Source organism: Triticum aestivum, chromosome 7B (assembly GCF_018294505.1).
Source record: "Triticum aestivum cultivar Chinese Spring chromosome 7B, IWGSC CS RefSeq v2.1, whole genome shotgun sequence".
NCBI classification, from domain to species: Eukaryota; Viridiplantae; Streptophyta; class Magnoliopsida; order Poales; family Poaceae; genus Triticum; species Triticum aestivum.
The window spans coordinates 37,013,028-37,085,116 of NC_057813.1; positions in this window are offsets into that span (position 1 = coordinate 37,013,028).

Below are 72,089 nucleotides of genomic sequence, written 5' to 3' on the forward strand. Positions count from 1 at the left end.
CTGTTCTTATGAACTTAATACTCTAGATGCATGCTGGATAGCGGTCGATGTGTGAAGTAATAGTAGTAGATGCAGGCAGGAGTCGGTCTACTTGTTATGGACGTGATGCCTATATACATGATCATGCCTAGATAATCTCATAACTATGCACTTTTCTATCAATTGCTCGACAGTAATTTGTTCACCCACCGTAATACTTATGCTATCTTGAGAGAAGCTTCTAGTGAAACCTATGGCCCCCGGGTCTATCTCTTATCATATTTGCTTTCAATATACCTTTATTTGCATTTACTTTTTGCATATATCTTATAAAATACCAAAAATATATTTATCTTATCATACTATCTTTATTAGATCTCACTTTCGCAAGTGGCCGTGAAGGGATTGACAACCCCTTTATTGCATTGGTTGCGAGTTCTCAGTTTGTTTGTGTAGATGCGTGGGACTTTTGAGGAGCCTCCCACTGGATTGATACCTTGGTTCTCAAATCTGAGGGAAATACTTACGCTACACTTTGCTGCAGGACCCTCTCCTCTTTGAGGAAAACCAACACAAGCTCAAGACGTAGCATTCACCAAGTTGGTTTCCACTCAAATCATCTTTCCACCATATCCAAATCTGTGTGACAGAGTGGAGTGTTGGGGAGACTATCATTTGAAGCACAAGAGCAAGGAGTTCATCATCAACATACCATCTATTACCTTTTGGAGACTGGTGTCTCCTAGATTGGTTAGGTGTCACTTGGGAGCCTCCGTAAATATTGTGGAGTTGAACCAAGGAGTTTGTAATGGCAAGGAGATTGCCTACTTGGTGAAGATCTACCCAAGTGAGGCAAGTCCTTCATCGGCGATGGCCCTGGTGGGATAGACAAGGTTGCTTCTTCGCGGACCCTTCATGGGTGGAGCCCTCTGTGGACTCGCGCAACCATTACCCTTCGTGGGTTGAAGTCTCCATCAATGTGGATGTACGATAGCACCACCTATCAGAACTACACCAAAAATCTTTGTGTCTACATTGTGTTTGCACCCTCCAAACCCCTCCCCTTTACCTTCATATGCAATAATTTACATTCCGCTGCTATACTCTTAGAATTGCATGTGTAGGATAATTGCTTGACTTGTGCTAAGTTGCTAAAATCTGCCAAGACATAAAATTGGGAAAATGCTAGATTTTTATTAGGTCAAGTATTCTAATCACCCCCCCTCTAGACATACTTTCGATCCTACACCAGTGATCTCTTATCTTCTCATATCGACCGGTGAATTCTGGAGTCTTCCCTTTGTCGACAAACTTTGTGTTCTACTCTTTCTTTCAGTTCCTAAATAGATCTGCCATCTTCTTAAGAGCAAGCGCCTTGACCTTTGGCTCTATAACTGGGTTATTCGGATCCTCCTCTGGCGGGAGGCTGAAATTTTTCATCAGCGAGGTCCAAAGATCACCTTTCAGTCTATCCTGGACATAAGAAACTTTAGGGTCATCCTTACTCTTATTCCATTGCTGTACGCTGATCGGGACGCTGTCCCTAACCACAGCTCCACATTGATGTACAAATGCATCCTTGGTCCGATTGGGAGCAATCGGTGGGCCATCATATGCGACTTCTATGATCGTGAACCTTTCATCCTGGCGCAACCTTTTCTTCAGGCCTCGTCTCCTTACGGAAGTTTGGCTTGATCCGGAAGGCTATAAAAGAATAAAGAAGCGTTAATATATGTACATACCAAAACAATTAATGCATCAAGTCAGCACAGGCTTAATTAATATATATACCTCGCCGGACTTTGCAACAGCTCCCTCCTCCGTTCGGTCACCGGCGCCGTCATCATGATCTCCTTCCTCCACCATTGTTGGATTATCGGAGCTGTCATAATCTCATTCCTCCTCCATTGTTGAATTACCGGAGCCTTCATCCTCTCCTTCCTGACCATTGGTGTCGTTGAGAGACGATAAGGGATCAGCACCAGCGAGGATTATATCCCCCAACAACTATTCTTGTTCTAAGTCTCTTTCCATAGTTTCTGCAAATATTACAACATGGCAATATAGAAACATGAGAGATGGATATATTAGTGGCAAACATAGACCTAGCTAATTAATCACAACAAGGAATCATATGCATATATGAGCGATGGATTAGTTGTGGACCGCTTCTCTCATGCATGTCCGACGTCCCCCCTCATGTCGAAGTTATCAGGGTTATACTTTCAGGAGATGACACTTTGCAAAAAATAATCGCTATGCCTCGACAATGCTCTTTTAACTTGGTAAATTTGGGTGGCCTCGACAACTCTTCTAGGGTTTGAGGTGGCCTCGACAATGCTCTTTTAACTTGGTAAATTTGGGTGGCCTCGACAATGCTTCTAGGGTTTGGGGTGGCCTCGACAACGCTCTTTTAACTTGGTAAATTCGGGTGGCCTCGACAACTCTTCTAGGGTTTGGGGAGGCCTCGACAATGCTCTTTTAACTTGGTAAATTTGGGGCCTCGACAACGGTCTTTTAACTTGGTAAATTTGGGTCTCTTCTAGGGTTTGGGGTGGCCTCGACAACGCTCTTTTAACTTGGTAAATTTGGGTGGCCTCAACAACTCTTGTAGGGTTTGGGGTGGCCTCGACAATGCTCTTTTAACTTGGTAAATTTGGGTGGTCTCGACAACTCTTCTAGGGTTTGGGGTGGCCTCGACAATGCTATTTTAACTTGGTAAATTTGGGTGGCCTCGACAACTCTTCTAGGGTTTGGGGTGGCCTCGACACCGCTCTTTTAACTTGGTAAATTTGGGTGGCCTCAACAACTCTTCTAGGGTTTGGGGTGGCCTCGACAATGCTCTTTTAACTCATTTAACTTGGTAAGTTTGGGTGGCCTTGACAACTCTTCTAGGGTTTGGGGTGGCCTCGACAACGCTCTTTTAACTCATTTAACTTGGTAAATTTGGGTGGCCTCGACAACTCTTCTAGTGTCTGGGATGGCCTCGACAATGCTTTTTCAGTCCCAGTATTGGTGGACTCGGGAGTTGGTCGGGCGAGAGGGGGTTGATCGATGTCCCCCTCATGTCGAAGTTATCGGGGATATGTTTCGAGAGAAAATACAACACTTGATATGTTTCAAGGACTCCTCCCCCAACACGAGAACATTTTAACTTAGTAAATTTCTATGAACAAAAAAAATCATAATCGAACAAACTTAATATGAGTTTTAACATAGAAAATTCATTGAACAAACTTAATATGAGTTTTAACATAGAACATGCATCGAACAAACTTAATATGAGTTTTTAGCAAGATCATCATGAACAAAAATATCACACTAAGTTCTATGAAAAAAATTCAAACAAACATCTCATCTCGTCTCCACAAAACATCTCATACATCACACACATCTCATTTCATCTCATATCAAAAAATAGAGCACATCTAAAAAACATCTATCTATAATTAAAAAACATCTATCTATCATTAAAAAATAGAGCAATGGCCGACGGTGACGAGCAGTGGCAGCAAAGGGGCTCGGGGGCACGCGGCAACAGGGAGTAGGGGACCATGGGAGAAGGGGGAAGCTCACTGGGAGGGGCGATGGAGCTAGCTGGAGTTGGCTGCTACGTCTTGAGCTTGCGTTGGTTTTCCTTGAAGAGGAAAGGGTGATGCAACAATAGTAGCGTAATTATTTCCCTCAGTTTTTGAGAACCAAGGTATCAATCCAGTAGGAGGCTCCTCAAAAGTCCCATGCACCTACACAAACAAACAAGAACTCGCAACCAACACAATAAAGGGGTTGTCAATCCCTTCACAACCACTTGCGAAAGTGAGATCTGATAGAGATAATATGATAAGATAAATATATTTGTGGTATTTTATGATATAGATTGGAAAAGTAAAGATGCAAATAAAAGTAGATTGAAAACTTATATGATAGGAGATAGACCCAGGGGCCATAGGTTTCACTAGTGGCTTCTCTCAAGATAGCATAAGTATTATGGTGGGTGAACAAGTTACTGTCGAGCAATTGATAGAAAAGCAAATAATTATGAGATTATCTAGGCATGATCATGTATATAGGCATCACGTCCGTGAAAAGTAAACCGACTCCTGCCTGCATCTACTACTATTACTCCACACATCGACCGCTATCCAGCATGCATCTAGAGTATTAAGTTCATAGAGAACAGAGTAACACATTAAGAAAGATGACATGATGTAGAGGGATAAACTCAAGCAATATGATATAAACCCCATCTTTTTATCCTCAATGGCAACAATACAATATGTGCCTTGCTGCCCCTGCTATCACTGGGAAAGGACACCGCAAGATTGAACACAAAGCTAAGCACTTCTCCCATTGCAAGAAAGATCAATCTAGTAGGCCAAACCAAACTGATAATTCGATGAGACTTGCAAAGATAACTTAATCACACATAAAAGAATTCAGAGGATATTCAAATATTTCTCATAGATAAACTTGATCATAAACCCACAATTCATCGGATCTCGACAAACACACCGCAAAAAGAGTTACATCGAATAGATCTCCAAGAAGATCGAGGAGAACTTTGTATTGAGATTCAAAGAGAGAGAAGAAGCCATCTAGCTAATAAATATGGACCCTAAGGTCTGTGGTAAACTACTCACAACTCATCGGAAAGGCCTTGGAGATGATGTAGAGGCCCTCCATGGTCGATTCCCCCTCTGGTGGAGCGCCGACGAACTCTCCAAGATGGGATCTCGCGGATACAGAAGGTTGCGGCAGTGGAATTAGGTTTTCGTGGTATGTTCTGATGGTTTCAGGGTACGTGGGTATATATAGGAGGAATAAGTAGGTCGGTGGACGCTTGAGGGGCCCACGAGGGTGGGGGGCGCGCCGGGCACCCTCATGGCCGCCTCGCTTGTTTCTTGACTTCCACTCCAAGTCTCCAAGTTTGCATTTGTTCCAAAAAGATCGTTCCCGAAGGTTTCATCATGTTTGGACTCCGTTTGATATTCCTTTCTTCGAAACACTGAAATAGGCAAAAAGCAGCAATACGGGCTGGGCCTCCGGTTAGTAGGTTAGTCCCAAAAATGATATATAAGTGTAAAGTAAAGCCCATAAACATCCAAAACGGGTAATATAATAGCATGGAACAATAAAAAAATATAGATACGTTGGAGACGTATCAAGCATCCCCAAGCTTAATTCCTGCTCGTCCTCCAGTAGGTAAATGATAAAAACAGATTTTTTTGATGTGGAATGCTACCTAGCATAATTCTCAATGTAATTTTCTTTATTGTGGCATGAATGTTCAGATCCAAATGATTCAAAAATAGAAGTTCATATTGACATAAGAAATAATAATACTTCAAGCATACTAATCAAAGCAATCATGTCTTCTCAAAATAACATGGCTAAAGAAAGTTATCCCTACAAAATCATATAGTCTGGCTGTTGCTCTATCTTCATCACACAAAGTATTTAATCATGCACAACCCCGATGACAAGCCAAGCGATTGTTTCATACTTTAATAATCTCAAACTTTTTCAATTTTCACGCAATACATGAGCGTGAGCCATGGACATAGCACTATATGTGGAATAGAATGGTGGTTGTGGAGAAGACAAAAAAAAGGAGAAGATAGTCTCACATCAACTAGGCGTATCAACAGGCTATGGAGATGCCCATTAATAGATATCAATGTGAGTGAGTAGGGATTGCCATGCAACGGATGCACTAGAGCTATAAATGTATGAAAGCTCAACAAAAGAAACTAAGTGGGTGTGGATCCAACTTGCTTCATCATCAAGACCCAGGGCATTTTGAGAAAGCCCATCACTGGAATATACAAGCCAAGTTCTATAATGAAAAGTTCCCACTGGTATATGAAAGTGACAACATAGGAGACTCTCTATCATGAATATCATGGTGCTACTTTGAAGCACAAGTGTGGTAAAAAGGATAGTAGCATTGTTCCTTCTCTCTTTTTCTCTCATTTTTTACTTTCTCTTTTTTATTTGGCCTTTTTTTTAAAGTCCGAAGTCTCATCCCGACTTGTGGGGGTATCATAGTCTCCATCATCCTTTCCTCACTGGGACAATGCTCTAATAATGAAGATCATCACACTTTTATTTATTTACAACTCAAGATTACAACTCGATACTTAGAACAAGATATGACTCTATATGAATGCCTCCGGCGGTGTACCGGGATATGCAATGAATCAAGAGTGACATGTATGAAAATTATGAAGGTGGCCTTGCCACAAATACGATGCCAACTACATGATCATGCAAAGAGCAATATGACAATAATGATGCATGTCATATAAACAGAACGATGGAAAGTTGCATGGCAATATATCTTGGAATGGCTATGGAAATGCCATAATAGGTAGGTATGGTGGCTGTTTTGAGGAAGGTATGGTGGGTGTGTGGTACAGGCGAAAGTTGAGCGGCACAAGAGAGGCTAGCAATGGTGGAAGGGTGAGAGTGCGTATAATCCATGGACTCAACACTAGTCATAAAAAACTCATATACTTATTGCAAAAATCTACAAGTCATTGAAAACAAGGTACTACGCGCATGCTCCTAGGGGGATAGATTGGTAGGAAAAGACCATCGCTCGTCCCCGACTGCCACTCATAAGGAAGACAATCAATAAATAAAATTGTGCTCCAACTTCATCACAAAGCGGTTCACCATACGTGCATGCTACGGGAATCACAAACTTCAACACAAGTATTATTTAAATTCATAATCACTAAACTAGCATGACTCTAATATCACGACCTCTATATCTCCAAACAATTATCAGGTATCAAATCGACCATAGCATGCAACTCACTTTCTATGATAGTTTTTATTATACCCAACTTGGATGCCCATCATTCTAGGACCAATTTTATAACCATAGCAAATACCATGCTGTTCTAAGAGACTCTCAAAATAATATAAGTGAAGCATGAGAGATCAACAATTTCTTCAAAATTAATCCACCGCCGTGCTCTAAAAGATATAAGTGAAGCACTAGAGCAAAAACTATCTAGATCAAAAGATATAAGTGAAGCACATAGCGTATTCTAATAAATTCCAATCAAGTGGGTTTCTCCTAAAAGGTGTGTGCAGCAAGGATGATTGTGGTAAACTAAAAAGCAAAGACTAATATCATACAAGACGCTCCAAGCAAAACACATATCATGTGGCGAATAAAAATATAGCTCCAAGTAAAGTTACCGATAGACGAAGACGAAAGAGGGGATGCCTTCCGAGGCATCCCCAAGCTTAGGCTTTTGGTTATCCTTTAATATCTTGGGGTGCCATGGGCATCCCCAAGCTTAGGCTCTTGCCACTCCTTATTCCATAATCCATCAAAACTTTACCCAAAACTTGAAAACTTCACAACACAAAACTCAACAACAAATCTCATAAGCTCCGTTAGTGCAAGAAAGAAAAACCACCACATAAGGTACTGTAATGACCTCATTATTTATTTATATTGGTGTTAAACCTACTGTATTCCAACTTCTCTATGGTTCATACCACTTAATACTAGCCATAGATGCATCAAAATAAGCAAACAACACACGAAAAACAGAATCTGTCAAAAACAGAACGGTCTGTAGCAATCTGTAACTCTCGAATACTTATGGAACTCTAAAAATCCTACCAAAATAGGAAGTCCTGGGCAATTTGTCTATTGATCTACAGAAAAAATAATCAACGCAAAAGCACGTTTCTGTGAATTAATAAAATTATTTTCGTGTGCGCAAAGTTTCTGTTTTTCAGCAGAATCAAATTAACTATCACCATAGGTTATCCTATAGGTTCTACTTGGCACAAACACTAATTAAAACATGAAAACACATCTAAACAGAAGGTAGATGAAAAATTTATTACTAAACAGAAGGAGAAACAAAAAATAAAATAAAATTGGGTTTCCTCCCAACTAGCGCTATTGTTTAACGCCCCAAGCTAGGCATAAAAGCGAGGATAGATCTAAGTAGTGTCATCTTTGGCACTCAATTCATAAGTAGCTCGCATGATAGATTCATAAGGTAATTTGACTTTATTTCTTGGAAAGTGCTCCATGCCTTTCCTTCATGGAAATTGGAATCTAATATTCCCTTCCTTCATATCAATAATTGCACCAATCGTTCTAAGGAAAGGTCTACCAAGAATAATAGGACAAGAAAGATTGCAATCTATGTCAAGAACGATAAAATATACAGGCACATAATTTCTATTTGCAACAATAAGAACATCATTAATCCTTCCCATAGTCTTCTTAATGGTAGAATCCGCAAGGTGCAAATTTAAAGACCAATCATCAAGATCATAGAAACCTAGAATATCACATAAAGTTTTCGGAATCGTGGAAACACTAGCACCCAAATCACATAAAGCATAACACTCATGATCTTTTATTTTAATCTTTATAGTAGGGTCCCACTCATCATTTAGCTTTCTAGGTATAGAAACTTCCAAATTAAGTTTTTCATCATAAGATTGCATCAAGGCATCAACAATATGTTTGGTAAAAGCTTTATTTTGACTATAAGCATGAGGAGAATTCAACACGGATTGCAACAAGGAAATACAATTTATTAAAGAACAATTATCATAATAAAATTCCTTGAAATCCAAGATAGTGGGTTCAATGCTATTTAAAGTCTTGACCTCTCCAATCCCACTTTTACCAAATTTAGCATCAAGATCTAAAAACTCCGAATCATTGGGACGCCTTTTAACTAAAGTTGACTCATCTCCAGTCCCATCATTATTAAGATTCATATTAAAAAACAAATATTTAATAGGGGACACATCAACAAGTTTTAGATCTTCATCATTATTTCCATGGAAACTAGAAGAACACGCTTTTACAAAGCAATCTTTCTTAGCACGCAATCTAGCGGTTCTTTCTTTGCACTCATCAATGGAAATTCTCATAGCTTTGAGAGACTCATTGATATCATGCTTAGGAGGAGTAGATCTAAGTTTCAAAGAATCAACATCAAGCGAAAGTCTATCAACGTTCCTAGCCAAATCATCAACTTTAAGCAATTTTCTTCAAGCAAAGCATTAAAATTCTTTTGAGAGATCATAAATTCTTTAACACTATTCTCAAAATCAGAGGGCATCTTATTAAAATTACCATAAGAATTATTGTAGGAATTTCCATAATTATTAGAAGAATTACTAGGGAACAGTCTAGGATTAAAGTTTCCTCTATAAGCATTGTTACCAAAATTATTCCTACCAAAAAAATTCACATCCATAGATTCATTATTATTCTCAATCAAAGTAGACAAAGGAATATCATTGGGATCAATAGGAGCACTCTTAGTAGCAAACAATTTCATAAGTTCATCCATCTTTCCACTCAAAACATTAATTTCTTCTATAGCCTGCACCTTTTTACTATTAGATCTTTTGGTGTGGCATTGAGAATAATTAGCCATAATGTTATCAAGGAGTTTAGTAGCTTCTCCTCGGGTGATTTCCATAAAGGTGCCTCCCGTGGACGAATCTTAAAGATTTCTAGAAGCAAAATTCAATCACGCATAAAAGTTTTCTATGATCATCCATAAATTCAAACCATGAGGAGGGCAATTGCGAACCATTAATTTCATTCTATCCCAAGATTGGGCAACATGCTCATGATCAAGTTGTTTAAAATTCATAATATCGTTCCTAAGAGAGATGATCTTAGCGGGAGGAAAATACTTAGAGATAAAAGCATCTTTGCACTTATTCCATGAATCAATACTATTCTTAGGCAAAGACGAAAGCCAAACTTTAGCACGATCTCTAAGTGAAAACAGAAATAACTTCAATTTAACAATATCATTATCCGTATCATTCTTCTTTTGCATCTCACACAAATCAACAAAGTTGTTTAGATGGGTAGCGGCATCTTCACTAGGAAGGCCGGAGAATTGATATTTCATAACAAGATTCAGCAAAGCAGCATTGATTTCACAAGACTCAACATCATTAAGAGGAGCAATTGGAGTACTAAGGAAATCATTATTATTGGTATTGGAAAAATCACACAATTTGGTATTATCTTGCGCCATCGTGACAAGCAATCCAACACACAAGCAAACAAAAAGGCAAGCTAAAGAGAGAGGAGGTTGGGAAAGAGAGAGCAAATAAAACGGTAATGGTGAAGTGGGGGAGAGGAAAACGAGAGGCAAATGGAAAATAATGTAATGCGAGGGAGATGAGTTTGTGATGGGTACTTGGTATGTCTTGACTTGAGCGAAGACCTCCCTGGCAACGGCGCCAGAAATCCTTCTTGCTACGTCTTGAGCTTGCGTTGGTTTTCCTTGAAGAGGAAAGGGTGATGCAGCAATAGTAGCGTATGTATTTCCCTCAGTTTTTGAGAACCAAGGTATCAATCCAGTAGGAGGCTCCTCAAAAGTCCCACGCACCTACACAAACAAACAAGAACTCACAACCAACGCAATAAAGGGGTTGTCAATCCCTTCACGGCCACTTGCGAAAGTGAGATCTGATAGAGATAATATGATAAGATAAATATATTTTTGGTATTTTATGATATAGATTGGAAAAGTAAAGATGCAAATAAAGTAGATTGAAAACTTATATGATAAGAGATAGACCCAGGGGCCATAGGTTTCACTAGTGGCTTCTCTCAAGATAGCATAAGTATTACGGTGGGTGAACAAATTACTGTCGAGCAATTGATAGAAAAGCGAATAATTATGAGATTATCTAGGCATGATCATGTATATAGGCATCACGTCCATGACAAGTAGACCGACTCCTGCCTGCATCTACTACTATTACTCCACACATCGACCGCTATCCAGCATACATCTAGAGTATTAAGTTCATAAATAACAGAGTAACGCATTAAGAAAGATGACATGATGTAGAGGGATAAACTCATGCAATATGATATAACCCCCATCTTTTTATCCTCGATGGTAACAATACAATACCTGCCTTGCTGCCCCTGCTGTCACTGGGAAAGGACACCGCAAGATTGAACCCAAAGCTAAGCACTTCTCCCATTGCAAGAAAGATCAATCTAGTAGGCCAAACCAAACTGATAATTCGAAGAGACTTGCAAAGATAACTTAATCACACATAAAAGAATTCAGAGGAGATTCAAATATTTCTCATAGATAAACTTGATCATAAACCCATAATTCATCGGATCTCAACAAACACACCGCAAAAAGAGTTACATCGAATAGATCTCCAAGAAGATCGAGGAGAACTTTGTATTGAGATTCAAATAGAGAGAAGAAGCCAGCTAGCTAATAACTATGGACCCGAAGGTCTGTGGTAAACTACTCACAACTCATCGGAAAGGCCTTGGAGATGATGTAGAGGCCCTCCATGGTCGATTCCCCCTCTGGCGGAGCACCGACGAAGGCTCCAAGATGGGATCTCGCAGATACAGAAGGTTGGGGCAGTGGAATTAGGTTTTCGTGGTTTGTTCTGATGGTTTTAGGGTACGTGGGTATATATAGGAGGAAGAAGTAGGTCGGTCGATGCTCGAGGGGCCCACGAGGGTGGGGGCGCTCCCAGCCCTAGGGGGCGTGTCGGGCACCCTCGTGGCCGCCTCGCTTGTTTCTTGACTTCCATTCCAAGTCTCCAAGTTTGCATTTGTTCCAAAAAGATCGTTCCCGAAGGTTTCATCGCGTTTGGACTCCGTTTGATATTCCTTTTCTTTGAAACACTGAAATAGGCAAAAAAACAGCAATACGGGCTGGGCCTCCGGTTAGTAGGTTAGTCCCAAAAATGATATAAAAGTGTAAAGTAAAGCACATAAACATCCAAAACGGATAATATAATAGCATGGAACAATAAAAAATTATAGATACATTGGAGACGTATCAGCGGCCGGCGCAACAACGAGCAGGAGACCGGCGGGCTCGAGGGCACACGCGCGACGACGACGAGGAGGGCGCGCTAGGAGATCCGGCGCATCTGCGAGGGCGTCGGGGCGGGGGGGGCAGCGAGGGCGACGGGGCAGTGCTCGGGGAAGCGACGACACAGTCTGGCAGCCTGGCGGCGTTGAGGTGGTCGCAACACCGTCGGGGGGGGGGGGAGATCGAAGGTAGTGAATGGAAAACTGCTAAGTGTTGTTTATATACCCAGAGCATTGGTCCCGGTTTGTGGCACCAACCGGGACCAATGCCCACCTTTAGTCCCAGTTCGTGCCACCAACTGGGACCAAAGGTCAGTTTTCGTCAGCCCAAAGGGCGGGAAGCAGAGACCTCTAGTCCCGGTTGGTGGCACCAACCGGGAATAAGGGGGGCATTGGTCTCGGTTCGTGCCACCAACCATGACCCAAGGGTGGCATTGGTCCTGGTTCGTGCCACCAACCGGGACCAAAGGCCTATGCCTGGCATAGCCGTGGTGCGGTTGGATGTTTAGTCCCGCCTTGCAAGCTGAGAGGCTTCGACACTGGTTTATAAGCGCGGCTGCGCCTACCACTTCGAGGTCCTCTCTAATGCACGCCTAGGGGCCTATAAACACCCTCTTTGCCTGTGGGCCTACTGGGCCTGCTGCGGGCCTGCATCCTGGCCCAACTAGTGTGTAGGGTTTCTAGTCATGTGCAGGCCGTGGTGGTCCAGTAGGTGGCATTTTTTTATTTTTTCAGTATTTTTTTTGCTTTTTTATTTTATTTTGTTTCTACTTACACCTAAATACTTAGAGTTTTTGAGTAGTTCTTTTTTGCTTTAGGTCACAAAAATTATAAACTTTCTGTTAGTGCCATTAGTTTTCAAATTTGAATTCTTTGAAATTTGTGCGAATCACTAGTTTGTGAATAACTTTACTTTAAAAATAGGTTTTTAGTGATTCTTTTTCCTGCTATTTAATATAGTGTGTTTTATCATTATATTCAAATTGGCAATTTTAAGGTTATTTTAAATGGGTGTTTTATCAAAAACAGATTTTGTTATTTTAGTTTGCTGTTAAAGTTTCTAACAAAAAAATACTTTATGAAAATTCTTTTTACTATTAATGTTTTCAACAAAAAAGAGTTTGATAATTTTAGTTGCATAAATTTTATATAATTCTAGTTTCAAAAATACTAGAGGTTTACGAAAGCTTTTTAGTTGATTCTTTTTGTTGTCGAAGAATATTATAGTTTTGTTTTAGTTTATCATAACAGAATATTTTAATTGATTCTTTTAGTTCATTATTTTTTGCTATTAGAGTTTTATAAAAGTTTTCTAGTTCATATTTTTGCTATTAGTTCATTCTTTGAGCTAAATGACCATTGAAAAGCACTACAAATGAACTCTGAAAGGGTTGAAAGTTGGCATGGCATCATCATTTCACCCACATAGCATGTGCTAAAAACTTGAGAGGGTTACGGCAAAAACTGCATGCACTTCGTGTACAAAATGGACAATCTCTTTTGAAGTATCACAATTTCAGACAAAAACTCATATGTTACAAAGGGATTTCATTTATTTGAACTTATTTGAACTGCAGACTTTTTATGTGTTGAAAAATCACCATTCAAAGCCACACAATCAATTTTCAACCCTTTCCGACTTCATTTGATATTTTTCATGCATTTACTGATTTTTTGAGCTAACTGACCCTGAAATTGAAAAGCACTACAAATGAACTCTGAAAAGGTTGAAAGTTGGCATGGTATCATCATTTCACCCACATAGCATGTGCTAAAAATTTGAGAGGGTTACGGTAAAAACTGGATGCACTTCTTATACAAAATGGACAATCTCTTTCCAAGTATCAAGGTTTCGGACGAAAACTCATCTGTTACAAAGGGATTTCATTTTTTTGAACTTATTTGAACTCCAAACTTTTTGTGTGTTCAAAATGCACCATTCAAAGCCACATCATCAATTTTCAACCCTTTCTAACTTCATTTGGTATTTTTCATGCATTTACTGTTTTTTTAGCTAAATGACCCTGAAATTGAAAAGCACTACAAATGAACTCTGAAAAGGTTGAAAGTTGGCATGGTATCATCATTTAACCCACATAGCATGTGCTAAAAAGTTGAAAGGGTTACGACAAAAACTGGATGCACTTCATGTACAAATGGACAATCTCTTTCGAAGTATCAGGGTTTCGGACGAAAACTCATCTGTTACAAAGGGATTTCATTTTTTGAACTTCTTTGAACTCCAGACTTTTTGTGTGTTCAGAATGCACCATTCAAAGCCACAACATCAATTTTCAACCCTTCCTGACTTCATTTGGTATTTTTCAAGCATTTACTGATTTTTTTGAGCTAAATGACCCTGAAATTGAAAAGCACTACAAATGAACTCTGAAAAGGTTGAAAGTTGGCATGGTATCATCATTTCACCCACATAGCATGTGCTAAAAACTTGAGAGGGTTACGGCAAAAACTGGACGCACTTCGTGTACAAAATGGACAATTTCTTACAAAGTATCAGGGTTTCGAACGAAAACTCATCTGTTACAAAGGGATTTCATTTTTTCTAAACTTATTTGACCTCCAGACTTTTTGTGTGTTCAAAATGCACCATTCAAAGCCACATAATCAATTTTGAACCCTTTCTGACTTCATTTGGTATTTTTCATGCATTTACTGGTTTCTTTGAGCTAAATGACCCTGAAGTTGAAAACACTACAAATGAACTCTGAGAAGGTTGAAAGTTGGCATGGTATCACCATTTCACCCCACATAGCATGTACTAAAAAGTTGAGAGGGTTACGGCAAAATATGGATGCACTTCGTGTACAAAATGGACAATCTCTTTCGAAGTATCAGGGTTTCGGACGAAAACTCATTTGTTACAAAAGGCATTTTTTCTTGACATGTAACTGCAGTGATATTCTAGATCAAAGGCATCATCATAATAGTTGTGGAGAGAAAATCTCCACTTTTTGTTTGCGTGTGTCCTTTGCTTATTGCGCCGTAACCATGGATAATCTTCATCATTTAGCAGGGTGCTTGGGTCAGCCTTGACTTTGAAGGGAGGAATTTCATGAAACTTTTCATAATCTTCAGACATGTCTGTCTTGCCCTCCACTCCCACGATGTCTCTTTTCCCTGAAAGAACTATGTGGTGCTTTGGCTGATCGTATAATGTATTTGCTTCCTTATCTTTTCTTTTTCTCGATTTGGTAGACATGTCCTTCACATAGAAAACCCACGCCACATCATTGGATAGGACGAACGGTTCGTCTGATTGTTTAGATCCACTGTTGTCATTCCGTACTGTGGGTCTACCTGTACCCCGCCTCCTGGCAGATTGACCCATTTGCACTGAAACAAAGGGACCTTAAAATCATGTCCATAGTCAAGTTCCCATATGTCCACTATGTAACCATAATATGTGTCCTTTCCCCTCTTGGTTGCAGCATCAAATAGGACACCGCTGTTTTGGTTGGAGCTATTTTGATCTTGGGCGATTGTGTAAAATGTATTCCCATTTATCTCATACGCTTTGTAACTTAATACAGTCGAAGAAGGTCCCCTGGTCAACGAGTACAGCTCATCAGAAACAGTTGTGTCACCTATGAGATGTGTTTGCAACCAAATGCCGAAAGTCATGATGTGTTCACATGTAATCCAGTCATCACACTGCTCCGGGTGGTTGGAGCATAGAATATTCTTGTGTTCATTGACATACTGGGTCACCAAGGTAGAATTCGGTAGAATTGTGTAGTGTGCTTGAGACCAAGAATGCCCATCCTTACATATTATCACTATAAAAAAAGACACATCCGTGACATTTTGGGCCGAACGAATTTTTTCTGCCATACTTATGACACTTCTATGACGATAATTGTCACAAAACCCAGTATCATCATAGATGTGGTGGGCTCCTACTTCTATGACAAAAAATCATGACATAAAATGGGCTTTTTGTCCTGGGCGGGACGGAGACGCAGCTGCATGACATTCTTTGGGCCGTCCATGACGGAAAATACCATGCTAGAAGCAAGGGCGAGGAAAATTTCGGCGAGTTCCCAGTAACAGTGGGTGGTCGGGGGCCGAGCGATGCGCGTTTCTCTCGTACACGTACGGGCGTGTGTGCGAGGCGTTGGCTCTAACTGAACCCGAGCGAGGTGTTGGGCTCTAACTGAACCTGAGCGATTGCACTGCAGGCTATGCGTTACTGAACCCGAGCGCTCGATCGATGGCTGTTAACTGAATCCGATCAAGCGATTCCTTCGCTACTGCTGCTAACTGAAGCCGATCGATGCTGGCTCTGGATGAACAGTGAGCGTTGCAGGGGGGGGGGGGTTGGATGATCAGTGAGCGGTGGGGGTGGATGAACAGGACCCTGTGGCATTGCCTCTGGATGAACAGGGCCCCGATCGATCGAGCCGGTTGGGGCTGGATGAATAGGACCCCGTGGAGGGCTGGATGAACAGGACGACCCCGTGGAGGGCTGGATGAACAGTAGACGGTGGAGGGATGGATGAACAGTAGCCCGTGGAGGGGTGGTTGAATAGGAGCCCATGGAGAGGGGTGGTTGAACAGTAGCCGGTGGAGTAGCGCGTGGTGAAGGCTGGATGAACAGGAGCCCGTGGATGACAGTCGCAGGTGGAGGCTGAGGAGGACGACGGTGGATGAACAGTAGCCCATGGAGGCTGGAGGAGGTTGACGGTGGAGATGAACAGTATCCCGTGGAGTCCTGTTTTGCGGTACGCCACACCCCTCCTGATGAACAGGACCCCCGTTTCGACCGTAGCGCTCCAACACAAGTCTGTTTCATCCGTTTTGCGGTATGCCACACCCCTCCCGATCAACAGTACCCCGTTTTGACCATAGGAGGTCCAACACAAATCCGTTTCCTCCGTTTTGCGGTACGCCAGACCCCTCCTGATGAATAGGATCCCGTTTCGAACGTGGCCGGTCGAACACAAGGCCGTTTCCTCCGTTCTGTGTACGCCGGGCCTCGTTTCCATTGCCTGTTTCGTCCAAGCCCTCCCGATGAATACGACGATGCATTCCGTTCTTACCCAGCCGGTTGGCTCCCCATGAACATGACGACGATGCTGTTTCTCCGTTCCGATCCAGCCATGTACACGAGCCCTGGCCATATGTATGCGCGAGTAGGAATTCGAGACCCCGCCCGTATGTACGTATGTGGTTCTTTCTTGCACACTGGCCGATGTACGTATGTGTACATGCTACGTGTGCGCCTCTACTACGACACGTGCGCGCCTCTACATCCACCAGTATGTACGTACACATTCGCGACCAGACTGACAACGCTACATACGCTTCGACTAGGTGGGTCCCGACTGTCAGGCACTTCCTTGCATGTGAAGATGTAGCTGGTGGGTCCCAATAGTCAGGGGGGCGAATCTTTTTTTTGCCCGGACGCACCTTCTTGCGTGCAAAGATGTAGCTGGTGGGTCCCAGCAGTCCAGGGGGAAAGGTTTTTTCGTGAAATACGGTGGCCCGTCCGATGGGTCCCTGCTGTCAGGTGGAGGAATAATTATTTTGCGCGTAATAAGGAGGCACTTCCTTGCGGCCACCGTGGACCCAGCTGTCAGTCTCTCCACGTATAGTACTCTTCCGATGGAAGTCGTTCCTTGACCACGTTGACCACGTCGTGCCGAGAGCACCAGGGCGGTGGACGGCGGTGAGGCCTAGGAAGGGGATGACGCGGAGCCGGGGAAGACGCAGCAGTTGAAGCCCGCGTGGAGAGGAGTATGAGGGTTCACTGGTTCGGCTGTGGTGTGAGGCTTCCGTCGCTGCAGAATAACAGGGGTTGTGGGTGAGTAGAGGGATGGCCTAGCCAGCGGTGGGAGTAGTAGGGGGCGGTGAGGCCTCCGCGGCATCACAGCTGGCCACGGGAGGCAGGAGTACGTGGCACGACCGATGCTGGTTTGGGCGGCTGGAGCAAGAAGACCAGAGGTTGAAGAAGCACTACGGCCGTTGGATGGACATCGTATGATCACTGGAGCTAGAATCGTTCATATTGACTATGTTGGCAAAGCCCTCCGTCCCCGTCAACTTAGCTGGCCCACAAGTCATCCTCCCACTATGGTGGGTCCCAGCTAGCAGGGGGTATTCATTTTTTGTGCATAATAAGGAGGCACTTCCTTGCGTGCGAAGATATAGCTGGTGGGCCCGACCTGTCAGCGGGGGGGGGGGGCATTTTTTCGCGAAATACAAAGGCCCTTCCGGTGGGTCCCAGCTGTCAGGTGGAGGAATCATTATTTTGCGTGTAATAAGGAGGCATTTCCTTGTGTGCGGTCGTGGACCCAGCTGTCAGCCTCTCTACGTACAGTCCATGTCCGATGGATGTCATTCGTTGACCACGTTGACTAGGCCGCGCCGAGAGCACCATGGCGGTGGACGACGGCGAGGCCTAGGAAGGGAGTGACATGGAGCCGGGGAAGACTCGACAATGGTTACCCACGCGGTGGGGAGTACAAGGGTTTACTGGTCCGGCTGCCGTTGCCAGAAAATAACAGGAGGTGTGGGTGAGTAGAGGAATGGCCTGGCCAGCAATGAAGCAGGGTGGGGCGGTGCGGCCTGTGTGGCAGCACAACCGGCCACGGGAGGCGGGAGCAGGCAGTCCCACTGGCGCTGGTTTGGGCGGCTGGAGCAAGAAGATCAGATATTGAAGAAGCAGCACAGCCGTTGGATTAACATCCATCGGTCACTGCTGCTAGAATCGTTTGTGGACTAAGTTGACAAAGCCAAAGAACACATCAACCTAGTAGACCCACAAGTCAGCCTCCAAATCTGTCCCAAACAGCATACAGCCCGAAATTTCTAGCCAGATTCAAATTAATTTTAAATCTAAATATACCTTAATTTAAATTCAATGAAATTTTACCCGCACAAAAACAATGAAATTGAAAATATCAAAATCCGAAAGAAAACGGTATTTTGGAACTAATTGTCTGTTTGCTGTATTTTTTTCATTTTACAACCCATTTATTATTACTTATAGCCCATTTCTTATTACTTATAGCCCATTTTCTGGGCAAAATGCATCCCTCCTCGTCTTGAAAGATTTCCGGCCTAGCAGGGCGTAGAAAAGCAAGTACACATACGTTGGTTATTCTGCAAAAAACAAAGTAGCTGGCTAGCCCTTTTTAGAACGGAAAAAAACAAACTGGGCTAGTCATGTGCTAAACATATGAAATAAAAGCCTCGGTTAGACGGCCACGGGTCCTACACAATCCAGTTTATACCCTTCTCCGTCCCAAAAAAACAAAATTACTGTGTGCGCTGCTGGGTCGCTACTGTCAAACTCACCATGTACAGTCATCTCCTTATTCCTCTCGGTTGTGGACCATGTTGACAACACCGGAGGGAGGCGCCGCGGCGAGCGAATCAAGGCGGAGGATGATGGTGAGGCCTCAGACGGGAACAAACAGGAGTCGGGGAAGATGCGCAGAGTTTTAGGGTGCAATGTGGCCATGATGCGTGCGTGGCAGCACAACCAGCCATGGGAGGCGGGAGCAGGCGGTCCCGCCGGCGCTGGTTTGGCTTTGGTGGCTCGAGGAAGAAGAGACTGAAGAAACATGACAGACGTTGAATGTCAATCCAACAGTCAAGGTTGGCACAATCGTTTGTTGACTAAGCCGACACCAAGTAGCATACTTTTTTATATATAGGAAGAAAAGAAAAACTAGGCTCGTTGGCCTGATAACATTCCGGAAACTGCGACCGTTCGATCTTGTGTCACAACTAAAACTGCGAGGAAAATGCGTTCGTCTGCCGTCCTCCTCCCAGGGAACGTTCGCCACATAAGTGACTAGCACCCTTGGTTTTCAATCGAGAGGTCTTGGGTTCGAGTCCCAGGAACTCTCAATTTTATCCTCCTTCCCTCCTCGCAAAAAAAGGGAAAGAAAATCAAAGACTTGGGAAGGCGTACAGAACAAGCTAGTGTACCAGTAAAGAGACGTTGCCGAGTTTTAGAAAAAAGAGAGACATGCTCCTGTAGCTGGTTCGAATCCAAACCTAGACTATGACTATATATGGTGCTATGCTACTCTGCAAGTAATGAAACTGACATATCCAATGTTCGCTTCTCCTCTTCTCTACTTACTCTGCCTAGGATCAGAAGCTCTGGCCGCAGCAACCATGTCCGCTGGCTGCTCGTCCACCTGCTCTTCAGCAGGCAACAACCAGATATGCGCCAACTCGCCACCCGTACCATCGCCTGTGGGTCTCATCACACCCCCGCTGGCATGCGCACCGCAGCCGATTGCTCATCGCAACCCGCTGCCGTTGGTGTGGTGCCACTGCTGCAAATCACGCAGAGTCATCCATCGTGTCTCAACCACAATCCTCAACCCTGGCCGAGTCTTCTACAAATGCCCGAATCATGGGGTAATAATATGTTTAAGTGTTGTTCTACTGCTTTCAGTTGCTGATTTTCTTAATAGTTTGGTTGATGATCTTCCAATTTGATTTGTGCAGAAAAGGGAAGATTCATGTGATTTGTATTTCCGGGAAGTTGCTGATGTGGGGGAATGCAACTACGCTGATTATTTGGTTAGCCGAGGAATCCCAATACTAGCAGGTTGGGGTGTTGGACAAGTAACTGAAGGAACAGCAGAAGAGGAAGATGCAGAGCAGAAGGTTAAAGATGTAGTTCCTCTGATCATGGCCAAGCAACAGCTGCTGAACGGCCTTGACAGCAATGAGGAGATGAAAGATCTTGTGAAGATAATGGGCAAAATCGATGTGCTCTGTAGGATGATTGTCTCTTTATTTGTAGTGTATGTAGCACTCGTGATGTATTCAGTGGCTATGACATGAGCACTTTGCTGAAACTAGTAAATAATGAAACATGTGTAGCAGGTTGGGCGTGTGTTGTGAACATCTAATTATTTCTATTAACGGAAATCAGGGGGTATCCCCTTTTGCTCATAAATAAATAAATAGTAGAGGCCATGTCGGGTCAGCTTTGTTCTCATTCGAAGACGTCGAGCAAATTGCAGTCCAATAGCAAACTATGTCATCAAATTCAAGTTTCACATCCAAATATGAGTACAACTAAACAAGAACGTCATCATGTTTTAGTCGTCATACAATCACCAAACACAAATCAGCATACATAACAAGTGATGTTCTCACAGCAAAATACTAAACAACATGTTCATCAGGTTTCAGTTGTCATAGCAAACACAATTTCACATAGTAGATAAAAAAACGTCTTCTCACAGGCAAATACGACAAAAGCAATGTAATCATCATCCGCAGCAGCAGCGTCAACATCTTCGCCATGTGTATCAGTCTGAATCATAATTCCCCATGGTGTCATCTTCTTCTTCGTCCTCAACCTCCTCGAACGTTGGCTTCTTCTTGATCAACTCTTGTATGTCCACAGCACGACAGGCAATCTTTTCGCCGGCATCATTGACATGATGGTTCTCAAAGGTAGTAGGAACATCTATGTTATCTTGTACATCAGGAGCAATGTAAGCATCATCTTGTTGTGCAACTTCATTAAACGAATTCCTCTGCTCAAACCTTTGCAATACTCTCCAGTCATCGCTACGTGCAAATGTGTCTTCCAGGAAAAATATTTGTGTTGCTTGATTTGCCAAAATAAAAGGCTCGTTGGTCTGGTACGCCGCCTTGACATTGATGGATTTGAAATAATCATCAGCTCTGGGTTTTGCGATCCTGGAAAACAGGTTATACCAACGACAACACAATAGAACCACACACCGATGATCCTCGAAACTGGAGATATACTACAACTGCTGTTATGTTAGCATACATTTCAGTTATCTCTTTGTCATACGTATCCGTGCTCATGATGGCACTGTTTTGTGTCTTCCTGCCCTCTTCTCGTGCAAGGGTGTTGTAGCGCACATCTCCAAGAACGCAAGTTTCATAATGTCTTACCCGAGTATCAGGACCCATTGCTAGTTAGTAAAGGGCATCATCAACTGCCTGCCCATCCTCCCGCATCTTCTTAATCTATGGTTAGAAAATAGACAAGCTGATCATCTTATGTACTCAATATATTAAAAAAACTGACAGTGCAATTCAAAAGCTTACATGGCTCTTGAACCATTTCACAAATCCTACCATAACCTGTTTGTCAATGTTTCTTGGATTTTGCGGTAGTAACTCCTTTTTGTAGATGCTACACAACATAGTGATCGCGTCAAACATCTAAATATATAAGAATGTGTTGCAAGTTTAGTAGATTACGATGTATAAGCTGCAGTACTTAGCACTTACTTGATATAAGGTAGAATCTCAGGATAGTTATTCAACACATACCAAACCATTTTGTCCAAATCTTTAGGTTTGTCCTCTTGTCGACTCTTCCCTGTAACTCGAACAGAATAATCGAAAGCATTGAGCCCAGGATTGTCTTCACCCACCTCTTTGCTAAGCTGATCAGCTGTTTCAATGTATTTTGAGCAGAATGTCAACGCTTCTGTAGCAATGTAGGCCTCTGCAATGGAACCCTCGGGTCTAGCTCTGTTCCTAACATAGCCCTTGAAAGTGCCTAGCCGCCTTTCAATAGGGTACATCCAGCCATACTGTACTGGACCTCTAAGTAGTGCCTCATCAGGTAGATGAACAGCCAAATGCACCATCACATCAAAGAAGGCTGGAGGATATATCTTCTCAAGGTCGCATAGGATAGTTGGTATCTTGTCTCTAAGACGCTCCAAAGCATCTATCCTGATATTTCTACTGCAGAGTTCCCTGAAGAATTGTCCCAACTCTGCAACTGCTCTATATAAGTCAGGGCGGCCCAATCCTCTAAGGATAACAGGTAAAACCCTTTGAAGTAGGACGTGGCAGTCATGAGTTTTCAACCCTTGTACCTTGTTTCCATCTGCACTAACTCTCCTTTCAGGGTTGGAAGCAAATCCATGTGGGAATCTCACACGTGACAGGACCTCGCAGAATTCTTTTCTTTTTACCTTGTCCAAGACGTACACAGCTGGTGCCATATCCCGTGGTTTACCTTCATCTTGCACCTGCAAATCCTGTCTGATACCTAGGTGTGTCAAATCAATCCTAGATTTTAAGGTATCTTTCGTCTTGCCTTCAATATTAAGAAGTGTGACGATAATGTTGTCACATATATTTTTCTCGCTGTGCATCACCTCAAGATTATGCCGCAGATGCAAATCTTTCCAATACTCCAACTCACTGCGGGTAAAAAATAATCTCTCTTCTGCCCTGCCACGCTTTCTTTTCCTGCTACCATTACCAGGATGGTTTCCTGGTGTAATATGCCTGACCTTCTCTAATTCCACTTGCAAATCATCGGCGGTGAGCCTCTTTGGCACATCACGGTTTTCATGCTTTGCATTGAACACATGTCTTCGATATTTTCTAGGATGCGGCTTGTTATTGGCAAGGAAATGGCAGTGTCCAATGTAACAAATCTTGCTAAGTATTGCATATGACAGCGGATTCCTGTCACAATGAACACATGCACTGTAACCATGTGTCGTTCGCCCTGACATAGTGCCCAAAGCCGGATAATCATGGATGCACCAAATTATAACAACACACAGAAAGAAATCAGCTGGTGGGCTGCTATATAGGTCTCGAGTGAGAACACCCCTCCATAGTCGTTGAAGTTCCTCCACAAGAGGCTCCATGAACAAATCAAAATCCTTTCCAGGACTTTTTGGACCTGGGATGAGCAAGGCCATCATGTAGTTTGATTCTTTGGTGCAGACATTTGGAGGCATGTTGTAAGGGATAATAAGCACTGGCCACATGCTATATGTGGCGCTTTGGTGGCCCATGGGTTAAATCCATCTGAAGCTAACCAAGTCTAATGTTTCTCAGGCAACAACAAACTTTTTGTTTTTATGATTGAAGCTTTTCCACTCACTACCATGAGATGGATGGCTCATTACATTCTGATCTCTGTACTCCTGGTTCCTAGAATGCCACATTACATCCTCTCTTGTTTCAGCATCATGAAACAACCTCTACAATCTTGGTATAATTGGAAAATGTCTCAGAACATTATGAGGAATCCTCTTCATAGCATCGCCATCTTTCCATCTTGATGACTTGCATTTCAGGCATTCACTTAAGTTGGCATAATCCTTCCGGAACAGAACACGATTATTCTTACAAACATGGATCATATCATATCCAATTCCAACTACACGAAGGAAATTCTTCATTTTACTGTAGGTGTGTGGCAGCTCAGACGCATCTGGGAAAGATTTGAGGAAAGCAGCCAACATCGCATCGAATGATTTGTTGGTCATCCGTTCAGATGTCTTCACCTAAAGAAAGGTCACCATAGCTGAGAATATTGATAGCTTATTTCCCGGGGTTACAGCAACATTTCATTATTCTAACATGCGGGCCCACCGTTTTTCTTCTGCAGGTGAAAGTTCACGGAATGCACGAGCATTTCGTAGCATTGTTCCAATGTTGGTCAAACCCACTGGCTCCGCCACCACCACCTCCTCCTCCTCTTCCACCTGAGCATCAGGCAGATCAAGATGGTGATATGCTTCTTCCATGTAGTCAATAACATTAACGTTCACAGTTTCACCATGATGAACCCACCTAGTATATGTGACCAACATCCCATACAAGTGTAGATGATTTTGCACAGTTGACTGGGGTCTTGTAACTGAATTCATACAACTGCTACACGGGCAGAGCACATCTGATTTCGGACCACCGTACTCAGCTCTGATAAAGTTCATGAAGTTTTCAACCCCCTCGACATATGCAGCGGAGAATCTTCGAGCAGAAGTTATCCAAGTCATGTCCATCTGTTAGACATACAAATTAGTTCTTCTACTATATATTACAGGAAAAACATATATGCTTTTTTATGAAGTCCAGAAAAAAATACCTAGGTCGATGTCTAAAGCTATGGCAAGATATTTGGACGAGCAGATCTAAGTAATGAAATATATGTAAAGCTAATTCAGCAAACAGATTTGAGTGCTAAATTATGGCAGGCTGTTTTAGCAGTCAATGAGGCTAAGCACACAGCCATCGAACTATCGAAGGCCATCACAGCAACAAAGATCGAGTATAAAACGGTGTAGAGCTATTTCACCTAACAGATTGGCTACCAGACCATGGAAATCTACGTCACAATAAATATATGGCAGGATATTTTAGCAACTAATCAGCCTTGGCATTCCAGAGCTAAGCAGATTGAGTGCAGAACAGGGCAAGGAAGCTTCTTAAACAGAGCATATTGACTGTAAACTACTTCGGCAAACAGTGAGATTAACAGCGTCTATCAGCTAACATTCAGAGCTACACCAACATGAACGGGGCCTCAGTCTAGAATGTGCGTACCATGGGAGAAGCTGACCGTCATGCGTATCCACACGAACGTCGCCAGTGGTGGCGGTGCTGACCGCCGTGCGCCTCCACAAGAACGTAGCAAGCGGTGGCGGCGCAGCTAGAGGACAACAGTCTAGGAGAGCGTACTGTGGGAGCGAGAGGATCGCCGTGCGTCCCCTCGATGAACCGCGGTGCCGATGTATCGACGCGGCGGGGAAGGCGGCTTTGGCGGAGCGAATGGAGTGGAGGGGGATGGGGGGAGGGGGGTTTGGGGAATATTATTGGCTAGTTGGCCGAAGGGCGGTTGAATCGGATTTGGGGGGAATTTTTGGGTGGGGGGAGGATTTTCGCGCAGGGGGCGGGGGAGTTTGGCGCGTGGTCGGTTTCTCCAAGTGCAGTCCCACGTGTCAGTGAAGAGGCAAGCCGAAGCGCATTCCGTTTGCGTGAGCCGTGTGCAGGACCGAACGTGTGTGGGGTGCAACGCGACTGCGACAGGAGTGCTGTGAGTGTACGGCCTTTTTTCCTTTTAAACTAGGTGCTTCGCCCCCTCAAAAAAAACTTGTTGCTTCGCATGATCCATCGATACTACTACTGGTAATCTGGTAATCCCGACTAAAACGGCGGCCAGGTCTTTCCCGCGCGATATGCTGGGAGGTTGGCTTAGTTGGTTTTTTTAGGACGAGTAATGCTACACCTACATAATCCCAGTTACGTAATTAACATAATGTGAAACATTTGAGCTGTTGATTGTAGATTGGGGGGAGGGAGGGGCCCACCACCATGAAAATCAGGGGAGGAGAGAGAGAGAGGCCATTTACGTTAACCCTTTCATAGGTTCCGTAGATGTAGAAAGATGTGAAATGCGTGAATGTGTAGTGGACGTACTATTGGAGTGCCTAAGATAAATTGTGTATGTATAGACCCTATGTGTTTATTTTACTTCACATGTTAGATTTGTCTCGGTTCAATAAAAAGCAGAGTTGGTGATGATGGTGTGCCTATCATCCTGCAATATAGGTCGTCCGATCTATATCTAACGGATAGGAAGGAAACTATGACAATTTACCCGCACTCCTCTCCACATTTGCAGATAAGGCTTTCCCTCGTTCATCCTTTTCTCCCACAAGATCTTGATCTTCCGTGCAACGCACGGGCATCTTGCTAGTACTCCTACAATATACTATATTATCGTGAAAGTTCATATACACCGGTCAAGATTAATGCAAACACGGAAGATTTTAATTACATTTCGAACTTTTATAGGACAGAAAAATAAAAGAAACCCGACCCTAAACCTATTCTATGGCGGCGACCGAGGTCCTCCATCTGTGATCTCTATGTACGGGGGTGGGGTTCAAGACCCATGAAGTGAAGGTGCGGTCTCCGGCGAGGAAGAGTAGAACACGGGATACGGACCGGCCAGTTGGCACACCATGCCCTGCCGCCTCCCATGCCATACTCATCCTCGTAGGAGTCCCCAACCTCAGTGGTGCTGGATGTTGGACGAAGGCAACTAGGACGCGTGGCTGACGGTGCTCCCATCGTTGGCCGCCAGCGTGGCCACCGCTTGTGCGGTCGCGTCCACGTCCGGCTACGCCGCTATTGCGTCGCGAGAGGCGACTTGAGCGAGGGCGGCGACCTCGAGCTTCATCCCCGAAGACAAGCTCTCCCGCAGAGCATTCGCGCTTGCGGTCATGGCGGATGTGGTGCCAGGTAGGAGGACGATGCGCTATGGTGTGGAGGTTAGTTGGGCGTTGCCGCTTTAAGTAGCGCATTCCGGTGAGGCCAAGCGTCCGGGTGCATCATTAAGTCGCCGGAGTTGGTTCCTCGGGCACCGAGCCTCTTAACGACGGCATACGAACAGACGGCATGAATGCGGGCAGCTGGCGCCGGCTGGGAACGCACCATGCGACGGTGCGAGGGACGAGGGTTTTGGTGCGCCAGGGTAGTCAGCTGCGGTCGTGGCAACGTTGGAGATGACCTTTGCTCACATGAGATCCCCGCATGTCATTGAAAAAGCAAGACGACCCGGCATGGTCTCAGGTCCTGAGGATGCAGTTGGCCATGCTACACCACTCCGCGGACGCGTCGCGGCGCCCCGTGCATCCTCAACGAGCCGGGTGTTGGGGTGTATTTGGATTGTGGCCAAAGTGCACCTTACCAAAATTTTGGTCATGACCCAAAGATTGGTCTTTGTTTGGATGGTTGCCATTTTTTTGGGCATGCCAATGAACTCTAGCCAACTCTAGTTCATTTTTCTTTCCAATGTCGGCCAAATCATGGGCAACTAATACCTCAACCAAAATTTTGGCTACACAATGCTTTGATGGGGCAACCTTGGGCACAAACCAAACATATTGGCGGTCGTGCCACAACACTAACGCCACCCTCGGCACACTGAAACCGACCGTGTCTAGCGACGATGAGCGTGTCGCTCACCGCGGTCACCGTGTCCAGAGGCGGTGTTGGAGCTGCGCCACGTTGTTAGCCCCAACGACCCACATGAACGGTTGTCGGTGGTGAGGAGGTCATGGGCCAGCTCCTCCATTGGACTAGTCTGCGCTATGTCGTCCCGACGGGTGTGCCCCACATGTTGGTTTCCTTGTTTTCCCGGCCATATTCGAGCGTCAGTGCTCCACGTTGTGCATTAGGCCTTTCACTATGGAGGCCAAGCGAGACAACTTATTGTTTATTTGAGCCATTCAAGTATATTCATGTGGCGTTTGCTTATTTCTCATTCCTCTCCAACTCTCTTCTCCATCGATCATGTCGCCCTCCGATCGAGTCCATCCTCCCGCATGCCTCATTTGAACATTCCGCCGAGTATCATTCGCATGTACCCACCCTAGTCCTCTTTCAATCGATCTCCAGACCCCGAGATGAAATCGAGAGAGAACGAGTGGGGGCACGTGATACCTATGGCGGATTCAAAATTTTGAACCGGTGATCATAGCATCCGCAAATCATATATAAAGGGTATTCAATATTCGTTTCGTTTTTGCACGTACAATATAATCCTTCCTATCCTTTCTAGTTTACATATAAGTTTTATGTCTAGTCAAAGTATCTCTACTTTGATCAAAAAGGTATCAACATTCAACAACGCCCAATCAATATTGTTAGATTCGTACGCACTCCTAGATTTGTACTCGAGATGGTTTCCAATTAGTTTTCAACCACGTGAATGTGCCTGTTCTCGCGCATGCTCTTCCTACTAGGATTTCGCCACGTATAGCCAGTCCAATAGTAACTTTTTTAAGCTCCCTGTCCAATAGTACTAGTGGAGTACTGACAACATTTGTACCACAGTATGCAGTGCTCATAGTAGTACTCCCTCCTTCCATTTATATAGGGCCTATGTGGAGGAGAGAGATGTGAAAAAGTAAGGGGAGTGAGCTCTCATGCAAGAGCCTAGCTATATACACATTCCTAGTTAAATACAATAAATATGAAGAAAGAGATAGAGAGGAGATGGAAAAAGTACTAATACAATAGCCAACCTTATATTTTTTTGCGGGAAATAGCCAACCTTATAGCCCACACTACTGTATGAGTGATATAATAGATGATGGCTATAGATGACATGGCAGTCCCTCATAGCCATCGACTGGCTATATTATTAACCATGCTCTAATGTGGTTTTAAAACCGCATTTGACTATTGACAAGATTAATAGTACATGAGATGTATAATGTGAAAATTATATCATTGGAAACTCCTTTCACATACGAATTTGACTGTATGCTTTGTGTAAGTTGCATGTCATATATTATTACTCTAACATTTGGTCAAAGTTAGCCTCGAAAAATGCATTAGGCCCTGTATAGTAAATGGAAGGAGGGAGTAGTTGTGGAAGTGGATCCTCTGAGGTAGGTATCCTTGCCTTACCCTCCCTTTCGGTCACTTACTGGCGGACCCCATGCTTTCTAGGCCCCGCATGTCAGTTATTCAATGGGTTCGGCCACGTCAGGGGATCCTCATCCGTAGTATACTCCCTCTGTTTTTATTTACTTCGCATAAAACTGAGTAATTGGTTGTATAATAAATGACGCGGGCGGGGGAGGGGGAGGGACGTCGGTTTGCTCTCAACTGCGGTCCCACAAGCGAGCGAAAACGCAAGACGAAGCGCGTTTCATTCGGTGAGCGACATGGAGGGTCCAGTGTGCCAGGATGCAACGCGAACACGACAAGAGCGATGTACAATCAAAACCGATTGACCGGTCGTCACCGGAACCACTATTCACACCAGAACCTTCACTGCTCGGCCTACGCCAGCCACTGCCCTAAAACCACACATAATCTCCAGCCCATTCCCCCACCTTTCGATCCCCTAGCCCGCATCAAGCGTCCCCTAGTTCGCCGGAAAGCCATGGTGCACTGTAAGATCACTTACTACAAGATGCTGATGCCGGAGTGCCACGCAGGAATCGCGGCGGCGGTCAGCGCCACAGAACTCCATTCCCAAGCTCGCTTTGCGGCGGGCCAATCCCTAAGTTCTCTGGGGCCAAGCTACGAGGAGGAGGAAGCTGATCCAATGTTCATGGTGTAGGTCGCGGCGCAGAAGGCCCCCGATGGGTATGAGACGATGGACGTCGACTTTGTGCCGGCGTCCGAGTCCCCCATGGTGCAGGCGGACCAGCGGTTCAACATGGCGTTACTAAAGGAGGACCGAGAGGCAGAGGCTCAACTCGACGCGGAGCGTGCGCATGCCACTGCCATCGAGGCTCTCCTGCAGGCGGAACCGGATGTCGTGGATGTGAACCGGGCGGCGGAGGCTCCACTTGAGGCGGAGCGCGCGGATGCCACTGCCATCGAGGCCCTCCTGCAGGCGAAACCGGACGTCCTGGACTTGAACCGGGCGGCAGAGGCTCAACTCGATGCGGAGCGCGCTGATGCCGCTCTCATCGACGCCCTCCCGCAAGCGGAACCAGACGTCCTGGACTTGAACCGGGCGGCGGAGGCTCGACTCGACGCGGAGCGTGCGGATGCCGCTGCCATCGAGGCCCTCCTGCAGGCAGAACCGAACGTCCTTGACTTGAACCGGGCTTTGCTCTCGTCCGTGCAAAGCGCCTGCACGCTCTGCGTGAACGAGTAGCTGGAGGCCGAGGACAACCACGGTGCAGAGACACACGTCGGCAGCTACGGCTGGTTCGCGCCAGCAGCCAAAGACGACGAGGTCGTCTCGTTCCGCGAGCAATGATAGTTTTTCTTTATGTTGTTGTTTTTATGGATCTTTTGCTGTGTAAAAACATATATTGTTATGCAAGTCACCTGACATGGATCAGTCTACCATTTCAGGCGGTTGGATGAATATCCTACATCTCCTAACCCTTCTTCCTCACCTCTTCTTCTTCCCCAACAGACCACCGCACGGGCCGTACGGATACTCCCCAACATGCGGTTGGATAAACATACTCTATGAACGAAGATTATGTGCCAGCGGTAGGATGGCTGAGTTTGGTTTGTTCACATGCGACATCACGTGTCAGTGAGGGTGCGTTCCCTTGGTTGGTTTGTGGTGTGCAGGAGCGACTGTGTGAGGGTGCGGTGCGACCGCGACAACTGTGCGCAAGTGTACCTTCTTCTCATTTTGAAAACTTTAGGCAAGCTTGGCAAAAATGTGTGGCGAAGTATGGCAATGCAAGGCCTAGACCCAAACAGGATAACTACGTACGTACTAGGAGTACTAGTGTTAAAAAGAAAGGCGGGGGTTTCCTTCGCGGGATTTAATCGATACAAATCCTCGTTTCACATGTCAATTAATGCGTACTTTTTTCTCCAAAGACCAAAGAGCTAACCATCTCACTCCTCATCGCTTGATTAATGCAGCGCCATGCAAACCAACCTTCTCACTTCCGCATGCATGCAGGGGATATTAATGTCCTTGGTTGCTAGTACGAGGCAAACCCCATCAATTTTGCCTCGATTAGTGTTAGTGGCCTTTTGCAAATTGTAATTTTGATAATACTGGTCTTGTGTACAAAAAAATGGAGGTAGTAACTATATTTGACTTCCTTCCCCATTGCGGTGACGTCGACGATATCTCGAACGTTGTGGTTTGGCGAAGTGCGTTCGACGGAGAACACCATTGAGGGAGACCACGGTAAGTCGTTCGCAAGTGTCGCCTGCAAGCCGAGACAACCGCCTTATTTGCATATAGGAAATCCATTGAACCAAAGGACGCGTAAATGTACTATTACTACTAGTACAATAGCATCGTCCGTCCAGCTTAGTGCAGTGAGATGGTTTCTCGAAGAAGACGATGGAGAAGCGGAGTCAACGAAGAGTGAAATGATGGTTGCTTCGTCCGTGCTTTTGTGATTTGACGCCTCACTGCTTGTGATTTGTGATAGAAGGGACAGGGGAGTAGACTCTATGCTCTATATTGTACTACATGCGTGCAAGCATGGGAGAAAGAGGAGAGACGTTGCATTTTTCTATTCCTTCAATCAATCAAGCAAGCAATCAATCAGGGAGCATCGGTTCCATCCTTTTGGCTTTGGCAACACCGTCCACAATGGTTCCCATGATGCCAAAAGCTATTTTCACATTTGGCTACACATTGTGGATGCCCTTAACCGTACCACTTGGTTTTGCTCCTGTGTCCTATCTACACAAATCTCAATTATATTGATCTAAAAAATTATAGAATCAAGATTAGTAAAAAGGAGGTGATTTTGCCACGCGGATGGCGGGGGAGGTTTCTTATTTTTAGAGGACGTTGTCCACGCGGTTTGCTAACATGCGGTCTGCTACCTCTTGAGCACTGCGTTGGATTTCCCCGAAGAGGAGAGGATGATGCAGTAAAGTAGTGTAAGTATTTCCCTCAGTTTTTTAGAACCAAGGTATCAATCCAGTAGGAGACCACACACAAGTCCCTCGTACCTACACAAAACGATAGCAACTCGCAACCAACGCTTAGGGGTTGTCAATCCCTTCACAGTCACTTACAAGAGTGAGATCTGATAGAGATAATATTTTTGGTATTTTTGATAGATAGATGCAAAGTAAAAAGTAAAGGCAAAGTAAAAACAAAGCAAGTAAATAAAGTGATATAGATTGATATGATGAGAATAGACCCGGGGGCCATAGGTTTCACTAGTGGCTTCTCTCGAGAGCATAAGTATTCTATGGTGGGTGAACAAATTACTGTTAAGCAATTGACAGAATTGAGCATAGTTATGAGTATATCTAGGCGATGATCATGTATATAGGCATCCCGTCCAAAACAAGTAGATCGAAACGATTCTGCATCTACTACTATTACTCCACTCATCGACCGCTATCCAGCATGCATCTAGAGTATTAAGTAAAAATAGAGTAACACCTAAGCAAGATGACATGATGTAGAGGGATAAATTCATGCAATATGATAAAAAAAACCCATCTTGTTATCCTCGATGGCAACAATACAATAAATGGCTTGCAACTCTTTCTGTCACTGAGTAAGGACACCGCAAGATTGAACCCAAAGCTAAGCACTTCTCCCATTGCAAGAACTACCAACCTAGTTGGCCAAACCAAAAAGATAATTCGAAGAGACTTGCAAAGATAACTCAATCATACATAAAAGAATTCAGAGAAGAATCAAATATTTTCCATAGATAATACTGGATCATAAACCCACAATTCATCGGTCTCAACAAACACACCGCAAAAAGAAGATTACATCGAATAGATCTCCACGAGAGAGGGGGAGAACATTGTATTGAGATCCAAAAAGAGAGAAGAAGCCATCTAGATACTAGCTATGGACCTGAAGGTCTAAAGTAAACTACTCACACTTCATCGGAGGGGCTATGGTGATGATGTAGAAGCCCACCATGGTGGATGCCCCCTCCGGTAAAGCTCCGGAACAGGCCCCAAGATGGGATCTCATGGATACAGAAAGTTGCGGCGGTGGAATTAGGTTTTTGGCTCCTGTTCTGATCGTTCGGGGATACGTAGGTATATATAGGAGGAAGGAGTACATCGGTGGAGCTCCGAGGGGCCCACGAGGTAGGGGGCGCGCCCAGGGGGTGCCCTCCACCCTCGTGACCGCCTCTGGTACTGCTTGGAGTAGGGTCCAAGCCTCCTGGATCACGTTCGGTTGGAAAATCACGATCCCGAATGTTTCATTCCGTTTGGACTCCGTTTGATATTTTGTTTCTTCAAATACTAAAAAAAGGCAAAAAACAGCAATTCTGGGCTGGGCCTCCGGTTAATAGGTTAGTCCCAAAATTAATATAAAAGTGGAAAATAAAGCCCAATATAGTCCAAAACAGTAGATAAAGTAGCCTGGAGCAATCAAAAATTATAGATACGTTAGAGACATATCAAGCATCCCCAAGCTTAATTCCTGCTTGTCCTCGAGTAGGTAAATGATAAAAAATTGATGCGGAGTGATACTTTGGCATAATTTCAATGTAAATCTTCTTAATTGTGATATGAATATTCAGATCCGAAAGATTCAAGACAAAAGTTCATATTGACACAAAAATAATAATACGTCAAGCATACTAATCAAAGCAATCATGTCTTCTCAAAATAACATGGCAAAAGAAAGTTCATCCCTACAAAATCATATAGTTAGGCTATGCTTCATTTTTGTCACACAAAGATGTTCCCAACTTCTATACCCCCGATGACAAGCCAAGCAATTGTTTCATACTTAAATAATCTCAAACTTTTTCAACCTTCACGCAATACATGAGCGTGAGCCATGGATATAGCACTATGGGTGGAATAGAATATGATGACGGGGATTGTGTGGAGAAGACAAAAAGGAGAAAGTCTCACATTGATGAGGATAATCAACGGGCTATGGAGCAATTGATGTCAACATGAGGAGTAGGGATTGCCATGCAACGGATGCACTAGAGCTATGAATGCTCAACAAAAGAAAACTAGTGGGTGTGCATCCAACTTGCTTGCTCACGAAGACCTAGGGCATTTGAGGAAGCCCATCGTAGAAATATACAAGCCAAGTTCTATAATGAAAAATTCCCACTAGTATAAAAAGACAACTTATGAGACTCACTACATGAAAAATAAGGTGCTACTTTGAAGCACAATATATGAGACTACATGAAGAACAAGGTGCTACTTTGAAGCACAAGTGTCGAAAAAGAGATAGTAGCATTGCCCTTTTTATTTTCTTTTTTTTTGGGCCTTCTTTTTTTCTTTTTGGCCTTTCTCTTTTTTTGGGGCAATGCTCTAATAATGATGATCATCACACTTCTATTGATTACAACACAAGGATTACAACTCGAATACTTAGAACAAGATATGACTCTATATGAATGCCTCCGGCGGTGTACCGGGAGGGTGCAATGAATCAAGAGTGACATATATGAAAAATAATGCATGGTGGCTTTGCCAAAAATACGATGTCAACTACAAGATCATGCAATGGCAATATGACAAAAGTAATGCATGTCATGATGATGATGGTGGAAGTTGCATGGAAATATATATTGGAATGGCTATGGAAATGCCATAATAGGTAGGTATGGTGGCTGTTTTGAGGAAGATATAAGGAGGTTTATGTGTGATAGACCATATCGTATCACGGGGTTTGGATGCACCGGCGAAGTTTGTGCCAACTCTCAAGGTGAGAAAGGGCAATGCACGGTACCGAAGAGGCTAGCAATGGCGGAAAGGTGAAAGTGCATATAATCCATGGACTCAACATTAATCAAAAGAACTCATATACTTATTGCAAAAATTTAGAAGTCATCAAAAATTCAAGTACTACGCGCATGCTCCTAGGGGGATAGGTTAGTAGGAAAAGACCATTGCTCGTCCCCGACCGCCACTCATAAGGATGCACAAGCCAGGTACACTTCATGTTTCAAATTTGTTACATAACTTTAACCATACGTGCATGCTACGGGATTTGCAAACTTCAACACAAGTATTTCTCAAATTCATAATCACCCAACTAGCACGACTATGATATTATCACCTCCATATCTCAAAACAATTATTAAGCATCAAACTTATCTTAGTATTCAATTCACTCAAAAGAAAGTTTCACATATCTTGAACACCAAGTATATTAACATTAAGCAAATTACCATGCTATTAAAGACTCTCAAAATAATCTAAGTGAAGCATGAGAGATCAAATAGTTTCTTTAAAACAAATCCACCACCGTGCTCTAAAAGATCTAAGTGAAGTACTAGAGCAAAAGTTATAACGCTCAAAAGATATAAGTGAAGCACTATGAGCAAAACTAACAAGCTCAAAAGATATAAGCGAAGCACATAGAGTATTCTAACAAATTCCAAATCATGTATGGCTCTCTCAAAATATGTGTACAGCAAGGATGATTGTGGTAAACTAACAAGCAAAGACACAAATAATACAAGACGCTCCAAGCAAAACACATATCATGTTGGTGAATAAAAATATAGCTCCAAGTAAATTACCGATGGAAGTGGACGAAAGAGGGGATGCCTTCCGGGGCATCCCCAAGCTTTGACTTTTTGGTGTCCTTGGATTATCTTGGGGGTGCCATGGGCATCCCCAAGCTTAGGCTCTTGCCACTCCTTGTTCCATAATCCATCAAAATAATTCACCCAAAACTTGGAAACTTCACAACACAAAACTCAACAGAAATCTCGTGAGCTCCGTTAGAGAAAGAAAACAAAAGACTACTTCAAGGTACTGTAATGAACTCATTCTTTATTTATATTGGTGTTAAACCTACTGTATTCCAACTTATCTATGGTTTATAAACTAATTTACTAGCCATAGATTCATCAAAATAAGCAAACAACACACGAAAAACAGAATCTGTCAAAAACAGAACAGTCTGTAGCAATCTGTAACTAACGCAAACTTATGGAACTCTAAAAATTCTACCAAAATAGGAAGTCCTGGAAATTTTTTTTGTCGATCAGCATAAAAAAGAATCAACGAAAAAGCACGTTCCTGTGATTTATCATAATTATATTCGTGCGTGCATCAAAATTTAGCACGTTTCTGTTTTTCAGCAGAATCAAATCAACTATCATCGTAGGTTATCCTATAGGTCCTACTTGGCACAAACATTAATTAAAACATAAAACCACATCTAAACAGAAGGTAGATGGATTATTTATTCCTAAACAGAAGCAAAAACAAAAAACACAAAATAAAATTGGGTTGCCTCCCAACAAGCGCTATCGTTTAACGCCCCTAGCTAGGCATAAAAGCAAGGATAGATCTAGGTATTGCCATCTTTGGTAGGCAATTCTTCAATGAGGCATCTACCTCCTTTAGAATTTTCTTTCTTCCTAGTAATTGTCAAATTTTCAGGCAAAAGATCGAAAAATTCATCTATAGCAAATGGTTCCTTAATGATGGTAAAAAGATTGTGATGAACACTTATAGATTTAAGATCCGCGGTTTCCGTACTAGATGATTCACCCTTATTCTTAAGAACATACATAAGCTTAGTATTTTTAGTAGAAGAACTTGGAGTGTTTTGAATGGAAGAAAAAGCAGTTCCCAAGTTGGTGATGATACCCTCAAGTTTATCGATTCTTGTAGAGTCTAGATTTATTTTTTCATTAACTATGGGTTCTTTTTCTTTAATATTTTTCAAAGTCATTCCTACCTTAGATCCATATTGGGTAATTTGATTGTGGATCTTTTTATCAAGATTTTCAATTGATTCAACGTAGCAACTTTATTTTCAATAGCTTCAAGCCTTTGCATAGCATGCTCCAAAGTTAACGTAGTTCCATTAATCAAAAGGGGTGGTGAGCCAAATATATCTATTAAAGCATTATAAGAATCAAAAGTATGGCTGCCCAAAAAATTCCCTCCGGTAATGGTATCAAGGATATATCTAAACCAAGGATTAGCACCTACGTAAAAATTGCGAAGAAGAACTGAAGTAGATTGCTTCCTGGTAGATCTATTTTGAGCATTGCAAATTCTATACCAAGCATCTTTTAGATTTTCTCCCTCCCTTTGCTTAAAATTTAGAACTTCGTTCTCGGGAGATAACGGAGAAGATAAGAAACTAGTCATGACGACAAGCAAACAAACGAGCTAGCACACAAGCAAACAGAAAGGCAAAGGGAAAAAGGCAAACGGGAAAGAGAGGAGGAGATTGGGAAAGAGAGGGCGAATAAAACGGCAAGGGTGAAGTGGGGGAGAGGAAAACGAGAGGCAAATGGCAAATAATGTAATGCGGGAGATAGGGATTGCGATGGGTACTTGTTATGGTTGACTTGCTTGTGTGAGCCTCCCCGGCAACGACGCCAGAAATTCTTCTTGCTACCTCTTGAGCACTGTGTTGGATTTCCCCGAAGAGGAGAGGATGATGCAGTAAAGTAGCGTAAGTATTTCCCTCAGTTTTTGAGAACCAAGGTATCAATCCAGTAGGACACCATGCACAAGTCCCTCGTACCTACACAAAACGATAGCAACTTGCAACCAACGGTTAGGGGTTGTCAATCCCTTCACGGTCACTTACGAGAGTGAGATCTGATAGAGATAATATTTTTGGTATTTTTGATAGATAGATGCAAAGTAAAAAGTAAAGGCAAAGTAAAAACAAAGCAAGTAAATAAAGTGATATAGATTGATATGATGAGAATAGACCCGGGGGCCATAGGTTTCACTAGTGGCTTCTCTCGAGAGCATAAGTATTCTATGGTGGGTGAACAAATTACTGTTAAGCAATTGACAGAATTGAGCATAGTTATGAGTATATCTAGGCGATGATCATGTATCTAGGCATCACGTCCAAAACAAGTAGATCAAAACGATTCTGCATCTACTACTATTACTCCACTCATCGACCGCTATCCAGCATGCATCTAGAGTATTAAGTAAAAACAGAGTAACGCCGTAAGCAAGATGACATGATGTAGAGGGATAAATTGATGCAATATGATAAAAACCCCATCTTGTTATCCTCGATGGCAACAATGCAATACGTGCCTTGCAACTCTTTCTGTCACTGAGTAGGACACCGCAAGATTGAACCCAAAGCTAAGCACTTCTCCCATTGCAAGAACTACCAATCTAGTTAGCCAAACCAAAAAGATAATTCAAAGAGACTTGCAAAGATAACTCAATCATACATAAAAGAATTCAGAGAAGAATCAAATATTTTCCATAGATAATACTGGATCATAAACCCACAATTCATCGGTCTCAACAAACACACCGCAAAAAGAAGATTACATCGAATAGATCTCCACGAGAGAGGGGGAGAACATTGTATTGAGATCCAAAAAGAGAGAAGAAGCCATCTAGCTACTAGCTATGAACCCGAAGGTTTGAAGTAAACTACTCACACTTCAGGGGCTATGGTGATGATGTAGAAGCCCTCCATGGTGGATGCCCACTCCGGTGGAGCTCCGGAACAGGCCCCAAGATGGGATCTCGTGGATACAGAAAGTTGCGGCGGTGGAATTAGGTTTTTGGCTCCTATTCTGATCGTTCGGGGATACGTAGGTATATATAGGAGGAAGGGGTACGTCGGTGGAGCTCCGAGGAGCCCACGAGGTAGGGGGCGTGCCCAGGGGCGCGCCCTCCACCCTCGTGACCGCCTTTGGTATTGCTTGGAGTAGGGTCCAAGCCTCCTGGATCACGTTCGGTTGGAAAATCACGATCCCGAAGGTTTCATTCCGTTTGGACTCCGTTTGATATTTTGTTTCTTCGAAATACTGAAAAAGGCAAAAAACAGCAATTCTGGGCTGGGCCTCTGGTTAATAGGTTAGTCCCAAAAGTAATATAAAAGTGGAAAATAAAGCCCAATATAGTCCAAAATAGTAAATAAAGTAGCATGGAGCAATCAAAAATTATAGATACGTTGGAGACGTATCACGGTCCCACGTGTTAGTGCTTTACCAAGCCGATCCGCGTCCCACATGAGGCAGAACAACGGCAGAAGCAACACGTGGTTAAGTTGAAGAAGATGAGGGAGAAGCGGATTCAGCAATGAGTGAAATGATGGTTGCTTCATCCCTCCAACTTCTTTTTTAGCATTATTACTTCGTCCCTCTAACTTAACTGCGGGAAAGGTGCAGCTTTGTGATTTAACGCCTCATTGCTCATTACTACGCCGGCGCCATGACTGGGGTGCTTCACCCCGGCTGCTCTGCACTGTATTCCGGTATGGCACATGGACCTGGTAGCTTGATGTCCCACATGTCGGCGAAAGGGACTAGAAGATTTGTGAAAGCGAGTGCTCCACTCTTACGACGGAGGAGTACACGACAGGACGGCCCAGTGAACTGTCACTTGTACTGTATAGTACTATAGTTTTGCTGTTTCGCATGATCCATCGATACAAACCCGATTAAATAGGAAAGGGCAGGATTTTTCCCGCGCGGTAGATGATACTGGCCATACATTTCAAAGGCAATTTTAATGTGTGCAAACTGAATAATTAAGTAACAATATGATATCTAGTAAAACTAAAAACACATATGATTTATTGTGTTAGAGTGTAGTAGTAGTGCTGTATTGCATAGTTGTTAGATGTAACATGTGAGAATGTGTAGAGATGTAGTTTTGGAGGGCCTACAGAGAGAAAAGCGTAATACGGTCACCGAACTTTAGAATAAGCTGATTACGGTCACTATATACGTTTTGCGGTGATTATACGGTTGCTTGCTCACGGTTCAGCATCGGATTGCACTCTGTTGACCGGCCAAATAGTCTGCGTGGCGCCATGTTGACTAGTTAAATTGACCATGTTCCTTGTGGGTCCCACCTGTCAGTTCGCATAGGGAAAAGGTCAGATAAACACAAATTTACGCAGGCACAACAAGACTCCAACCCGTGCACGGGAATCACCTGGTTGTGTATGTGTCTGTCAGGGCCTGATGTGTGCGCATGCACGTGTAGGTTGAGCACTTGAGTGTGAGAGTGTGTGTTGGTTGTGTGGTGTACTGGTGTGCGCATGCATGCATGCGTGTGTGCGTGTGAGTGTTGCATGTGTGCGTGGCTGCGTGTGTACGTGTGAGTGTTGCGTGTGTGCGTGGGTGCATGTGTTTGTGTGAGTGTTGCGTGCATGCAGTTCGTGTGCATGTGTGCGTGTGTGTATAATCACCACACCAGCTCTTGTGTGTTAAAAGAGATGGCTCAGCAAACCAATACAAGGCCACCTTGTCCGGTGTGCGCGCGGTCATGACTTCGAACCACCGTCCAAATATTTTTTTGTCGTTTATTTTCATTCTTACTAGCAAGATGCCCATGCGTTGCACGTAACATCAAGATGCATTTGTATGACTAGTTTATCTTGTGAGAGAAAAGGATGAATGAGGGAAGGCCTTATTTGCAAATGTGGAGAGGTGTGTGGGTACCTTTTTGCAAAATTGCCATAGTTTCTTTCCTGTCCGTCAAATATAAATCGGACGGCCTATATTGCAGGATGGCAGGCACACCATCATCACCAACTCTGTTTTTTATAAGAGTGTATTTTATAAGAGTGTAGATGTAGAGTAAATACAAGCCGACAGGTGGGCACGATGGTAGTGAGATAATGTGTTGCAACACTAGAGGTGCCACATGGAATGTTTAACTGGTTAACTAGTCATGTCTTGAGCAAATACAGAGTTGTATGGTGAGCCCGTGGCTGTATAATAACCACTAAACATAAATGGTGACCGTAATGAGTGTATTCTGAAGTCCAATGTACGTATCGTGCTTTCGCTTCAAATACAATGATCATCATTGTATATATCGCGAGAAAAAGATGAAACATGCGTGAATGTGCTGGGGGCTTACTTTTAGAGGACCTGGAGATAGTTTGTGTGCATACGTGAAAGGGGTGTAGAGGGGGGGGTATGCGATGGAGAGAGAGATGCTCTTCGTTTCTCTTTATTATGACTAACTTTGTATATAGTATAAAAATGTACAAATTCATAGTGCAGAATAAATATCATTGTGGGCACCATGCAATGCAAATTAGCGTTCGTACTCCTCCATATAACTTTGTAATGTTGTATATATGTAGAAATTCTAAAATAATTTTTTGGCCACACTTTATTCAAAAGGAATGTTGTATGTGAAATAAACGTGAAGAGAGGGCTTTTTAGATCAATGGGGTATGTGATGTAACATGTGTGAATGTGTAGTTGATGCATTCGGCGGGGCCTAGAGAGGTATGTGTGTGTATTACATATTCAAGAAAGGCATGGATAGAGGGGCCGGCGGGAGGGCGTGGGAGAGATAGCACGAGAAATGAGAGTGGTCTAGAGAGAGAGAGACGAATATGATGTCACGACGAGAGATTCCCTTGAGTGTGTATATGCAAGGGGGGAGGGGATAGAGGCACCGGGAGAATTTTTTTGTGTGTGTGGTGTTTGTGTTGGTATGTGTGGGTGTAAGAAGATAATGAGACGTGGGGGCAGAGGGTGTGTCACCACGTGAGGTCCGGTTGGTCGAGGTGAGGCCCTTCTTTCAGTTACGTCCTGCGCCACATTGGTCGGCCCGTGAAGCATTTAGGAAGACCCATGGATGACTAGTCGTACAAGACAAAGATAGTAGAGTTGTGAAGGACTCTGTGTCCACTGACAAAGCCAGCTAAGATTTGTAACCCTAGGTTCTCGGACTAAGGTAACCCCTTTATATCTGATATTACTATTCATCTAACCTAACTTTAAGAGGCATCCTACAGAATGCTCTGCTAGAATCATACTTGTCGTTTAGGAAGAGAGGTGTGAGACAATGCGTGAGAGACAGGCCTAAAGATAATGTGCGTACAGGAGACACGTAGGCAGGTCCATGTATATAGAAAGGGTCGATGGGGATTGTGCGTGTGTATGCTTGCGAGAGGAAGAGTGCTTGTGATAACGGTTAGTGAAAACAGTTGTAAATGGTTACGAGAGGGAGGGAGGGTTATATCTAGAGCATGTGTGCGAGAAAGACACCTCGGGAGAGAGTGTGTGAGCATGTGTGAGAGACCACCGATGGAGAGTGAAACTACACATAAAAGACTGTTGTACACATTGATTAAAGATATAAATTGTATCCAAATATTAGGATGGGATCATGATATTTGCAATTCGCGTAAGGAACGGTCATTGATCCATCAGACATCTAGATTCTATCGAATTTGAGCATGTCTATGTTATTATTTGACACAATTGATCCACATAGTTAGTATTTTCAACTCCAGACAATGCATTGCTTTAGCAATCGAATATCAACGTGAGTACAGTTCTTGTTGTGTGTGTAAAGCACATTATACGAAAGTTACACAATGAACATTATAAATAGCTACCTATGAACTAGCATACATTTGAATTGAACTTAAGGTGGTTTAAAAGTCGAATTCAACATGAAGTCCATTCAATTATTTGAATTTAATATCATGGCATTTGTAAATCATACCTAAATTATGGGGGCACCAATCTTTGCTCTGATTTTGTACATAATAGCATATGTAGTCGTGTACAAAATAGATTCAAATTTAGCTCCTCCATTCCAAAATAATCGTAGTTATAGGATTTTCAAGTGTCAAAATTTCAAAAAGAAGCGGATAATTTAATGAGGTTTTCAAACATACAAGATCAAATATAACGTTGTCTATTTAGGTCAATCCTCATAGTTCAAGAGTACTCTAAACGTGAATGCTTGTGTTTCAAAATTTTGAACCAAGCGCCAAAAGAGCCTCTACTCACCCGAAACCGCGTGAGACCAATGTTTGGTAGTACAAGGAAATTACTTTTCTAATAACTCCGACCCGTGAAACCTATCGGCCCTACGTCCAAAGGTCTAAACCGGGGTAGGTTTGTAGCTTCATCTAGACGCCACGCAACCACCTCCAAAAAACATTCATACACAATGGCCGCCTAAGCACACATCCGCACGGCTGAAATCGCTCCCGCCCACTATTTGGGACACCTGGGATTACCATCCTACCCCCGAGCTGTAGTAGGTCCGAAATTTAAGAGGGGGCAAAGTTTGTACTTTCCCCAACTTTCAAACAAGCGCATCCCATCTTCTGTTCAAAAAATCCAAAAACAAGCGCATCCCAGACCGAAACATGGTTCCCCCTCCCTCCCGCCCACCCGTCCGATTCCCCATTCGTACTTCGTGGGCGCAAAAACTAACTCTCCACCAGCCGCAAAACCCCAGCGTCCTCCGTCTGCCACCCCATCCCACCCATCAACCGCTCTCCTCCTCCATCACGTCGGAGCCGATACCCCGATGTCGTCGTCCACCACAACCTCAACCGCAACACCCTCCACGGCTAGTAGTTGAAGCCGAGGCCGAGCCGTCCGTACCCGAGCCAGTTCAACCATGCCGTCCTATGCCTCACTGCTGCCGCTCCAACTTTGCCACTGTCCACTGCACCGGAGTTGTTCCTGCTACGCCATCCTTCACCGCCTCGGATCTGCTTCCCCTCCGCCGATATAAGGCCACGGCAACACAGTCAACAATTTGGCCATGGGTTTGTCCAAGGATCCACGGCTCTCCAAAACATCGGTTCCCCCGGGAAAAACAAGAAGATCGTCGCGACATATCAACACCACACTGGCAACCGATAAGGGTACTCCTCTTCCCTTATTCATGCAAATCTTACATGTCTGCTTGCACGGTATTCATCCCATAGAAGACACTAGTTGACCGCTTCTTCTTCATACTAGACGTTCCTAGTAACTCGCGATGCACAAGGTTTCTCCTCATATACTATTTCACCTTAGCTAGAGGTCCGTCGCCCCCCTGAATTTCAATTTTTGGTTAGTTGATTCCCAATTGACGGAAGCATTCCCCGGCGTAATAGGCGCTAGTATGCCTATTACACCGGGGAAGCAACGCCTTGCTGTTTATCTTAGTGGCGTGTGGGGCCTAGAGCTACTAGCACCCGATCTGGAGGTCGGCCGGGATTAAAGGGATGGTCTGGGGGCGCTGCCAAGCACGGCGGTGGTGTGAGGTCGAGGGGAGGGCGGGGCGGCGGAGGCAGAGGTCTGGGCCGGTGGTCGCTGGCGGTTCAAGAAAGATCGTCAACAGTAACTCGTGGGAGGTAGATGAAGGCCATCTGCCCGTTCCTTATAGATCGGACGGTTCATTAAAAAAAATCCACTGACCTATTTATTTTCAGTCGACTGTTATCTTAGATATGACCACATGTGGTGGTGTGCTGGAGGAGTACCTGCATTTCCTATGCTCATATATTACAAAATCATACGGAGTAGAATCTAATTTTGTTTGCCATGCAATGTCGTAGAGCTATCATATGTCTCCTATCATTTATTTTTCAGCCACCTGCTATCTGCTACTTTTACAGTGCACTAGTTCCGCACACACTTCACCCATACTCTCACTATTGTGTTTTTATGCAAGGGTATTTCAGAGTCTTCCTTGAGAGACGCAGCAAAGAAAAGAGACAAGTTGTGCCAGCTTTCTTCGCGGGTAGGCACGACACTTTACAGCGCTATAAAGGGTGTAGTGTCAGCAGATGGAGGCGGTAAACATAGCTCTGGAGTTGATGACCTCGATCGCAATGAACCACCATCCCAGATGCTTGCTTTAACTTCGCAGTGTCATATGTGGTTGCATGTTCCATATGGTGTATAGCTTGTATTCGAAAGGCCGAAGTTGGTCTTTATTAAGATAAGGAAAGATATTTTTTACATGAACCACCATCCCGTGAGCACCAGAAGACAAATAGCTAGTCAGGGCACTAGTCGAGCCAGTGACAAGCCCAGCAAAGACAAGCATCACCTGGAAGCCAACGAAAAAGCCGCGATGGTGGCGAAGTAGCCTGCCTCCCACCAGGATCTCAGGTCCTAGATGATCATGCTCACCACTCTAGCCGGATGTCTAGCTTGTATTGCTTCCAATTTGGTTAAATTGCATCCGATTAGCTTACACATTATACCTTTGAATATGACATGCCTTTCTGTTTTTGGTACATACTAGTGCATCTGTGTATTAACCATGTTCTTACATCAAACTAATGCTCTTGTGTATCCCTCATCAATCACTTATGATGAGGCAGGCAGGCAAGTGGACTACTCATTTATAGAATGCAGCGTCAGCCTCCCGACATGATTCTCAAGAAACATGAAGGCTAGATGAAGATAGTGAACGTAGCTCTGTAGTTGATTACAGCATTTCCCCTACACTAGCATCGCAGGTGCTTGCTCTAACTTGGCAGCATGATATGTGGTTGCATGTTGCATATGGTGTCTAGATTGTTATTCTTCCAATCTGGTTAAACTGCATGTGCCAGTCTGCTTAGCTTATACATTATACCTATTAATGTGACATGCATTCCTATATTTAGTCCATAGTACATTTGTCTATTAAGCATGTCCTTACATAAACTATTGTTTTTTTGTATCCCGCATCAATCAATATGATGAGACACCTTTAGTATATGCCGTGTGATATGAGTTGCATCTTTCATATGATTTATAGCACACGCTGCTTCTAATTTGTTGAAATTCCATTTATGATGGGACGCTTTTAACTTGGCAGAGTCATATTGGTTGCATCTTTCATGTGGTGTCTAGCTTGCATTGCTTCTTATTTGTTGGAATGGTTTCTGCTTAGTTTACACAAATAGTTGTGAACATGCCATGTCGTCCTGTTTTTCATACATATTCCATCCTGGTATCATGTGTTTGCCTTACATCAAAGTAGTGATTATCAGTATCATGCATGAATGAGTTCTGAAGAGAGAATTTCTTTGCTTTTTCTTGTCAGTTTTACTTGACAATTCAAAATCAATAAAGCGGAAGGAAGTTAGCAAGGCAGTGGATAAAGGTGCTCCTTCCAAATGGAGGGCCTCTACAGTTTCTACTCCTCCATGTAGCGACCAGACCTTAAACAGTCTGATCTCTGTGCATCAGTGTCATCCCTGGATCGGTAATGCTGACACGCACAGTACTTGAAGGATTTATAACAGAGTAGCAATCACACACTTATTACATCGAATGTCTCAAAAAAGAACTTATTACAATAAATATGGCTTAAGGCCATCTAATAATGATAACAGTGGAAGGCTTGGAAGATAAGCGAGTCCATCAACTCCAATGGCATCACTGAGTATAAGATCACGACCTAAGGCACATTACTCGTCGTCTGAAAAGTCTGCAACACGAACGTTGCAGCTCAAAACGGGTCAGCACATGGAATATGCTGGAAATGTAACACATAGAGAGTAATGAACAGAATAATGCTATACCACATGCATATATGGCTGGTGGAAAGCTCTATGGTTACAGTTTTGCGTAAAGCCAATTTTTCCCTACTGCAAAGGAATAAATTTTATTTAACTATCATGGTGGTTGTTAAACATTGAGAAGGGTACTCCAACTCAATCCCAATTAAGCATCATCATTAAACCCAACAAAATTTAATTAAAGTAACATGAGGTGACTCACATGATAATCCAAGTACTAGATACTCAAAACGTCCATAACAGGGGACACGGCTAACCATGATTAGTTTATACACTCTGCAGAGGTTTGCGCACTTTTCCCTGCAAGACTCAGTCTCCTCCGCTTGATTTCTCGCACTACATGGTGTTTGAGAAACGGATGACCAAGACACAGTCTTTCAGAAGCATTAACTCTTTACTCCGGGTAGACAGTACCAACCTACATCCCCTACATCTGCTAGTCTACCTCTTCAAGAGCTCACACAACTTAATCAACTATGCTAGAGCCCATAGTAGCTTGCGGCTACACACGGAAGTTTCTAGCATGAATAATCTCATGATCCCTTTGAACCTGGGTGGCGGTCCATAGGAGAATCACACGGTACCCCGAGATTTCCAAAAATACAGGAAACACTTGGTTCCCAGGTGCCTCAATCCACCCAGATGTGAATTTAAGTTACCACCTTAAGTAAACCATTAATTAATAATCTCACATCTGTCATGGAAACACTCACCCAATCCACGTCTACTAGCATAGCATGGCAATATAAGCAAACGTAGAAGTAACTCCCAAAGGTTTGATAATAAACAGGTAATAGGTTCTACCTCATCTACTTCCCAAAACCCACATGTTAAATAGATCCTAATCATGCAATTGTTTGAGGGTTGATCTAATGCAATAAAACTGGATAGTAAAGAGGTATGATCAAAGTGTTACTTGCCTTGCTGATGATCCATGAAACCTAGAGATTCGAAGTAGCAAGCGGCGCACTCGGGGTACTCTATCGCAAACAAACAAGCATACAATAAGCACTCATCTAATGCACATGTAAAACTCAAATAATAGATCTAACCATAAAGTTCAACTTAAGAACTCCGGTTTACAAAAAGAATCAAATCAAAAGAAGCAACGAAACTCAAACAGCGAAAGAAACAAGCTTCGTTTACTAATTTGGACCTAAGTCAAATTTTACAGTAGCAAAAACTTGTTTGAGTTGGTTAAACGGAAAGAGGGTTTCAAGACGAAACTCTAGGCGCTTGAATCGCCTGATTCGGATAAACGGGCGAAAAGTTATACTAAAACGAAAATCCGATCAGAAATCGCGATCAGAAATAATCGCGGAAAAATACAAGAAAAAGAAAAATGGACGAACAGGCTAACGAACGAACATTCACTGTCTGCGGCTAAACGACGAAAACCGTTCGTTAAAACGAACGTACGGAAGAACGTCCACTAGATAGACTAAACCGAAAAAAAATAAACCGAACCGGATCTAATAAAAAACGGATCTAGGGTTTCAAAAAAAACGAACGGTTTTACAAGAAAAACCGGCGGCTACCTCGGGATGCGGGTCGGCTGCGGCGGCGGTGGCTACTCCGGTGAGGGGCGGCGGCGGTCGGCGGCGGCGAGGTCCAGCGGCGAGGGGCGGCGTGGTCCGGCGGCGTCGGGTGGCGGCGGCAGCAGCTCGAGCCGCGGCGGCAGTGGCGGCGGGGTCGAGCTGGGGCTACGGTTTGGGTGGGCTGCGGGGTCGGCTCCCCCGGCTTACAAGGCCGGCCGGGCCTAGAGTCCCAGGTGGACACGGCCCGGTAGGTCGGTTAGCTTTTAAAAAAAATCAGTACGCGCAGAAAAACAAATAAAATAAATACTAAACGGAGTCCAAAAATCCGGAAATAAATTTCCCCGACTTCTAAAATCAAGCCGGACAAGATGAACATTTATTTGGGGCCTAAATGCAATTTTGAAAAACGCCCATTTTTCCTAAATTCAAATAAAAACTCTGAAATAAAATCTTATTTGATATTATTATTAAATCCTCAATATTTCTTTATTTTGGGAAAGTCATTTTATTCCCTCTCTCATATTTTTACAATAGAAATTATTGAAGATAAAATAAATAAAATCAATTGATCCTATTTTCAAAATTTGAGAAAACTCAAATATGAAAATAACGGAATCTCCAACTCTCTCCGTGGGTCCTTGAGTTGCGTAGAATTTCTAGGATCAAGCCAAAATGCAATAAAATATGATATGCAATGATGATCTAATGTATAACATTCCAAATTGAAAATTTGGGATGTTACACTCCACACCCCCAAGATGATTTCCAAGACAACACATGCATAAACACTCAACAAAGCTGTGTTTATGCTGAGCACGTCTCCCCTAGTGCACCATCACCGGTGCTCCCTCTAACTTGGCACTATTATATGTGGTTGCATGTTATGTGTGATGTCTAGCTTGTATTGCTTCTAATTTTGTTGAATTCCATCTGCTTACTTTATACATTATACTTGAATAAGACACGTGTTCTTGTTTCTAGAACATACAATATCTGTCTATCACACCATGTTCTTACGTAAAATTACTACTGTTGTGTAAGCTGCAACAATCACTTATCATAAGACACATTTGACTTCGGAGTGTGATATAGGTTACATCTCGCATTCTTTTCTAGCTTGTACTACTAATTTGTTGAAATGGCACTTATGACGAGACAGTTTTAACTTGGTAGAGTGATATCCGTTGCATCTTTCATATGGTGTCTAGCTTTCATTGCTTCTAATTTGTTGAAATGCCTTCTCCTTAGTTTACACATGATAAGCTGTGAATATGCAATGCTGTGAATATGCAATGGCACTAATGACGAGAGACCTCTAACATGGTAGTGTGATGTTGTTTGCATCCTGCATATGATTTATTTCTTGTACTACTTCACATTTGTTTAAATGCCATTTATGATGAGACACTGTTAACTTGGCAGAGCGATATTTGTAGCATCTTTCATATGGTGTCTACCTTCCATTGCATTGCTTCTAATTTGGTGAAATGTCTTCTGCTTAGTTTACACATCATAGTTCTGGTTATCTCTTCCATCCTGTTTTTCGTACATATTACATCCTCCTATCATGTGGTTGTCTAACATGAAAGTTCAGTTCATCTGCATCACGCATCAATTTGTTCTGAAGAACTAAATTGTTATTCATTTTTCTTGTCGGCTTGACTTAACATGGCACAGAGAAAGAGGAAGAAACACAGAATGGCAGGGAATGAGAAGCGGATGAATCCTGCAGATTCTATCGGTACTGATGGTGCAATAGAAGGTCAAAGTCCAGCAGAAAATTCTATAAACAGGGCATCCCATGATACACGAGCTGCAAAAAAAGCCAAACAGAAACAAATAGCTTCCACCAAACAAGCAGAGACAGCCCTAGTTCTTGCAACACCTACCACAGTGCTACCAGCTGCACGAGTTACTCGTGCGTCAACTGAGCTAGCAGCACGTTCCCAAGCTCCCTTGCCACCTGACACTACTTCCCAAGCACTCTTGACAGAATACGAGTTGGCAATATCAGATGAACCTTGTGAGCTTCAACAGGAAGAAGGTAGTTGCTGGAGTCAAGTTACAGTTGCATGCTTCTTTATATGTAGTCTCACAGTTTGATGTACACTAACACTTCCTATGTTCGTTGTTGGACTAGCACCTAGGCGCAAGAGGAAACAAACATCAGGGATAATGCTCGATAGGTTAACTAAATCTAGAGGAGGAAGAATGGAGATCCGTTTTGAGGCAGGTTTAAAAAGGCCACGTGATGCTACAGAGTCAGCCAAGTTAGTATCAGTGGCAGCGGTTGCCGTTAGGTGTCATGTACGTATCCTCCCAACATGGATTCAGTACAGGAATGACAAAGACGAAACCCAGTTCAACACCTTCCTCGGCCATTTATCTGTAAGTATGGTTATGTATGGAAACTAGTAATATCGTCTTGCTCTATCCCGTACTTTCTAAGTTGCTGATAATGAGACTCCCATAATTTTCAACAGATGAGGTTCAAGTTGGATAGCCAAGATGATGCAACCAGACAAGCTTGCACCCATGTTTTCAAGTCCGCTCTGCGACAGTATCGGTATAACTTGAGGAAAACTCACTTTGAAGCCAAGGCTAACAGTGAACTTTCCCAAACATCTCCAGTGGAAAATATATCGGATGAAGACTGGAGGGGCCTCATTAAACACTGGTCTGATCCGAAGTATCAGGTACATTATATATATGTGATCAGATCACATGTTGAAGTCCTATTTACGCATGTGCTACACAAATCTATCTTCTTGTAGGTGAACTGTTCAAAGAACAAGGCCAACCGTACGAAAGTGAAATTCCAACACACGACGGGATCTCGTAGCTATATTGCACACTGCGAGGATCTTGTAATTAGCTGTTGTTTCACTCCTTTCGTTGTACCATATTATCATATCCATATTGACTTGTTCCAAATGCAGAGGAAAGCCCGCAAGGACCAAAAAGTACCTGAACTAAATGTTGTGGAAATCTTCAAGGACTGTCACACCAGCAAGAAGAAGGGCATGACTACACCAGTCAAAGCCGCCGTTGTAAGTCCTTAATCCTCATGCTTTTTAACTACTACTTACTCTGACTTTTGCCTTGAACTGCATGGTTTGCAACCAATGTCTATTACTCTTTTCAATTTTATACACAATTGTCTTAGCGTATCATTGCACCTTACAAGGTTTAAAAGAGAGGAGTGATGTTCCTTTGATCTTGACCCGTAATCTAGTTCCGTGCTGGACTTGCCCACACAATGTTACAATTGCATGTTTGTCTGTTCTCAGTTGTTTTGTGATATGAATGATGTCATACTATGCTTACCGTATTATAAACTTCGTCTCTTTATCCTTAGCCCTCAATACAATGTGAAGAAATAGACAATACATTAGCGATGGTACATGGTCATATGTTTGGAACCTGGTTTTATTATGTACTTTGCAATAAAATACAACTAATATTTTACATGGGTTTACTAGAATAAGTTATGTATATAGACCAAAGCTATTTTGTTTGGTTTTGCTACCTCCTTAATATCTTCTGTTCTGGTACTACTAATGTAAAAACTCAACTTTTCAACGAGCTATGGGAAAAATTGTGGAACCGCCACCTTCTAAAGGTGGCGAGGCAACTATAACCGCAATGTCAGCTCTTGCTGCAGTGGGTCAGTATACCTATCCACTAACAGTGCCAAAAGCACGTTCCTGCGTAATAGTGGGTTAGTTGTTAAGGCAATCTCATCCAAACTGCCTCATGATCAAGATATGCAAGCTCAAAGCAATGTTGTATCTGCGCTCCAGACACAAGTCCCTTCCCTAACAGAGACCCTTTGTGAAATAAGGAGAGACATTGTTCGATGTCGTCAAGATATGCATGGTTTTGAAACCAGACTATCAGACATTTGCTATGTTGTTCAGGAGCCTAGGAGAAATGAAGGCGAGGGTTATGGTGCTCCATCGAACAATACAGCATGAAAACATAACAATCAGGTCAAATGAACTGAGCTTTGATGCCGAGTGGATGTAATCTGTGCAATCGCCTTAATAGCCTAGCATTAGTTTCGGCCTTATTTATTTCCTAGTCTTCTTTTTCCCTGGTTTGCTAGTGGCCGCAACAACCATGGGCCATATACGGGCCGTAGGATCCATGGGTCTCCTACGGGCCGTCGATAAATGGGCCTCCAACAGGGTCATAGAATCGGTGGGCCTTGGGCCGTCGGATAAATGGGTCTACATGGGCCGTAAACTGGCGTAATTGGTATCGGCCCAGCATGGTAACGGGCTGTTAACAGGTCGGAGGACAGCAAAGGCTTAATTCTGTCACAGGCATAACGGGTCGTTAATGGGCCAGAATATAGGACGGGCTGGAAATGGCGCAACGGATTAACAGGCCAAAAACGGGCCGACTCTTGCCATGGGCCGAATGTGGCCCATTAGGGGAACAGGCCAGTAACTGGCCGGAAGTAATCAAGGGCCAGAAAGGAGCCCAAGAACGTATGGGCCGTCAATAGGCCAGAAGCTAACACGGGCTGGAAACAGCCCATGTGAATCACGGGCCGTTAACAAGTACAAAGAAAATTACTGTTCATTATGGGCTAGAGTCACCGTGGGCCTCTAAAGGGCCTAAAGATACGAAGGCCTCATATGGGCCGAAAGACGTCGTGGGCCATACATGGGCCGAAAGTGAAATGGGCTGGTGTTATATTCGACGACCCACATGACATTGTTGGGCCGATTTCGTTTAGGGCCTAACGGGCCGTGAGTTACCCGGCCGTAAAATGGGCTATTTGCGAAGAGACCGTTAATAGGCTTTTCATGGGCCAGCCGTTAACTTTTGACCAAGTCAGACGGGCCGGCTTTATAAGCTAAATGGGCCAGTGGTGGGCCATGGCACATGTCGACATATCATAGGCGCCTATCTGACCCACTGACGAGCTGACATGTGTTTCGTCCGGCCAATAAGAATTTTACACGTGGAAATTTCCCATTGGTTGGGGCTGTTAACGGGTTATCGGATCCAAAACCCGACCCGATAGCTTAACGGCGTTCCGTTACGGTGGATGCCACGTGTCGTTCACCCTTGAGGAAAGCACTTTTGTGACGCGCGATTGATCGTCATGGAAGTGGACACTTCCATGATGATAATTTTGGTAATGTCATGGAACACTTCTACGACAGCACAAGTATGACTATCTTGATTATGTCATAAAATCGTCATGGATGTACATGCATGACAAAAAACGCAACCTACTGTGACAAACACGTATCATCACGGAAGTGTATTTTTTTTGTAGTGTATTGAGTCCCCTCCCTGTGTTACTTTTCCAGTCAGTCTCCCTCATACCGCGATTGAGGGAGACCAATCTTCTTAAGGTCAGGAATGAAGTCAACACAAAACCCAATGACCTCCTTTGTATGATGGCCTGTGGAGATGCTTCCTTCTGGCCTAGAACGAGTACGAACATATTTCTTTAAGACTCCCATGAACCTCTCAAAGGGGAACATATTGTGTAGAAATACAGGGCCCAGAATGGCAATCTCGTCGATTAGATGAACTAGGACGTGTGTCATGATATTGAAGAAGGATGGTGGGAACACCAGCTCGAAACTGACAAGACATTGCGCCAAATCACTCCTTTACCTTGGTAGGATTTCTGGATCGATCACCTTCTGAGAGATTGCATTGAGGAATGCACATAGCTTCACAATGGCTAATTGAACGTTTTCCGTAGAAGCCCTCTCAATGCAGCCGGAAGCAGTTGCGTTATAATCACATGGCAGTCATGAGACTTTAGGTTCTGGAACTTTTTATCTGCCATATTTATTATTCCCTTTATATTTGACGAGAAGCCAGACGAGCCCTTCATATTGAGCAGGCATTCAAAGAAGATTTCCTTCTCTTCTTCGGTAAGAGCATAGCCGGCAGGACCTTCATACTTCTTTGGAGGCATGCCATCTTTTTCGTGCACACGTTGCTGGTCCTATCGTGCCCCCGTGTCTTTTGTCTTCCCATACATGCCCAAGAAGCCTAGCAGGTTCACGCAAAGATTCTTCATCACGTGCATCACGTTGATTGTAGAGCGGACCTCTAGGTCTTTATAATAGGGTAGGTCCCAAAATATAGATTTCTTCTTCCACATGAGTGCGCGTCCCTCAGCTTCATTCGGAACAGATAGTCCGTCGGGACCCTTTCCAAAGATTACTTGTAAATCATTGACCATAGCAAGTATGTGATCACCATTACGGATGGCGGCCTTCTTCTGGTGATCTGCCTTGCCTTTGAAATGCTTGCCTTTCTTTTGAAATTGATGGTTGGTCGGAAGAAATCGACGATGTCCCAGGTACACATTCTTCCTGCATTTTATCCCAATATATACTTTCGATGTCATCTAAACAGTGCGTGCATGTGTGGTATCCCTTGTTTGTCGGTTACTGAGAGGATGTCAGAGTAATGGGCCACGGGTAGGCTAACCCGAGCCCCAGAACCTTTCAAGACATCAGGGCAGGCCGCGCCCCTCAAGCCGAGTCCCAGGGACGACTCCAAGATATGCCGAGTCCCAGGGACAACTTCAAGATAATGCCGAGTCCCAGGGACGACTCCAAGATATGCCGAGTCCTAGGGACGACTCCAAGATATGCCGAGTCCCAGCTGACGACTACCAGAGAAGCCGGCTGAGGGGAGTCGGCTCGCGACTCCAACCATCTCCTGCCTTCGCCGCGATGGACGGGGCGGGGTACGGTCAAAGTGTGGCCGTCTCTGCCCCGCTTACGAGGAGCTGGCATGGCTACAGTGTGTCATATCGCTGAAGATCTCCAGCGTGGCGCGGCACTGTTGCCATGCCTGCCCTGACCTCAGCCTCAGTGGGCGGCGCACTGTGGCCATGACGGCCTACCTGTATGACCCAGAGACGGTGGGACCCGCCCGTCAGCGAGGGCACAGAAGACGGCGGATACGCCCCGAAGACGGACCCGTGGGAGTCGGCCCCCCTGGAGTCGGCGGCCCATCCCACGGGCCCCACACGCCATTAACCAGACAAGATGGGGAATGGCGACAGTGACCGTCCGATAGACGGCGGCACTGTTGCCATGACCCCATGACCAAGCCTGTGTCATTAGAAGCATGGCTACAATACCGGACCCGTCGGCGGGCCCCAGCAGTCGGCGGAGAAGACGACGGCCTGAGAGACAGACGGCTGGGGCCCACGCCCAGCCGGATTACCATTGTACCCCCGGGGGTAGGCCTATATAAACCCCCCGGGGCACCCATGCAAAGGGTTTGAATCCATTAGCACTAGACCATAGCAGATAGGAAGGAGAGAGCTGGCCCTGCCTTCTCCTACCTCCAGAATACAGCTCGAGGAGCAACCTTGTACTCACTTTGCCTTAGTGATCATGCGGAGACCCCGCAGAGCAGCAGTAGGGGTGTTATCTCCTCGGAGAGCCCCGAAGCTGGGTAAGATCCGCCGGCGTGCATGTCTTCGCCTCATCTTGTTTCCTGGCACCGGCGACGTTCTACTCGCTCCCATCATGATAAGCCATCCTTTGGCATATGTCGCACCCAACCCCCGACAGAGGAGGCCAATCATTGATGGTTACAAACAGCAACGCATGTAGGTCAAATTCCTACTGTTTATGCTCATCCCACACACGTACACCTTTTCCATTCCGCAGCTGTAAAATTTCTTCAACTAATGGCCTTAGGTACACAACAATGTCGTTTCCGGGTTGCTTAGGGACTTGGATGAGCATTGGCATCATAATGAACTTCCGCTTCATGTACAACCAAGGAGGAAGGTTATAGATACACAGAGTCATGGGTCAGGTGCTATGGTTGTTGCTTTGTTCCCCAAAAGGATTAATGCCATCCGCGCTTAAACCAAACCATATGTTCCTTGCGTCACATGCAAAGTCCCCCCACGTTCTCTCGATTCTCCACTGCGACCCGTCAGCAGGTGCTCTCAACTTCCCGTCTTTCTTACGGTCCTCTTTGTGCCATCGCATCAACTTGGCATGCTCTTTGTTTCTGAACAGACATTTCAACCATGGTATTATAGGAGCATACCACATCACCTTGGCAGGAACCTTCTTGGGGCACTCGCCGTCAACATCACTAGGGTCATCTCGTCTGATCTTATACCGCAATGCACCGCATACCGGGCATGCGTTCAAATTCTCGTACGCACCGCGATAGAGGATGCATTCATTAGGGCATGCATGTATCTTCTGCACCTCCAATCCTAGAGGGCATAGAACCTTATTTGTTCCGTACGTATTGTTGGGCAATTCGTTATCCTTTGGAAGCTTCTTCTTTAATATTTTTAGTAGCTTCTCAAATTCGTTGTCAGATACACCATTGTTTGCCTTCCATTGCAGTAATTCCAGTGTGGTATCAAGCTTTGTGTTGCCACCTTTGCAATTTGGGTACGACCCTTTTTTTTATCCTCTAACATGCGATCGAACTTCAACTTCTCCCTTTCACTTTGGCATTGTCTCTTTGCATCAACAATGACCCGATGAAGATCATCATCAGGCACATCGTCTGGTTCCTCTTGATCTTCCAGCTTCCCTCGTTGCAGCATCACCGTATTCAAGGGGCAGATAGTTGGCATCATCCTCTTCTTCTTTGTTGTCTTCCATCATAACCCTTACTCTTCCTCTTATTCAAGGGGAAGAGTAAGACTTCAAGGAACATTATAGTTGTCTTCCATCATAACCCTTTCTCCGTGCTTGGTCCAAACATTATAGTGTGGCATGAAACCCTTCTCAAGCAGGTGGATGTGAAGGGTTTTCGAGTCAGAGTAAGACTTCGTATTCTCACAGATAGCGCATGGACAACACATAAAACCATTCTGCTTGTTTGCCTCAGCCACTTCGAAAAAATTATGCATGCCCTTCATGTACTCGGAGGTGCGTCTGTCGCCGTACATTCATTGTCGGTTCATCTGCGTGCATTATATATAATTAAGTGTGTCAAAACCATTACAGAACATCATGAATAGAAAAGTGACCAAATTAATAGAAGTTCATCATCACATTAAAACCAAAGTATAGTAGTGATCAAATGTTATTACTGAAAAAATAAATACATAAAGTTCATACATAGTTCTCGTTGAACAACATATAGCTCTCTAGAGCATCTAATTAAACCATACATTGAAACTATGTAAAACATTTCAATGCAACAACAAATGCGATTATAATCGCAACTAAGGTAACAATTGATCCAATGGCATAATGATACCAAGCCTCAGTATGAATGACATATTTTCTAATCTTTCTAATCTTTAAACCCATTACATCCATCTTGATCTTGTGATCATCGACGACAGCATGCAACTCCAATTTCATCTTCTCCTCCTTAATTCTTTTCAATTTTTCCTCAAGTAATTGTTTTCTTTTTCAACTAAATTTAACCTCTTGACAATAGGTTCGATTGGAATTTCCGGTTCACATACCTCCTAGATAAAAACATCTATGTCATGTTGGTCGGCATAATTGTCATAAACACTAAATGAAACAATTAATTATAAAAGATAATATATACCACATCCGAATCATAGACATGACGAGGGCCGACGGAGGCAGATACCAAAACCATCGCACTATATAATAACAAACAATAATAAAAATAAGAAAATTATACAAGTATCTATCTAAATCATACAAGTAAGAATTTATTTTTTTAGAAAGAAGATAAAAACAAGAGGCTCACCACGGTGATGCCGCGACAAGATCAGCGCGGGCGATCGACGAAGGTGAGGACGAGGACAAGACATGACAGACCGCCAAACCTAGACAAATCTTGAGGAAAATGGAGTTTGGACAAGGAGCTTCAAAAGGAGAAAGATTAAGTATAGCTCAAACATTTCATTGAACACCTCATGTGCATAGGAGGTGAGCTAGAGCACCACAAACCTCTCCCACAGCTGGCCAAAATAACAAAGCAGTGGCTCTGTTTGCAGGCAGAGGCGGGGGTATATATAGGCCTCCCTTTAGTCCTAATTTGTGGCTAAAACCGGGACTAAAGGACAACCTTTGGTCCCGATTCCAGCCACCAACCGGGACTAAAGGTGCCGGGCCAAGAGCGAGGCTCATTGGTCCCGGTTCTTGTCTGAAACCGGGACCAAAGGGTCAGATGAACCGGGACCAATGGCCCCCGAGGCTCGGCCGGCGCCCTGGCCTCACGAACCGGGACTGATCCACCCTTTGGTCCCGATTCGTGAGTGAACCGGGATTAATGCCCTTATCCTAGCCTCAACCCCCGTTTTCCACTAGTGGTAGATTAAGAGTGCGCAATATGACCATGAAACATGAAACATTTCATAACTATAATATCAGGAAGCATAATCCAGGTACAAAATAACTTGACCACATCCAGGGGCCATACATCACATATAACGAGACTGAAAAGTTCAACAAGTACGAGCAGAAAGCTAAGCGTTCGGAAATAGTAGAGAAAAATAAGCATTTGAAGCTAGGAGCGAGAAGCTAGGTATTTAATCTGACTCTCATCTGGAAATAGGAAGCTGGTGTTGAATGTGCAAGCCGGGCTCTAGTTTGATGGGCTTCCTGAACCAATAGAGGATTCATTCGGAGCGGCAGTCGGTGTAGTAGCATCTGGAGTTCCACTGACCACATCCTGTTTGATCTCCTCTTCTTCATCAGCTGTAAAACTTCCACTGGCCACATCCTGTTTGATCTCCTCTTTTCCATCAGCTGCAAACCTTCCAATGGCCACATCCTGTTTGATCTCCTCTTTTTCATCAGCTGCAAACCTTCCAAAGACCACCTGCCCATCAGCACAGCAAAATGCAAAGCATTAAGAGGAAGCACAATGTTCTCATCTGCGATAGATAGATGTGCGTTTTCGCAAAACGGTACCATTTCCCTAACAAGCTATATATAAAAAGAAGCAAATACTGACTTTACATAGGAATATTATAATATGTGTACATTGTATATCGTATGGCAGCACACTTTTGTTTCATATAGTTTTCTGGACTTAGGAAGCACACATAGCCTTTAACTACTTCAACAAACAGAGGAAGGTAGAGTGGAAGCTAAATGACGTATATGGAATAAAGACCTTAGTTGGTCTTTTAGAAGCATGTTAATCCAAGTGAAAGATGGTAACCTGAACTGGTGAAGCTGCAATCAGAGGTCCTGCTAACCCACCGCCGAAGAGAGAGCCATCATGACCAACAAGCGAAATACTGAATCCACCTTTTAGAGTGCTCACTCCATTACTTTTTGACAGCAGATACACGCCAGACAAAGAGACAATGTCAAAATAACCCTGCATATTGAATGCAAAGAATTAGATATTATTTAGTATTGGATTGGAAGCATCTCTAGAGGCCAAACAACGACATTTCATTTTGGAAGACCAGAACCACAAACGTTATGTTTTCCTTGCGATATGCTGATAAAGGAAACAATTAGACAATTTCTCTAACTACTTCACATTTCATTTTGCTTTACCATTCTATTAATTTGGTTGGAGCTGAAACATAATTTGTAAAGCATACCAGCAAAAAGGGATTTCCAGTGTACAGATTCCAAGCTAGAACAATAGAGCAAACCTCATAAATAACAGTTCCAGGGGAAGAAGCTGGTTGCTTCAGTGTCACATTGCGCACGGCGCCCTCGGCAGACAGGATAAAAACTGCCCACCCATTCCCACAATAGGACATGACTTTGGCTGCTACATCCTGAAACCATGGATTCCTTACTAGAATTTTAGAGTGATACATGCATAAGCAGTGGCAGAATAGATAACCTATGGAAGAGACGGGAAAGATAGTAAAAAAACAGGAAATGTGGGGGATACCACCAAGCTCTCTTCAAACTAACGTATGATGGATATAGATATAATAACCGGTTGAAAAAATGTGCTAGAAGAATCAAGAAAGAAAACTTGGCCATTGAATTGGGAATACATTAAATAAATAGAACAACCAAACAAATGACACCAGTATTAAAGAATACACTCATACCACAAGTAACAAAAATGATTGTCTGGATATCTATGAGAATTTAATAAATGGCCTAACTTCATAATTGCATTCATGTTCATCATACTGAAGCTCCAACTTATTACTGAACGGCCTCGTATCAAATCTGCATTTATATTCAGGACATACTAATGCCTCATGCACAAGTGGAGTCAATGAAACAACTTTTGAATATGTTGAAATACATAAACATGTGGAAATACAATTATTTCTTGGAGAAGCAGACAACACATACACATAATCATACTAAGCAGGAGCTTCTATATGGCCAGAAAAAAGAAGCAGTATACATTGGAAGTTTTAACAAACATATGAAGTGCAAGTGAAAATATATATGTACAGCTCACATAACGTTAAGTAGGGGAAACTTTGCTCAATATTTTTAATAATTAACACTAAACATATCCACAAAATAAATCGTATTTTTCTAAAAGGAACCACCACTTCAATTAGATACCCTGATATCCAGTAGTATCCAGATACTATGATAAAATATTAATAGATCACTGCAATGTCTCTAGGAGCATCATAAGAGTAGGAAAATTTACCTCTCCACCTTGGATTGTGATGACCTGAGGAACGAATCCAGTCGCACCTGGCTCTGTGGAAAAAAAACGATCCATTTCAAATTAGAAACCATTGGGAAATATATTGTAATGTTGGCAAACTGATTATAGCACTGATGTGCATGAGCCTATAAACAGTACACATCCTATAAATATAATTCCAAAGCAACAGGAATACTTTTGCGAGGAATTCCAACACACCATGAATCATTGTAACGAAATAAACCACCAATTGATGTTTTAATACATCCACAATGAAAACTTAGTTTTTATGTCTAACATGTGGCAACTCTGACTGAATGTCCAACATGGATAAATAATTCCATGCTTGATATAATGTACAAACCAATATGCTAACATTAAGAATACCAGGTATAAGTATTGACACCTTCGCAGTAATATTTTACACTAACTAGCGAGAAAGGTCATATTTTTCTTATTTGCATTCCTAAAAGGTCAACTTGAGGTGGTCCTTACTATATAAAATTATCAGGGCTAGAATACCATCTAACAATCATATCCATCTATGCACTTTTGCTCTTTTCGCTACTCTACCTGCGTTGACTAACAGAGGCAAGCAAGAATGCTATATACCTGGTACTGCCAACTCCCGCTGCTTCTTGCTAGTTGTGGAGCGCGGCGGCCATACCCTCTTCTTCTTGGCCCGTTGTTTTGAATTCTCAGAGGGTGGTGGCGGTAATGGCGACGGCAGTGCTGGTGGCGCCTGGGGCCTCACGACACCTAAGCCCCACAATCCCAACGTGAAGCCCGGGGGTAGAGCAGGTGTCGGGGAAGCGACAACACCAATAGGATATGGTGCTGGGAAGATAGCTGGCGGCTTAGTACCATCTGGGGTGTACTTCCGCGGGCGGCCACGCTTCTGCTTGGGTGGCTCAGAGCTCGCGCTCATGGCAGGCACATGCACAACACTGCTGCCGGCCGCGGGAAACGATGAGCGCGGTGCAGAATAGGAAGCGCTACCTTCGTGGGCATCATCTGGGTGGGCGTCAATGATGGGTTCTGGCTGCGGATGAAGCGGGCTCTTGGGCATGTCCGCGCCATACGCCGCCTCACCCGCCGCCTCCGACATGGCCCCTCCTCCCATTTCACCTCTCTACACAACAACAACAACCAGAAAACTCTCCCCTTCAATTTTTTCTCGACTACTCGATACCGAAGATATGAACAAACCCAGAGCTTTTATAGGGAAAGGGCGGGTCAAAATTTCATAGAGGACCCCCAAAATACATGGAATTCACATGAGCTATTTACAGTTGTCCTTTGACCATTTTGTGGTGGTGACTACCCTACAATGAAGGGGCTGACTGCATTTTTAGTAAAATGATATTTACTTTGGGATCAAAAATTATCGTGGATATTTTGTTTTATGGGCAAATCATTAAATGAAAACCCAAAGATGGCAAAAAATAAATAAAAATCCAAATATGTCAAACAATAATGATAATCCAAAGATGGATGGCATAGTACTACCTCCGTTCCTAAATATACGTCTTTTTAGATATTCCACTACGGACTACATAAGAAGTAAAATGAGTGAATCAACACTCTAAAACATGTCTATATACATCCGTATGTAGTTCGTAGTGGAATCTCTAACAAGACTTATATTTAGGAACGGAGGGAGTAATACATCCAAATCCAAAGATGGCAAATCATTAAATGAAAACCCAAAGATGGCAAAAAATAAATGAAAATCCAAATATGGATTTTCATTGATTGCTATGCCATTTTTTGATTTTTGATTAATTACTATGCCATCTTTAGATTTTTTTTATTAATAGCTATGCCATCTTTGGACTTTCATGGGCACTGCTGGAGTCCACCAATGGTTATCTTTCCAAGTTGGCCATGTTTGGATTTACATTGCATGAGGGATAGGTTAGAGGGGTGTGGTTACCATGCACTCTAGCTGATGTTATACATTAGATGGTTTAGGTTTTACCTGATCGGATTTTTCATAGTAATTGTGCATCCTCATGACAACAAGGCGTGGATAAAAATGCATCGAAAACTGCTAGACTGCGAGAAGTCATTGGAATTTGTGCAAGAAAGAACCCACAGAATAGAAAATTAATATTAGGCGCTAAGTGGCTCTTGCACACACCAAAACCAGTGGTTACTGCCAACCTTAGTCACCATCAAGGTGTTCATTTGAAGAGAAGCGAAACCTCCATCAATGCAAGAACTAAGTGCCATCATCGAAGAGGACTTGAGAGTTGAATAATAGACTCGTCGCAAGCATTGAGGCACATTAGCCGTGGAACAACACCGTGTTAGACCTGGGTCTGGATCCACCACATGCATCTCGCCGACAATATTATAGAAGAACGCTATATCAGCCAACTTTGTGTTGAAGTATATAAGTAGATTGCCTAGCCCTTTCCATCAGTTCGGACTTTTCTTTGCGTCGGCCAGTGCATGAAGCTTAAAATGGTATCAGAGCCTAAGGTCTTGAGTTCAAGCCCTGGCCTTCGCAATTATCCAAAAATTGTAGCTGCTCCCCTCTGCATCCAATATATGCCTTTTGAGCCATACCTCTGAGTCTATTCACTTGCTACTTCTGCGCCAGATGTGAGAGGGGTTGTTGAAGTGTATATGTGGGTGCATAGCTTTTTCCATCAGTTCGGACTTTTGGTTAACACTTTGAACAACCACCCCTGTAACAAAGGCATCGTCGATCTCATCTCGACAACTTGCCTCTGAGAGGCAACAACCTCCATCCACAAATAGAAAAACAAATCTCGCCGCCCTGAGCGGACAACGAGCCGACGAAGGCCACCAGATCTTTGATTTAACCTTGAATATTAAACACCCTCATTGCCCTCATGCCAAATAGTAAAACCTAACACTACCTGTATGCACTTGTGGGAAGGGAAACATGGTTCACCTCCCCCTCTCACCGTCGGAGCGGTGGTTATAGTGAGTAGAACACGGGAACTCACCATAATTGATCAAGGGGTTGCCTTGTTGCATTTTCTCTACGTATAAGGGAAGAAAGGGAAACAAAGTTTGCATGATCAGAAATGGATGAAGGCATGCCATGATCTTTACCTCTGTTTTTAAGGCGTCCCTAAGGCGTCGCTTAGGCGACGCCTAGGCGTCAGGGCGCCCCCAGGAGCCAAGGCGTCGGCCTTGCCTTACATGTGTGCCTAAGGTGTCCGCCTTAGTCCTTAAGGCGTCCAAGGCGTCCGCCTAGGCGCCACTCTGCCTGCCTTAGGCAAATAAGGACGCCTTAGACAAAGTTGGGTGGTTTAGGCGGGAAACAGATAACTGGGAGGGAAGGGAAGGGCGGGAAAGTCTGTTTTGGCGCCAACGGGTACTAGAGGGAGAGAGAGAGAGACCTGTAACCATTTTCAGTTTCCCCCCACCCCCAGGCTGGATCTGAGCTTCTCCCCCTCCTCTACAACAGCTTCTCCACCTCCTCTCTGGCAGCTTCCCCCTCCTCTCCGGCAGATCCCCCTCCCCCTCCTCTCCTGTAGTTCCTCCTCCCCCTCTCCTGCAGATTCTCCATCCTCTCCAGAACAACAAGCAAGCAGCACCTCTCCGGCGGTGTATGATGTATGCCTAGTTGCCTAGTTGCCTAATGCCTACCAAACTCTACTTAATTCTGTTGCTTACAAGTCTCTAAGGCGTCGCCTCGCCTTATGCCTTAGCGCTTAGGCAGTGAGGCCCCCCCCCCCAGTGCCTCGCCTCGCCTCACCGCCTTAAAAACATAGATCTTTACACATAAAAAAATATTCAAATAATGAATGGCAACCCACATAACACGAGAATTGGGATGAGTAGGTGTTCCTATGGTAGGAAAAAAGAACTACTCCAGAGACCAAGTCCCCTAAGTTTCATCATCGATTTTACTCTTCACCACCTCCATGACAGATCGTTGCCATATTCCACAAAAGACAGACAAACTAACAAAGACAAAGGAGGGAACTCACCAAGATTGTAGTTGCCACAGAAACTAGAGGTGGTGTCCTCCATTAAATCCATAATATGGTCATAAACGAGCTGATCCGCCATGGAATTAGCCACCTTGGACTCAAAGTTCTAATCATCAACGAGTTGATCCGCCAAGCGCTTGCTCACTTTTAACTCATGAATTTGATTATCAAGATGATTTGTTATGTGGTTGTCCACCTTGTGCTCATAACCACAGTGATGAATGGACCTACATAGCACCGCCAAAGTAAAACTGAGTGGAGGTCGTGTCAGAGGTGGAGATAGAAAGTAGAATGGGAAGTTTGTGGCAAGGCTTGAGGGAAGCGGCTAGTGTTGAGGGAGCATCGAGGGTTAAGTGGAGCGGTGAGTCTTTTTAGGAGGGGAGTAGAACACAACGACGACGTGGTGGGGGTGGGTCTAGTCATGTCCGTTCACACCATTCCTCTTTTAGATGGGAACGGCTGGAATGTAACATTATGTAAGCTAGATGTGATGCACTCCTCCCTGACAGGATTCTTAGTCGGTTCGCGCCTCCTCGATTATTCGGGTATATTCTTAGTCGGCTGCATATGAGATAAGAATCCTCGTGGTGTTCATCTTTGCTATTGGAGCAAAGGTCTCATCATAGTCAATGTCTGGTTGTACCCCCCTCGCCACAAGCCTTGCTTTGTACCTTTCTATATTTCCTTCTGCATTCTACTTCAGTGTATACCCACCTGCAGCTGACTGCCTTCTTTCCTGCTCGAAGAGATGTTAGTACCCATGTCTTGTTCTTACACAGAGCCTCCAGCTCTTCCACCATGGCCACTCACCACTTTGGGTCCTTTGCCTTCTTCCAGTCAGTCGGAGTTGACACAGACCGACGAGAAGCAACAAATGTTTTGTGGGATGAAGATAATGCTTCATATGAGACATACTTTCCAATATCATTGTCATCAAACCCATACCATTTCTCTGGTATCTCTGTTGTTGCTCAAGTAGTTCTCCTCAAAGCAAATTTCCCCTTAATTGACCCTTCAGCCCGGTCCCCGTCAGAGGAGATGGAAATCACATCAGCACTACACTATTGTTCCGTCAGTTGCTGATCTAGTTGCCCACTGATGTGCAACCCCATCACCTTGCTTTCGTGAATACACCTTTAGCTGCTCCTCTTGCTCTGCTGTCCACCTTGATACACTACCAATCTGAGCCGGTGCACACTTCCATGAATACACCTTTAGTTGTTCATCTTGCTCTACTGTCCTGCTATCCACCTCAGCACACTACCAGTCCGAGCCGGTGTAACTACATCACCGGTTGAAGCTAATGCTTGTATCACATGCACCACAAGAGTTACTAATGAGCCGCATGTTGCTAAAGGTAACTACTGCATCATTTGCATGTGTGTGCTACTGCTCTCCCCCCTCTTGACCAATTTTCGGTTGGAGACATTAGTCAAGTTCTTCAAACAAGACATTTAGATCAGTTTTCTCACCATAAAAAGGTTATGATTCACGGAACGTAACATCCATGCTCACAAATGTCCGCCTCTCAGACGAACTCCGGAATTTGCACCCTTCTTGTCCTGAAGAATACCCAATAAAGATACACTTGACTGCCCGATGATCCAACTTGTTTACTGATGGCCCATGATCACGAACAAAACAAGTGCAATAGAACACCTTGGGGCAACTAGAAAAATATTTTCTGTGAAAACCAACTCACACGGTGATTTCATACATGTGACCCGAGATGGCTTGTGGTTGATCAAGAAGGTGTCCATCATATGACAGCTTCACTCCACAAGAACCTGGGCACATTCATGGTGAACATCAATGCCTGGGCCACCTCTAGTAGGTGGCAATTTTTCCTCTATGCCACCCCATTCTAAGGTGTGTCCAGACAAGATATTTGATGCGGGATGCCCTTGTCCAACATGAAAGCACCAATTACCTTGTTAATCAGCATGCAAATTTGAAACCTTGAGGGTACCCTGCGACCCTACTTAGTTCAACCAAATGAACTAAAGTTTTAGTTTATTTTAGTTGAACAAAAGAGGGTCGCAGGGTACCCTAAAGGTTCCAAATTTTCATCCTACTTGTTAACATACTCGATGCCATTGTCAGGTCTGAGTGCTTGAATTTTCACATTAAATTGAGTCTGAACAAGTGCATAAAAAACTTTGAAACACCGAAACACTTCATCTTTATGTTTCAGAACTTAGACCAAAGTCATCCGCGAATGGCAATCAATGAACATAACGAAGTACTTCATACCATTGACAAATAACACTGGACATGTACATACATCAGAGTGGATTAACACAAAAGGAAATATGCTCCCAATGCCCTTACTCACACATGAGGTTCTCATGTTTAGCAAACTCACATGCATCACAGTGCAGCTTGCTCTTGTCCACGCCCTGTTAGCGCCTTTGGCCCACGTTAAGACGTTTCCAGTACGCATCGGACACACCACAAGCAGAGAGCCCATCACATCCCAAAAGACTAGCCTGAAGGGAGTGTGGCTCTCTCCCTTATAAGGTGGTCCTAGCCTCCTCCCGTAACCAAGGTGGGACTAAAGTCACTAGGAACGCCCAAAGGCCGATAGCCTAACACACCACTCATTACATCAGGAAATACTTGAGACACTTTATCGGAAGACACATGTCCCATCTCCTCCTAGTTCCAAGACTCCTGCCCGCCGATCTCTCCTGGATCAAGAACACAACCTTGTCAAGAATTATTCGGCAATCAATTTGGTCAACCAAAGCACTCAAGGACACTAAGTTCATGGGAAAGCTGGCATATGCAACACTGAGGATAATCGAATATTCGGTGTGCAGCTAACCATCCCAACACTTGTGGTGGGTTGGGCTGTCCCATCTGCTATGTGGATGTTTTTCTGATGTGCGAGTGAGTGTGGAACATAAGGTTTAAACTCATTAAATTCTCCTTCAACATGTTGTGATGCTCCAAAGTCAAGCACCATTCAGAGTTTATTTTATGGGATGCTATTGATGTGTGTTCAATATTACCTTCATTTGTATCGACAAAGTTGGCATAGCTAGTAGCAGTCTCCTATCCTCCTGTTGCTTTCCTTCAGCTGAAGCAGCTACATTTGCCTTGGGAGCATTCCAGTGAGAGGCATTCCAGGAACCACCACTCCCATTCCAACCACCTCGGCTGCTACTACCAACACTGTACCCTCGGCCTCTGTCTCTTCTGCAGAAACGGCTGATATGCCCTGTTTGACTACAATTATAGAACTCCCAAAAACCTAGTTGGTTAGCCACTCTCTAAACATATTCATTCCCATCTCCTCTTCTCGACTGCAGGCGCACCTCTTCTTAGGACATCACAGTAATGGCCTCATCAAGGGACACAAGCGTCGGCTCATCTAGCAGCGCAACATGCCTAGCTACTCTCAAAAGCTTGATCTAGGCCTTCTAGAAATTGCATCACACACCTGTGTTGAACCCACTTCCTGGCAATCTCCATGCACTCTGCATGTGGAGCTCAAGGGGATCACACTGATCAAGATCTGCCCAAAGGTGTTGCAGCTTATTCACATACACCAACATAGTTCTTCACCTTGACGAACAACATGGATGTTGTCTTCTATTTGAGACATGAGCATCAGGTTTCCCTTACCGGAATACCTCGTGGACAGCATGCTCTACAGTCTACACAGCAGAAGCATTTGACAATGCCTCAACAGACACTACAAAGCCAAGAATCATGGAGTTTAATATCTAGGCCAGGGTGATGACACTCCACTTCTTCCATTGAGCTCTCCTTGTCATCCGGTTCTTCAACCGTTCCAAGAATAACCAGCTCAAGTAGCTGCCCACGCTATTCAACTTGACATCATTGGGCATGAGCTCAAGCTTGAACTGTGATCCGCATGGGGCACAAAAATGGCGCCACTTGCAGGAGGTAACCCCTAGGGAGCATTTGCAATCATGGGCTGTGTAAGTTTCTCTATAGCGGCAGTAAGTTCAGCCCCCATGATTGCCTTCCCCTAGTTTTCTCTCCTCCTTCCTCTGCAATCAGCAGCCACACAACAGCAGCCACACAACCACCAGATCACTCACTTCAGCTCAGCAAACAGCAACCACCAGAATAACTCACAACCAGCACAAAGCGCAGCCAGCAGTGCCAGCAGCACCCTATGTTTTTAAGGCGACGCCTTACCGCCTTAGGGAGGGGGGCGCTTTGGCGCCTAGGCGACGCCTAGGCGGGTGCTTTGGACGCCTAGGCGCCCAAAGTGGTCGATTTTCCAAAGCGGAGGAGGAGCGCTTCGACGTCTAGGCGTCGCCTAGGCGTCGCCTTAGGGACGCTTTAAAAACATAGGCAGCACCAACCTCAATCTGTCTTCCTCCTACAGCCGTAGCAACCGCTAGCAGCCACAGTCCGTAGGGTACCAACCCTTCTCCTTCACCTCTGCCTGCAAAGCACCAACCTCAACACTTCTTCCTCCTACAGCAGCCGCAGCAACCCTCCAGCAACACCTTCACTCACAGCCCGCCTCCTGTGCGCTGCCGCTGCGCTGCCCTCTACTGCAGCCGTTGCACAGCTCCAGGCCACCACGCCGCCCTGCCGCGAGAGGAGGAGCTGCCACGAGGGGGGAAGGGGGGCAGTCACCTAGAGGAGCCCTGTCGCCTCCAAGTCCATGCCCTCTGATACCATGTGGAACGTGAGAGACACGTGCTCGATCTGGTGTGAAGCGACACTAATGACCAGACAATGTTTGGTCCCTCTTCTAGGTCAGAGAATGGGTCGGGGCCTGAGCCTTATGGGCCCATGATGTGGACATAAGTACATGTTCGCATCTTTTTCTGTTGCCTATTCTAAAGCTGCAGGAAAACTGGCCCTAGTTCGACATGACAGTAATTAATTAAACCTGAGTTCCAGAGGGTTCCCGAGGAATCAGGCAAAGGTTTCCATTCCTGTGCAGAGGGCATAGTTTCCTCTTTGGTGCTAAGGAAGCAAGCGCAGGCGTGGGTTCCCAAGGAATCAGGCAAAGGTTTCCATTCCTGTGCAACGAGACCAAGACCACCAGGACGGCAGGATGGATGTCATCACCGAGCGCACCGCAGCGTCACAACCAGAAGCTTTGCAGGCGAAGACCACCTTTCGTCAGGATAAGATGTACTACTTGTCCCCTTTCAAATTGGCCACTGTGGGATCCCTTCCCGCCTACGTTTCGGGGGAAGAGGACTGATGCCACTATAAATATAGGTTAGCCACCACCATAGGGAGGGGGAACCTCTCGACTCATTCCCTCACCAGAGCAAACCTCGCGACGTTGTTCATCCTCAGCCCCTCGTGAGGCAAATCCACCACAAAGCAGGAGTAGGGTCTTACACCGCAAGGTGGCCCGAACCTGGGTAAACTGCTGAGTCCATCTTCCCTGTTCATCGAGCTAGGCCGTGGGGCGACGAGTTGGTTGGCTGGATAGGTTGAGTTCTTCGCACACACCCCAAAGTTCGAACCTTTCTTGGATCTGCGGAGCCCTGAATCCGACATTTGGCGAGCTAGGTAGGGGTGTGTCGAAGTCCTCCTCCCATTTTTGCTCCGCTTCCGCTCCGTCGCTCCCATGGCGGAGGCTCCCCGAGCTTGCGCTGAGCATTGGGCCACTCTCAGCGCCCTAGCGGCGCCTGCGGGCGCGGAGCTCATCACCCCATGCTCCCCGCGGCCAGCGCGGCCGCCAGTGTCACCAACCGTCGGCGGCACGGGCCGCTCCTGCCCTCTCCCGTGCGGGCGCCGCAATCGTGCCACCGCTGGGTCTTCCGGTTACGCCGTGGCGTCATCCCTGCGCGCTTCCCGGGAGCAGGCAAACGCGCAAGCCGCGCTCCTCATGGCGCGTGAGTTGCTGCGACGCAGGTTAGCAGAAGGCAGCCACGACGCCCTGCTCGGCCGGGTCGCCGAGCTGCTCGACGCCGCATGCGAGGGCGCGACGCCTTTCTGCATCCTGCCTACGTCACGGAGGACACCAGGGGTTCGCGCCTGTCCCCGCTGCGTCTGCTCGCCCTTCCGGAGGGAGTCCAGAGGGTCTCACGGTGGTGGTCTAGCACATGACGCCGCCTACTCGACCCAAGATGCATTTCCCCAGAGTGCGGCCAGGGTAGGCGGCCCCTCCCGAAGCCGCATCGAAGGACCACCCCTTGGTCAGCACGACCAGGCACCAAGGACGATGGGCAACAGAGCGGAGGGACTAGGGGGCTGGCTTCAGGACGATGGCCCCTGGTGCCTCTATGCCACCATCGATGGGCTCGTTGTACGAGCAAAGGAGAAGCCCACGCACGTTCCCCTCGTCGGCCTGGACGTCGGGATCGCTGAGGCCACACGGGACCAGGGCCCCTTGTGAGCCAACTCGACGCCTCGCCAGCAACGGCCACCGGTTACAACCCATATCTTTGGAACGTGTCGTGCTAACCTTGGATCGCAGGCAAATCATGCCATGGCGGTGTGACCCCGGGCGCCGGCCCCGCCTCGGGCAGGCGGGCACATCGGGGGGCCACGCGAGGACGCGCCCCGCGTGCCGTGGGGGAGCCAGGTGTTGGGGCTTCCCCCCCGCCACGAGGCGCATGGCGCCACCTCCGCGGTGGCGCGTACCACCCAGAAGCGGGGCCTTCCCCGGGGAAGGCGCCGACGAGCCCTCCCCCGGCCGAGGACCCACGGCCACCCTACTACCGCCCGCGTATCCCCTTGTCCCTTGGTCCTGTCCTGGTTTCCGGACGCCCCAATGGTGGCCGGGGTACGCGCGGGGCAGGGTCCCCGCCCAGGGAGCAAGGAGTGCCCCTCAAGTCTCCGCTCATGATGCTCACGTAATAATGAGTGGGGTTGTACACGCCCCGGAGTCTCCTGAGCGCTGCCACTGAGCCTCACGAGGGCTCCCGCCCACGCCCAAGTGGAAGCTCCATGCTCCGCGCTAGCAGACGATATTGTCCTTCAATGACTATGCCCACGCCCAGTGGAAGCACTGAGCTCCGCGCTGGTGAGAAGACTAGTGTAGATGCCGGACGCGGCGGTCTTTTTTGCTCTCTTCTGTAATCATGTTCACTGTTTTTGAATGAAATTCGAAGTTTTGTGCATTTACTAAAAAGGAAAAAAAAGAGGGGGGGGGGTTTGATGTGCGGTGTTTCCTTTTTCTCCTATCTGTGTTTTGGGAGGCACGACTGCTGCCTGCTGTCCCCTCCCGAGCGCCCCGCGAGCGGGGACTGGGTACGACGTGCGCATCTGAGCTAGCCCCAATGACTCAGGGCCCCCTCGGGGCCGAGGACGCAACTGCCATGAGTCCGCCCATGCGCACAACTCGCCAAAGCTTTGACGCCTGGCTCCTCGCGCGACGCTCTCAAGCGAGCCAGCAGGCACGCACCATGCCCGGAACTCAGCTCTTGGCCTCACAAGTATTTAGCTCTTGGCCTTGGGAGCACTCGGCATCGGGCGCCTCTCACGCTCCCATGAAGCTCGACGCCCGGCAGGGGCGCATCGGGAGACCCTAAGCTCTCGCAAGCCCCTCCTGGGGCTTCGCCGACTGGGGGCTCCAGAGGGCCCGTCTCAGGAGAAGCATGTCTCTGTGATACAAGAACTTGTCCAAGGTCACGAAGACCAAAAGCTAAGTCATACCAACTACTCCATTCAAGAGCCTCCCAGCTCACGGCGGCATATCTTCAAAAATAATTTAGAAGGCATATCATTGT